Source organism: Humulus lupulus, chromosome 7, assembly GCF_963169125.1.
Source record: "Humulus lupulus chromosome 7, drHumLupu1.1, whole genome shotgun sequence".
Classification (NCBI taxonomy): Eukaryota; Viridiplantae; Streptophyta; class Magnoliopsida; order Rosales; family Cannabaceae; genus Humulus; species Humulus lupulus.
The window spans coordinates 92562168-92634256 of NC_084799.1; the positions used below are offsets into that span (position 1 = coordinate 92562168).

General features: G+C 42.1%; 1 protein-coding gene across 2 annotated transcripts; it reads right to left on the reverse strand.

Moving 5' to 3' along the window:
* Nucleotides 1–27142: 27142 nt before the first annotated feature.
* Nucleotides 27143–30891, reverse strand: LOC133789784 (putative leucine-rich repeat receptor-like protein kinase At2g19210). Of its 2 annotated transcripts, XM_062227522.1 has the most exons (9): nt 30799–30891; nt 30158–30683; nt 29375–29853; nt 28916–29051; nt 28746–28814; nt 28553–28624; nt 28335–28406; nt 27982–28184; nt 27143–27439 (listed from the first exon to the last, which is right to left on the reverse strand). In XM_062227522.1, the coding sequence occupies exons 1-8, from the start codon at nt 30866–30868 to the stop codon at nt 28016–28018; spliced, it is 1593 nt and encodes a 530-aa protein (XP_062083506.1). In that variant the 5' UTR covers nt 30869–30891; the 3' UTR covers nt 27143–27439; nt 27982–28015. The 2 variants fall into 2 exon arrangements, with proteins under 2 accessions (XP_062083506.1, XP_062083507.1); XM_062227523.1 differs by lacking the exon at nt 28553–28624.
* Nucleotides 30892–72089: the final 41198 nt, after the last annotated feature.

Here is a 72089-nt window from a genome sequence, read left to right on the forward strand (position 1 = left end):
TTCGCCAACCGGGATCCTTAACAGCTTCTTGAAAGGAGGTGGGTTCGGTGCCTGCAGTAATTGCTGCCAAAAAACGGGTGTGTCTCACAGAAAACTTATCACAATTTACATAATAAGCAATAGGAAATGGAGTACCTGAGGACTTTGACGGAGCATTGGTAGGTGATGTGACAGGGTTTATTACTCGAACTGAGTTGGTGATGAAGTCCTTGAGTTTACTAGATGGTCTCTTGATTCGATGTCCACGACCAGTTCCCTGTGGAACAATATCGTCATTAATCACAACCTCCCCAATAGCCGAAGTGGTACCAATCACATCCTCACTACCCACACCTGTAAGAGGTGGGATTAGTTGTTCATTGCCAGCGTCAATATCGTCAACCCCAACTGAATGCTCCTCACTCCCCCTTGGAAGGGAAGTATCCTCATATGGAGTGACATGGTCATAATACTCCTTACTTTGAAATACATCATCATCGATATTATGTAAAGAGATGTCACTAGCAAAAGGAAATTGTTGTTCACAAAAAACAACATCACGAGAGATAAAAAACACCTTTTGGTCTAAGTCATGCAAACGCCACCCCTTTTTACCGAATGGATACCCCACAAATGTACATTGACGAGAGCGAGTGCCAAATTTGTCCTTGATACGAGGTTGATTTTTAACAAAACAAAGACAACCAAAGACTCGAAGGGCATCATATTTAGGAGGTGAACCAAAGAGAATTTCATGTGGTGTTTTATTATTAAGCAATGGAGTAGGAGTTCGATTGATGACATAGGCAGCCGTCATGACACTCTCCCCCCAAAAGGATATATGAAGGCTAGCTTGAAAAAGTAATGCCCGAGCCACATTAAGAATATGCCTATGTTTACGTTCTACCCTTCCATTTTGTTGTGGAGTGTCAACACAAGAAGTGTGATGTAAAATACCATTATCAGCATAAAACTGAAGAATACATGTAAATTCCTTGCCATTATCACTTCGTAGAATTTTAATATGTTTGTGAAATTGAGTTTGAAAATTTTTGCAAAAATCCTTAATAAGTTGAGGCACCTCAGATTTTGAAGACATCAAATAAACCCATATCGCACGAGAACAGTCATCAACAATTGTTGATCGCGTTTTTGGCCAACGACGTGTAGACGTCCAAACGAAAAAAACCTTCAAGAGAAATAAACGACACAGACAATTTTTATAGTGGTTCAGCCCCAATGTGTTGGTAATAGCCTAATCCACTTAGAGTTGTGATTGTAGATCTGCACTCAAGATCAGATGAACCTGAGTCAACTGAGTTTCTTCAGTGTAGATTACAAGAATACAAGAATTCTCTCAAATACAAGTACTCTCTCTCTCTAGAAAATTAGAATTCAATCAAAAGTCCAAAAGTCCCTTTATGATGCCATAAGCCTTGTATTCATAGGCTCAGGATCGTACAGATGATATCCCCCATAATCGGGATGTTTTGCTATTCTCATTATATTTAATTTACAATAATATTCAAAATATAACAGTATACTATATTCACGGGATAAACTGAGAGATTCCCGCGCAAGCCAAGGCTGATTCTTGCTGAAGCCGTTTCTGAGATCTTTGTGTAGCCCTACTCTGTTTAGTCTATCCATATCACATTCAAGCTGGTCGGCCAAACCTTCACTGGGCGGACACGCACCTGACTGGGCAGACATGCACTTGGCTGGGCAGACATGCACTTGGCTGGGCAGACATGCACTTAGCTGGGCAGACATGCACTTGGCTGATCGGACATGGTCATGCCCGGTCGGCCAAGGTCATGCCTGGTCGGCCAAGGTCATGCCTGGGCAGACAAACATGTTACTGGTCGGACAAGATCATTCCTGGGCAGACCAACATGTGACTGGTCGGACAAGATCATTCCTGGGTAGACAAACATGTAACTGGTCGGACAAGGTCATGCCTAGTCGGTCATGACACTTAACTGGCCAGTCAACATTCTTCACTGGTCTACCGGGTCACTCCTAAGCCAGGTCACCCAACCATTCCTTGCCATTTGTCATTTCTATTGCCACATCATCGTTTTCAAATTTTGGGGATAACATTATATGATGTCTCACATAATAAACTTTTTTCTCCACAGCTGACGGCACTATTAAAAAAAAATCAACTGTTCATCTTCCCGCCATGCAACAGACCACGACTCCACAGACCACGATCACTGCAATTAACTGCTCATAGTCGTGAGGAGAAAAAATATCCCAGGAATTCCAAGGGTCCAAAAATAAGTGGTAATTCCCACTTTTTCCCTTTAAATAGACCCCTATACTCCCACATTTCCACACACGCAAGAGAGCAAAAACAAAAATTTCTCTCATCTTTTTTATCTTCTTTGGCCGAAATCCCACAAGCCTTCTCCTTGGCTGAAACTTCAAGGATTCTCAAGGAAAGCTTCTCATTTCTTCAAGCATTCTCCAAGGTCTCTTCAAGATTGGGTAAGTCTTCTCTTTCATCTTCACTTGTGTTGTTTTTTTTTTTCAAAATTCCATGAAAAATACATGTGTTGGCCGAAACCCTCTTAGAAAATTTCCCCTTGAATCTATGTGTGAATCTTAGAGATACAATGTATTTGGTGGCTGTTTTGATGTTGTTTAGGTTATGGGCAACTCAATTTTACCTTCAATTTCATAGAAATTTAAAGAAAAATGAGTTTTTCAACCTAAATTGCTTGTATGTGTTTATGGGTATTTGATGATATGAATGTGGTCTCTAGAACATTAGGAACTTTACAAATTCCCCATTTTGATCTTGTGGTTGTGTGTTTTGGATGAGAAATAGTGTTTGTGCTAGATGGAATTTAGGGTTTTGTTTTTTCGGCTTAGGGTTTGGGTTGTGGTAAGGGGTATGGCGGATTGGCCATTAATCTTTGTATTTTGAACACTTTGATCCGATCGGATGCCTAGCCATGGGCTCGGACTAGGACCCTCGGTACCCCTCGGACACGCACCCTCCGACAAGGCGAGCCGCTCGGATTAGGACCCTCGGAGCCCCTCGGACACACACCCTCGGATGCCTAGAGCTGCTCGGACTAATTTGCTCCTCGGATCCACAAGCAGCCCTTCGGACACAGGCATGGCTCCTCGGACACCAGGTGTCCGTTCGGACACCCACGGGGCTCTTCGGACCAGATGCTAACTCAGACACGCTGGGCTCCTCGGACGGAGGTGCGGCAGTAGCTCGGATGGCACGCAACATCCGCTTGGACAGGCACGGCAACAACTCGGCACCCAAACACAACCCCTCGAACGCACACTGCTCCTCGGACCTAGACGTTGCTCCGAGCGGACACCACATGTTGCTCCTCGGACAGCTACTTAGGCACGCACATGGGCAACTTTTTAGGTACTCTTAGGCACTTTTAGGCACAAAATTTATTTTTTCCCATGCATACTAAAATTTTACTACTTAGATAAATTTTTTCTAAGTAGAAAAATAAACATTGCTCTGTTGATTTAAATTTGTATGGTTACTCACCTCCCCATTTTTATTTTTATTTTGTAGATGAATCGCTTTGACTATAGGTGAGGTGACAACCACACGAATTCTGATACGCCTATCCCGCAGTCGATCGACACCCCTCAAAGCAGCGACTCTTCGTCAGAGTCTCCTAACAGTCGCATTCCTGAGGATCGCCTCCGCCGCTTTAAGAAGATCCTCCCCCGTTCAGCTTTATACTTTCTTCACGAAGAGCAGTTCCTTCATCAAGCTGAACAGTCGACAATGAGGGTAAAGAAGTCCAACAGACTCCCGCAGGACCATGATCCTCAAGTAGCCCGCAGAGCGGTACAGAAAGTGGTGGAACGCAGTGAGGTCCAAACTGTGGCTTCTTCGAGACCACCCCGCTAGACGCCAAAACCAAACAAGCCTCGGAGAAAAATTACCCAGAAATTCGCTACCAAGATCCAGCATCTGGCTGTCCAAAAACCAAGGAAGGAAGGAGAAGAAACACCTTCTTGGTTTACCGCCAAGCCTACGAAACTCAACCCCAGGATGTTTGACAAACACGTCCAAGCCGTGGGCTTAAGAGGGGTGAATGTGATATGTCCGCGCCCCCATTAGAGGGCTAACAGGCCTGGCAGACCTTACTGTGCCTGGTCTAGGCACCATATATATGCAGGAGCGACTATCCCGCTACACCCCTTCTTCCGATCAGTAGCAGATTATTTCAACGTCTCTCCCTTCCAGATCGCTCCTAACGGGATTCAGGCATTGTCTGCCCTGTTCATTCTTTACTTCATGCAAGGCTGGGATGAGCCTACTCCTCACGAGATACACTACTTATTCGACTTCAGAACCAACCCAAGCCATAAGAACACAGGTTTTTTCCACCTCTTTCATAGGCATAAAGGGGTTAAATACCTTTACGGCATTGCTCACAAGTTGAATCCTGGGAAATACTATATAGAGTATTTTCTCACGTCGGACATCAAAGTCAATAACCTGGCTTTTACGCATGCAGGTCCATTCCAGCAACCCTTGCCCACAAAAGACATGTTTGACCGAGCAGAGGAGTTGGCCAATATGTGCATTGAGGAGAAGGATGTGAAAATTTTGGTTACTGTAGATAACCTTCAGCTGGTGGGCCTGCTACCAAGTAACCAGAACATCACAGTGGAGAGCACTACTGAGGAAAATAATGCAACTGATCAGTCCAACATTGGTACTGAGGTAGTGACCGATCAGTTCTCTCCTGGACCATCTCCTCACTCCCGCAGACCAGGCGATCTCATCATTAGGGAGCCCCAGCCAGAGGACCAGCGCAGACCTGCTATTCCCACACAGCCTGGGAAGGGGAAGGCCATCCAGCCTGAGAGGGACTTGAGCTCATCATCCAACGACGAGGATGACTTCCTCGACCAAATCCTCAACTCATGTCTAGTAGTCATAGTGATATGTTTGTTAACTTGGTTATATGGGATTAATAGAACTGTATAGTAGTAGTAATATACTTATCCACATATTGCTTATTTTTTTTCTACTAACAAATCTTGTTCTTTCTCTTTTATAGATTCAGAGATGTTTAGGCATTTCAACGCTCCTCCTGCCCCGAAGAGGAAGTCTGGAGAAGGAAGTGGCTCCACCCCTCCGAGCAAAGTCCCGAGGACAGTACCGCCTAGTCAAGGGAGACAACCTGAGGGGTCAATTGCAATCCCGTAGCTGACCCCTTCCTCGCTTCCTCCCTTAGCGAGCCTAACCCCCACTCGCCCGACCGGCCCGAGTGAAGCACTTCGCACTCCTGGTACTATTGGGAAGGAAGTGGTTGATCAGACTCTTCATGACACTTTAACGATTCAAAGCTTTGAATCCTTTCCTCGACTTAGAGTTGATGTCTTCTTACAAAGAGGGCTTGCTCAGTTGGCGAATGTAAGTATTCTACCACACAAGACAGTTTGTTATTTATATTTATACTTGTAGTAACCTCTTGTTTTTCATGCAGACGATCATCACCATCAGTCATGCTCAGCACCGAGCAGTAGACTACAAGGAGTTGATCAAGGTCTTAAATGATCAACTAGTGGAGGCCCAAGCTAAGGTGGATACTCTGACTTCTTCAGAAAAGGATCTTAAATCCAAGTTGGAGCAGTCAGAGAAGACTGTGGCCGAGCGAGATGAGTCTCTTAGGGGGTTGGCTGATGGGAACGACAAACTAACCCAAACCAACAAGTCGTTGACTGATTGGCTAGAGAAACTGTCTTGTGAGAATGAGGGATTGACTCGCGAGAATGAGGGACTGACTCGCGAGAACGAGGAGCTAAGGCGGGAGAAAGAAGCCGATCTTACTCGCTACGAGGAGATCTGCTTCAACTGCTTTTACCAGGTGTGGAAACTAAACAAGCCTCTCAACCTCGACTTTCTCACAGAGGAGGTTAAGGCAGAGGAGCTTGCGAAATGTAAGGCCAGGGTTGCCGAGGAAGCAGCTAATCCTGTCGGCACTACATCTGCTTCCCCCACGCTGTCATTCCGACCGGAAGGAGCAGCTGATGCTGAGGAAGGGGTTGATCAACCAGCCAGAGCCGACCAGTGATCTCTCACCCGACCAGAGATGCTTCCATTCGACCAGACAAGTTGTCATCCTACTAGCTCTCTAGTAGACTTTTGTTTTGTATTTTGTTATATACTCTTGCTCGCATGGTCGAGCTGTTGGCATTTATACTTTACTTTTTCTTGGTTAACTTGAAACATTCTAAGTCTTTTTAGACTTAAAACATTATAAGTTTTTTGTGAATAGCAAAGTCACTCTGATGTATGCCTTATATTTTCGCATGAGTACTTAGTTTTCTAACTTAGAAATTCTAGACATTTCATAAGTCCATACTAAGTATACTTTCTCACACTCTTATTGCTCTAACATTTTATGAGCATAATGTTTATTGTCACACGAATATCTGCTTCTAACTTAAAATTTTAAAAAATTCCAAGTTACTTAAGCTTTGACAAACAAGTTAGCTTAATGGATTTTTTGGACTTCGAAAATTTACAAGTCAGCCTAAAAACAGATATCTTAACTCGTGCTCTTATTGCCTGTGTTAAATTATATACCGATATACCCCCCCAAGTGATCGAGGGTTGAGAGATCCTTAGTCACTTGCTACGTGACCGAATCTGTTCGAGCAGTTTATTACTCGTGAAACACATAGAATATATGGAAAATATTCGAGCAGTTGAACACTGCTTGAATGTATCGATCAGTTGAACACTGTCCGATTTTACCGACCAGTTGAACACTGTTCGGATAATTAATACACATGCACATTTATAGCAAGAATCGACCAAACTGTGCGTAGTCTCTTTTATTACTAGTAAATTCAAAAGGACAAAACGTGTCTAATAATGAGTCTTAAACAACAAAAATTGTTCAAAAATAGATGGCTGATTAGCAAATAACCAGCTCATAATCCAAATTTAAATAACAAGTTAAACAACTTGAAATTAAACTACCACTTTGAAAGCGATATTTGGAAATAATATATTCATAGCCGCTCGCCGCTCCAGTGGCTCCTGATCCTAGCACTCCCGCTCAACATGCTTCTCCCTTGCTTCGTTGCTTTCCTCAGCCAAGTGTGGACCTCCACATATAGTGTCTAAGGTAAAGTCCACAAGTCCGGGTTGCAAGGGTGGAGATCTTTGTCGTTTGAAACCAGGATTGCTGCTGCCTCCTTCTCCTTGGGGTGTCTCTGCCCGATACTTCCTCAACTTGCCCGACCGGAGAAGAAATTCTATTTCATCTTTGAGGTGATTGCATTCATTTGTGTCATGGCCATAATCTCCATGGAACCGACAAAATTTGTTCATGTCCCTCTTAGATGTCTCTTTCCTCATCGGTGGGGGTTTCATATAGGGAACTTCCTAATGACTAGCGAGATAGATTTCTGCCCGGTTTGCTGAAAAAGTTGTGTAGTTTGTGAATCGGGGCTCATACTTAGTTGGTTTATCGTTCGGATTCGACTTAGCTTTCTTTTCATCATGGCGGCCAGACCCTATATTCCCACGTTTCTTTCCGCCATTTTGACCATTTTCTCCGTTCTTGGGGAGATCAATCGATCCGCTAGGATTGTTCAAGCCCTTCTCTCCCTTCTCAATTGCATCATCCAATTTCATGAACTTGTCCGCCCGGTCAAGAAATTGTTGTAACGTTGAAATTGGATTGCGATGAATGCTATCCCACAAAGGACTTCGATAGATTATGCCAGAAGAAATTGCCACCATCTTCCCCTCATCTCCAACTGCAGTAGCTCGGTTAGCTTCTCTCATGAACCTCTGTATGTAGTTCTTGAGAGACTTGTCCTTCCCTTGTTTAATATTTGCCAAGTGATTGGCGTAAACAGGAGGGGTCCGAGCAGCACTAAACTTCCTGCAAAACTCCTTTCTAAAACTTTCCCAAGAAGTGATAGAGTTAGGCTTAAACTTCCAATACCACTCCAGGGCAGTGTCGGATAATGTAGTCGGGAAGACTCTACACCGATAGTCATCACTCACTCCGAGCAACTCCATCTGATCTTCGAATTTCCCCACGTGCCTTATCGGATCTACCTTTTCTGTATAAACTGGCAGTACCGATGCTTTGTACTTCGCTGGTGGCTGGGCTGCTCTAATTCGAGCACAGAACGGGCTGCCACTCCTGTGGTCTACTGGATCGATCGTGGAGGTTCGTTTTGACAGACCCTAAACTGCTGGTGTCAGAGCATCAAGCTGGGCTTGGATGCTTGAGGCCACTGCTTGGGACTCATTTTCGGGACCGCTTGGTCGGGTGCTCCTATCCGGCAGACCATCATCAAGTATTTCTACTTGAATGGTAGGTCGGATTGGATCTCTCCCTTCGACCGGGATGATCCTTCTCATATCAGCGATGTCGTCTCTTAAATCCTTCTAGGAGGTATGTCTCCCTAACCGATCGAACACCGTACTCCGAGTTTTTTTGAAAGGCTTGCCGTGTGTGATGTGTTCCTTGCCACTGCACTATTTGGGATGTAGTGGTGGCCTTCCTGTCTGCGATGGGCGATCTTTTCCTCCTCGATGGTTGTTATCATTATTCTCCTTCGACTGGTCAGTGTGATGACTATTAGCTTTATCACGACCATGCCCATCTTTGAAGTGTGAAGTTTCTTTACCTCGAGGAGCTCTATTTTGCTCCTGCTCAGGTGGAGTTTTCTTGCTACCTGATTTGTGACTTCCTGATCTAGAAGTCTCTGATCGGTGGCTTCTTGAGGGGGTTTTGGAGTTCCCCCTTTGGGTTGAGGCAGTGCCCGACCGGACCCCATCTTCTTCCCGACCAGGTGGATTACTACCACTCCTGTTTGGCCCTCGAGAATTGGGTCTATTAGTGTTTTTACGACCAGCTTCTGTGGTCCTTGCTCTGGGTGCTGCAGCTTGGGCATTGGCTTGGGCCAGCTGCGTAGCTGCCTCCAGAGCGAGTGCAGCCTCGCGATGTCACCTATCGGCCTCCTCCTGCTGTCGCTTGATCTCCTCGCTCCTGGCCTCCATCTCCTGTCTCTACTGCTCAAACGCCGCTTTCTACCTAGCCATCTCTTCAGCGAACGCCTCCTGTCTGGCGTTGAATTGTGCCATCTCCTCCTGGAAGGCCCCCATGGCTTCCTGGAGTTCTTCAACTTCTAGAGCCACGTCCTCGAGCACGACTCTAGGCTCAGTCTCACAATCTTGTGGGCCAGGACCTTCTGATCTAGCAAGCTCTTTGGAGGATCTTGTCTTCTTGGAGGCCGCATTGGTGTTCTTAGGCACCATAATACTTCAAGGATCGTCTGTCTTTCTCTTCAGGCTCTCAATGAAAGCACCAAAATGTTGACCGCATTTTTGGCCAATGACGTGTAGACGTCCAAACGACAAAAACCTTCAAGAGAATGGTTCAGCCCCAATGTGTTGGTAATAGTCTAATCCACTTAGAGTTTTGATTATAGATCTGCACTCAAGATCAGATGAACCTGAGTCAACTGAGTTTCTTCAGTGCAGATTACAAGAATACAAGAATTCTCTCAAATACAAGTACTCTCTCTCTAGAAAATTAGAATTCAATCAAAAGTCCAAAAGTCCCTTTATGATGCCATAAGCCTTGTATTTATAGGCTCAGGATCGTGCAGATGATATCCCCCATAATCGGGATATTTTGCTATTCTCATTATATTTAATTTACAATAATATTCAAAATATAACAGTATACTATATTCACGGGATAAACTGAGAGATTCACGCGCAAGCCAAGACCGATTCTTGCTAAAGTCATTTATGAGATCTTTGCGTAGCCCTGCTCTGTCTAGTCGATCCATATCACATTCAAACTGGTCGGCCAAACCTTCATTGGGCGGACACACACCTGACTAGGCAAACATGCACTTGGCTGGGCAGACATGCACTTAGCTGGGCAGACATGCACTTCGCTGATCGGACATGGTCATGACCGGTCGGCCAAGGTCATGCCTAGTCAGCCAAGGTCATGCCTGGGCAGACAAACATGTTACTGGTCAGACAAGATCATTCCTGGGCAGACAAACATGTGACAGGTCAGACAAGATCATTCCTGGGTAGACAAACATATGACTGGTCGGACAAGGTCATGCCTGGTCGGTCATGACACTTAACTGGCCAGTCAACATTCTTCACTAGTCTACCGGGTCACTCCTAAGCCAGGTCACCCAACCATTCCTTGCCATTTGTCATTTCTATTGCAAGGTCATCATTTTCAAATTTTGGGGATAACAACAATAGTTAAAAAATAATGAGCACCACAACTAACAGGCAAAGTATATGCACCCCATATATCACAATGAATTAAATCAAAAACCTCTTTTGCTCGACTTTGACTCAAAAAGAACATGTTTCTAGTTTGCTTGGCTCTTAAACAAATATCACAAGGTTCATGAATAACAGGAACATCTATATTTCCATTATTACTAATAATATGTGGTAAAAGAAAATCTACTTTGCGAGAAGGGTGTCTCAGCCTTTGATGCCACAAGTCACGTTTATCGCCCATAGTTGCTTGATAAGCCTGAAGTTGTCGCATAGGACGAAAATAAACCCCATCACATTTTTCACCCGCTCCAATCAAAGTCCTCAAAGTACAGTCCTGTATGATGCAAAGCTTATCAGTAATAGTGACAGTATAAGAGAGAGTGGCAAGCAAGTGTGACACCGATAACAAATTACACGTAAGATCTGGGACATATAATACATTAGTGAGCACCATATTTGGGCTTAAAGTAATCGTGCCTTCTTTAGTAGCAATGGTGTGCTTCCCATTAGGCAGCCTAACGGAAGTAGGAGAAACATCAATCAATTGGCTAAATAATTTAGCATTACCAGTCATGTGATTCGAGCATCCGGTATCGATGATCCATTTAGCAAAAGAATCAAAATTACCACTCAACTTTTCAGTTGAAGAAGACTGCCCTTTTGAAGTATTGAGCATATTCACAAGTGTAGTCCATTGTGCATCGGAGAGACCAGGAAGACCATGACGATCGTTTTCATCTACGGATGATGGAGCATCGGACTTCAAGGTGGTTGCGGCATGTACGACTTGCCCACGACCACCTCTCCCCGCATTCTTTCCTCCACCTCGCCCATACCTACCGCCACCGCGACCTTGCCCGCCATTAGCGCGGTTCTCATAATACCACCAATCCAGGAACCCAATCAGCTGAAAACAATTTTCTTTTGTGTGTCCAGACTTGGCGCAATGAGAGCAAACACCATTGGGTCGAGGATTATCACTCCGGCCCCTAGCAGCCCCTTGCACCGCAAAGCCAACAACATCAGAAGGAGTGTCTTGAGTCTGAGATACAGTTTGATGATGTTCTTCAGTCACAACTTTAGAAAAAGTAGTGTTTAAGTTCGGCAAAGGCTCCATCATCAAAATATGCGAAACAGCAGGGCCATAAAGAGCGGAATCCAAACCAGCAAGAAAGTCATGTACCTTTTCATTCTCCTTCTCTTGAGCAAATGCAGGAGCAGCAGTATAAGTGCACTTCGGAACTGTAGAATATCCCGCAAGTTCATAATGACTCTTCACCCATAATGACTCTTCCAAAGTGCCAGCCTTTGGTTTCGTCACGGTTCCATCGAGGAAGCCGAGATTATTCTTTGCACAAAAATTATTGCGCATAAAACGAATCCATTCATTGTAGTTATCACCACGTAACACAATAGGACATATTGTGAGTTGTGGTCCGTCGGAGGGATGAAGGTAGTATGGTGATGTGAAATCAATAGGTTTGGTGGTCTTTTCGTCACCCATGGTGAGATGTCTATAATCGGATTTCGTTGGAAAAAGTCGAAGGTTTCAACCGTAAAAAAAATTGGTCGTCGAGCGATGGTACAAAATCTCCTGTTCTGGATTTGGTCTGCTACCATAAAGAGATTTGTGGTATATTAGTTCTCTTATTCAATATGGCCAAAAGCCTCATATATATATAGAACTAATTCTATGAATTGTGTACAACAAGGAGAATTACATAAATAGCATAACTAAACTAGAAAACAAATAAGCTAAGTTAGGAAACAATATCAATGGTACAACTCATCTTGAGAGGTCAATGCCTAGAGAATATTATGGAGTAATAACAGAGATATGCCACTAATATTTCCCCATAAGCTAGCATCCTAAAAGTAGCTTTTGAAGGGAAGACAAGCCCACCACTCAACAAGTATCCCTTCTTTGGACAAAGTATGGATCATAAGCTTCCACGACATGTTGAATGCGAAAAAAAGCAAGTGATTCATTTGAAACCTCCTTCGAAATAAATGTGGACCAAATGTCTATATTTTTGCAAAATAGTCATGATAAAGTCTATCATTGCCTTGAACTCTTTCTCGTTGAATAACAGCATGGCTTGGAATAAAACCAAGACGATGCCTAGTTTTATCCTCATTTGCCATTTCTTCTTCGTCAATGATTGTTGCTAAGAAAGGAAATTCATCGTCGAAATCGTCATCAAAAAGCATTTTGGCTAACCGATTACGAGCCATAACTATTGAAAGTATATAAGCAGAATTTAGTTGAATGGCCATGAGAACTAATGTGATCATATTTATTGAGGTTGAAATATAGCCGTTATAAATAAAATAATTAATTATTAAATTAATCCATGTCACTACAAGAATTGAACACATTAGCGGCGGGGGACTCCGCCGCTAATAAGGGTGACATCTGCCGCTAATGCCCCGCGTCAAATTAATTTTCGCTAATAATGATTATTAGCGGCGGACTGACACACCCGCCACTGATATAATATTATTAGCGGCAGATATTAGCGGCGGAGCCTGACGCTAATACATATGTCAGATTCATCATTATTAGTTGCGGGGTCCGCCGCTAATATTGTTTTTATAATATATTTTAAATTTTATTTGAAATAAATTAATATTTATTAAATTTAATTATTTTTAAAAATAATTCATAATAAAATTTAACAAAATAAGCATTTAATTAATTTAAACATAACTAACATTAAAATTAATGTGAATAGTTTTAATATTTATCAACCTAGCTAATATTGCTATTGTCATTAAAAATAAAGACAATATTAATTCATTCAAAATACATAAACTAATAACTAAATAAAATCATTAAGATTAATATTGAAATTGTCCTCATCTTCAACATTTTGGTGTGGTTGTGAGGATGACGGTTGTGGCTGTGGCTGTGGCGGTGAGGGTGACGGCTGTGGCTGTGGCGGTGAAGGAATATAAGGTGGCTTTGATGATCGTCCGAGCGTGAGGTCCCCAAACTGATCACGAGGCTGTGGCTGTGACCCGCCCCCAAACTCACCATATTTCACATATGGTTGCTGCGATGAACCTCCAACCTCCCCATACTTAACATTAGGTAGCAGAGGCTACATCGATCCTCCTTGAAAATCGGTAAAGCTAAACTATAGTGGAGGAGACTGGGAAGAGCGTCCAAAAATTTATTGGTTTTGATACTGAGGAGGTTGTTGCGACGACACATGTGGCGGATACGGTGGATGAGGCTGGTACAGCTGCTGTGGTGGATACTATGAAGGAGGCTGGTACTGTTACTATGGTGGTGTATGAAGGTCAGGATTGGCAGTGTTACTCTGAGAAGATGAACCACCTTCAGATTGTGGTGGAAAATACCTCTGTAGAAAACTGTCAAACTGTGGGTCATACAGATTACTGGGTTGCTCAGGTATCACAGACTGAAGCATCTCACGAATTGCCTTCATCATCAAAGCCACAGTAGTCATATCTTCATTAGGCGTAGCAACAGTATTTTCTTGGGACTAACTTTGATCTATAGAGATAGAGGTTGTCTTTCTTGCCTTCCCTTTCGCCCTATAACCCCCTCCTCTTTGGTAGTCAGATCTCTCCTCGAGTACTTTACTTAGTATCTCGTATTGATCGACCGGGGATGAATCAACACCAGATACATTAAGAGATGCCTCACTCTGCTGTTGACTTTGCCTCTCAAGTTGTGACCTCTGAACCTCTGCCGCCATTTTTTCCTGTATAAAGATAACATTATGAACAAAAATTAGAAACATTAGAAACAAGAAAACAATACTATTCACTTACATAATCTTGTTGAGCTGCCTCATTGAAAAAAGATTTTGTCGATTTTTTCATATGAGCATCCCACCAAGTATCAACAACATGCACATCTGGGTTCTCATATACAAATGTAAACAAAATGTTTCAGAATGTGTTATTTTATAAAATTAAATTAACATCTTCACTTACATATTGGTGACGCTTAGCTGCCAACGACTTTGTGCCTTGTTGTAACGACCCAAATTTACTAATAAGGCTTAAGGGCCTTGATTAGTGTGCCTGGAGGGCATAACGAGAATTATGTGTGACTTTAATGATTAAGATGCATGATTATGATTTAAAGTATGTTATATGACTATTTGAATATCTAAGATGCATGACTATGTGTACTAGTATGCATGTAGGCCGTGATTAGGTTAGAAGGGCATAATCATAATTTTGGCCATTATGGGCATAACTGTATTGATATATGTGATAATTTTCAAGACCACATTATTATGTGGATATATCTGTGATCTGTGACTCGAGACGATCCTAGTGAGTAAAGTAGCGAAAAAGCCATGGCGGGGATTTATACCCGGCTCCGGGCCTAGGGGTATAAATGGGAATTTAGTGAGTATATTGGGGTCTATTTTGACATCAAGGAATATAATTGGTGATTAGTTGGGTATCGGGAATTAAGCGGGAAACATTAGAGACACTCGAGGAGTTAGCGGGAATTGGGCAAAATGACTAAAATGGCCCTAAGTGGACTAAAGGGTTTGGAATTAATAGGGAGGGCATTTTGGTCAATTGGAATCTCAGAGAAAGATAAGTTAAGGCTTTATGTTAGTGGAAGTTGTAGAAAAATATAGAAGTCTGAGGAGAGAAAGAAAAGAAGGAAAAGGAAGAAAAAGAAAGGGAGAAAACAGAGAGAGAGTCTTCTAAGGTCGGTTTATGCTTCCTTCATCAGTTTCTTGAGGATTTTTGGAGCAAAGTTCAGAGGAGAGCTGGGTTAGGCTAAGCAGCAAGGATCCTGAGCTAGGTTTGAGGAATTGGCAGAGGTTTAGCAAGAACTCACCAACACTTGAGGTAAAATTCTGTAAGTTTCTTCAGTTCTGGTTTTGGTTCTTAGGTAAGATATCTAAGCTGTGTTGATGGGGAATTTTAGGAATCTTGGAGCCAAGGGTTGAGGAAGAGCAAGCCAAGGAGGTCTAGAGGCAACTTGAGGTCGAAATTCCACCAAAGGTATGGATTCTAAGCCTCTAACTCTGATGTTTTGACTGGTTTTGCTGAGTTTCTGAGCTTAGGGACAGCTATGGTGAATTTTGGGATTAGAGATGCATGTGATTGGGTTTTGAGTTTTGGGGGTGCTTGGGATGAGTGGAGTATGTTTATAAGGTTGTTTTTGAGGTTGGCAAAGGTTTGGAGAAGTTCTGGTTGAGTTTGGTTCGAGGAAATCGCAGGAAGAGAAATTTGGAGTTAGCTTGTCTGTGACTAGCGCTACAACGCTAGCATTTGGGCACTGTAGCGCTAGGCCATGCATGCTGAGGGGATTTTTCTTCTGTTTGTAGCACTGTAGCGCCCTCCTAAGAGCGTTGTAGCGCTGCCCTTCTTTCGGAAAGGGATTTTAAGGTTGTTTGCAAGGGTTTTTAACCAAGGGTTTGGGGTTTGGTTCCACCACCTTGTTTGGTGTAACTAGGACTTCCCAGGGGCTTGGGATTAGCCCCGAGGCTAGGTTTTGGAATTGAGGTTTGATGATGACTTTGGCCTATGGTTGTGTATAGGTGAGCGCTAGGGCTCGAAAGGGATCGTGCTCAAGGAGTCGAGTGATCAAAACTAGCCAATCGAAAGGTAAGAAAACTACACCCGGTTATATGATTGTGATGGGACTAAGTGCTCCCGATACTTGTATTGTGTCAATGATGGTATCATGCCATGGGACATGTGATAGCGGCCTAAGAGTGCCGAACACAATATTTGCGTACAGGGCGCAGCTTGGCCACTGGTAGCCGAGGACAGCTTAATATTCATTGAGCTCGGTTTAGGCAGGAGTCAGTGGGATAACGGAGGGAGCGGCCTGAGGGCGCTAGCCCTAGTTATCATTTGTGAAATGTTATGTGATATGAGTTAATATGTTAGTATGTTGAATACTTGATTATACCGGTTGTTTATATGGTTGAGAATATGTGATGCAATATGAGATATTGATTTGTCTATTGGTTGCTTATGCTCTGTTGCTGTGTTTTCTTGCTGGGCCTTGGCTCACGGGTGCTACGTTGTGTAGGTAAAGGCAAAGGCAAGATGGACCAATCCTGAGATGGAGAGCTGCGGGGTTGAATGTACATAGCCAGCTGTTCGATCGCCATGGTCGAGGAGTGGATCAGGACAGGGATTGCCTAACTGTCTATTTTGCCTTAATATGGCTTGATATTGTATTTAAACCTTATGTCTTTTGTAAACGGTCTTTAAACTTAATATTTTTGGGATCCCGTGTAAACAGGAAATGTTTCTTAGTGAAAATGTGGCTTTTGAGACCAAAACATTTTAACCCTAGTTCCTTTATAATTTCAATAGCACGTTTTTAATTAAATGACTTGATTAGCAAGTCCATCACTTTATAAACACACAGTGTAACGGTCTTGGCTATCTAGGGCGTTACAACTTGGTATCAGAGCGTCCTAGGTTTATGGGTCCTGAAGACTGGCTGGATATGTACATTCGCCGCGAGAGACAAGCTCAACTCAGAGTTTGGTAATTGTGTATACATGATTATGTGTTTAAATGATTTGAGTGAGATATGATTGTTAATATCTGTTTGATGAATAGGGAGCATGAGATACTGATAGGGCCTGGCCCTTGACTATTGCATGATGCTATTGAGGCGTGCTTATTAGCACTGCTGTGCATGTGAATGAATATCTGGATAAATTGCTATATTTTGATTGCTTGTGAATGATTGGAGTTCCAGTGATGGATCATGAAAGGATTATTACCCTGTCATCATAGCCTAATTTCTGAGTCATTGATTGCAGATTAACTTGAATAGTTATGCGTTCAAGAAAATCCACACGACTAGCCGGCAGGTCTGGGGCTAGAGATGATGACCAGGGCCAGACCCCTCCGCCAGTCCCTGAGAACTGGCATCAGTTAATGGCAGACATGCAGGCTCGGCTTCAGAGCCAAGATGAGCAGATTCAAATTCTGCGACAGGCTCCATCTGGGAGTGTTGCCCCTATTGTGCCACCGGCAGTAGTACCTGTAGTGCAGACAGTTGAGGCGGGGAATAAGTGGGAACTGCTGTATGAGCGGTTCAGGAAGCAACAACCCCCGATCTTTGAGGGAGGACCAGATCCACTGAAGGCTGAGCAGTGGATGACTATGATCACTACTATACTTGATTTTATGAGAGTGGAAGGACATGACAGGGTGGCATGTGCCACTTATATGTTGAGGGAGGATGCCCGAATCTAGTGGGAGGCGGCATCACAGACTAGAGATGTTTCCGCATTGACTTGGGAAGGGTTTAAGGACTTGTTTAGTCAGAAGTATTATAATGTTGCCATCAGGGCAGCGAAGATTAATGAGTTTGTGGGGCTGGTTCAGGGCGGTATGACAGTTACAGAATATGCCCTGAAGTTTGATAGACTCGTGAAGTTCGCACCAGATCTTGTACCTACTGATGCAGCTAGGCAGGATAGATTTATCAGAGGGTTGAATGCTATGATAGCCCGAGATGTGAGAATTACCACAGTTCCTGGAGGGACAACTTATGCCCAGGTTGTGGAGAAGGCTCTTACCGCTGAGGAAACGGAGAACAAGATATGGAGAGAGAGTGTTGTGAGAAGGGAGGGCCGCAGGGCGGTGCCTCCATATTCTGGTTCTGGTAGGGGCGGAGGTCCCAGTGATCTGAAGAGGAAAACTCATGATGCTTCGATCGCCCCTGGTTCTGATAGGAGAGGTGATACATGGAGGACCTATCCAGAGTGCATGAGGTGCAAGAGACGCCATCCGGGCGAGTGTCGGGCTAAGGCCTGCTATGTGTGTGGGGTGGTGGGACACCTCAGGAAAGATTGCCCGACAGTGAAGAAGGGAGAGACAGGGAAGGTGGACATCTTGACTCCAGCTCGAGTGTTCACCCTGATGCAGGCGGAGGCCGAGGCTAGTCCCTTGGTAGTGACAGGTCAGCTTTCTAGTGTTGGCACTCCTTTTACTGTTTTGATTGATTCTAGGTATGGATTGGCTTGTTAGATATGGAGCTACCATTGACTGCAGGAAGAAGATGGTGACCTTTGAGCCAGAGGGTGAGGATCCCTTTGTCTTTGTGGGAGCAGTGCAAGGACCCCGCGTACCCAGAATATCTGCATTGAGAGCCAGAGATTTGTTACAGGGTGGATGTATAGGCTTTCTGGCTAGTGTGGTGGATACCACCAGAGTTTCACCAGTTGGGCTGGAGGAGACCAGATTGGTTTGTGAGTTCTTGGATGTGTTTCCTGAGGATTTTCCTGGGTTGCCGCCGCGTAGAGAGATTCATTTTGTCATTGAGTTGGCGCCAGGGACAGAGCCAGTGTCGAGGGCACCATATAGGATGGCACCAGCGGAACTGAAGGAGTTAAAAATACAGCTACAGGAGCTTCTAGATTTGGGGTTCATCAGGCCTAGTTACTCGCCATGGGGTGCTCCAGTTTTGTTTGTAAAGAAGAAGGACGGGACTTTGAGAATGTGTATTGACTACCGAGAATTGAACAAGTTAACTATCAACAATAAGTATCCCCTACCAAGGATTGATGACTTGTTCGATCAGCTGCAGGGTAAGACGGTGTTCTCAAAATTGATCTTCGATCTGGTTATCACCAGCTGAGGATCAAGGATGAGGACATACCTAAGACGGCCTTCAGAACATGGTATGGGCACTATGAATTCTTGGTCATGTCTTTTGGTTTGACCAATGCCCCAGTAGCCTTTATGGATCTAATGAACAGGGTGTTCAAGGACTTCCTAGATCAATTTGTTATTGTCTTCATCGATGACATCTTGGTGTATTCCAGTTCAGAGGCAGAGCACGAGCTTCATCTTCGACAGGTTCTTCAGAGGTTGAGGGAGCATCAGTTGTACGCTAAGTTTAAGAAGTGTGAATTCTGGCTACCCAAAGTGACATTCCTTGGACATATCATAGGTGCAGATGGGATTAAGGTGGATCCATCCAAGATAGAGGCAGTTAGGGATTGGCCGAGGCCAAGGAACGCCTCGGAGGTGCGGAGTTTTCTTGGGTTGGCAGGTTACTACAGACGGTTTGTAGAGGGCTTCTCGAAGATAGCAACACCAATGACAGAATTGACAAGGAAGAATCTGAAGTTTATCTGGTCAGACAAATGTGAAGATAGTTTCCAAGAGCTGAAGCGACGACTTATTACAGCGCCAGTGTTAAGTCTTCCTTCGGGGGAAGGGAAGTTTGTCGTTTACTGCGATGCATCGAGGTTAGGCTTAGGCTGTGTGTTAATGCAGAATGAGAAGGTTATAGCTTATGCATCACGTCAGCTGAAGGAGTATGAGCATCGGTATCCTACTCATGACTTGGAGTTAGCAGTGGTAGTATTCGCATTGAAGATTTGGCGACACTATTTATATGGGGAGAAGTGCGAAGTATACACTGACCATAAGAGCCTAAAGTATTTCTTTACTCAGAAGGATCTGAACATGAGACAGAGGCGTTGGCTAGAGTTGGTAAAGGATTATGATTGTGATATTCTTTACCATCCGGGGAAAGCCAATGTGGTGGCAGATGCATTGAGCCGGAGAGGTCCAAGTCAGTTGTATAGTTCCGTTCAGATCTCAAGGGAGTTAGCTAATGAAATGGTCAGAGCGGGGATAGAGCTGGTGGTAGGCCGATTGGCCAATATTACTCTGCAGTCGACCCTGCTAGAACAGATTAGAGAAGGGCAGTTGGCAGACGCTCAGTTACAGAGGGTTAGAGAGGATGTCTTAGCGGGAGTAGCTAAGGACTATTCTATTTCTGAGGTTGGATTACTTCGGTATCAGGGGCGGATTTGTGTTCCAGCTGATGAGAGAATCAGACGAGAGATACTGGATGAGTCTCATACGACGCCGTACTCACTTCATCCGGGTACCACGAAGATGTATCAGGATCTGCAGACTTTATATTGGTGGCCCAGGATGAAGAAGGATGTGGTAGAGTACGTTGCTAGGTGCTTAACCTGTCAGCAGGTGAAAGCTGAGCATCATTGACCAGCAGGGTTGCTTCCGCCTTTGGGTATTCCTGAATGGAAATGGGAGGACATTACTATGGATTTTGTTGGAGGTTTACCCAGGACAGTAGGACTTCATGACTCGGTGTGGGTGATAGTGTATAAATACACCAAATCAGCCCATTTTCTTCCAGTGAGGTCGACATATACTGTGGATCAGTATGCTGAGTTGTATGTGAGGGAGATCGTACATCTCCATGGGGTTCCTAAGTCTATAGTGTCAGACCGGGATCCTATCTTCACTTCCAAGTTTTGGGGTGGTTTGCAAAAGGCTTTGGGGACTCAGTTGAAGTTCAATACAGCCTTTCATCCTCAGACTGATGGACAGTCTGAGAGGACGATCCAAATATTGGAGGATATGCTCAGAGCATGTGTGATTGATTTTGAGGGTTCATGGAGTAAGTATCTTCCGTTGATTGAATTTTCGTATAACAATAGTTATCAGTCAACGATTGGAGTGGCTCCCTATGAGATGTTATATGGGAGGAAGTGTAGGTCACCCATTCATTGGGATGAGATGGGTGAGAGGAGATATTTGGGGCCAGATATGGTTCAAAGGACAAGCGAGGCTATAGAAAAGATCCAGGTTAGAATGCTCGCTTCTCAGAGCAGACAGAAAAGGTACGTTGATCCTAAGCGTAGAGACGTGGAGTTCCAAGTTGGGGACCACGTCTTTCTCCGAGTTTCACCATTGCAAGGGGTGAGGAGGTTTGTAAAGAAGGGTAAGCTAAGCCCTAGATTCATTGGACCATTCGAGATTCTGGAAAGGGTTGGTTAGGTGGCTTACAGGTTAGCCTTGCCACCACCGTTGTCTGGAGTTCATGACGTATTCCATGTTTCCATGCTTTGGAAGTACATCTCAGATAGGACTCATGTGTTGAGGTATAAACATTTGGAGTTACAGACAGATTTGGCTTCTAAGGAGCAACCAGTTCAAATTCTGGATCGGAAAGATAAAGTATTGTGGAATAAGACGATTCCTCTTGTTAAAGTGCTGTGGAGGAATAGTAAGGTCGAGGAGGCGACTTGGGAGCTTGAGATAGCGATGCGGGATCAGTATCCCGAATTGTTCAGGTAAATTTCGAGGACGAAACTCTCATTAGGAGGGGATAGTTGTAACGACCCAAATTTGCTAATAAGGCTTAAGGGCCTTGATTAGTGTGCCTGGAGGGCATAACAGGAATTATGTGAGACTTTAATGATTAAGATGCATGATTATGATTTAAAGTATGTTATATGACTATTTGAATATCTGAGATGCATGGCTATGTGTACTAGTATGCATGTAGGCCCTGATTAGGTTAGAAGGGCATAATCGTAATTTTGGCCATTATGGGCATAACTGTATTGATATATGTGATAATTGTCGAGACCACATTATTATGTGGATATATCTGTGATCTTTGACTCAAGACGATCCTAGTGAGTAAAGTAGTGAAAAAGTCATGGCGGGGATTTATACCCGGCTCGGGATGAGCCTAGGGGTATAAATGGGAATTTAGTGAGTATATCGGGGTCTATTTTGACATCAAGGAATATAATTGGTGATTAGTTGGGTATCGGGAATTAAGCGGGAAACATTAGAGACACTCGAGGAGTTAGCGGGAATTGGGCAAAATGACTAAAATGGCCCTAAGTGGACTAAAGGGTTTGGAATTAATAGGGAGGGCATTTTGGTCAATTGGAATCTCAGAGATAGATAAGTTAAGGCTTTATGTTAGTGGAAGTTGTAGAAAAATATAGAAGTCTGAGGAGAGAAAGAAAAGAAGGAAAAAGGAAGAAAAAGAAAGGGAGAAAACAGAGAGAGAGTCTTCTAAGGTCGGTTTATGCTTCCTTCATCAGTTTCTTGAGGATTTTTGGAGCAAAGTTCAGAGGAGAGCTAGGTTAGGCTAAGCAGCAAGGATCCTAAGCTAGGTTTGAGGGATTGGCAGAGGTTTAGCAAGAACTCACCAACACTTGAGGTAAAATTCTGTAAGTTTCTTCAGTTCTGGTTTTGGTTCTTAGGTAAGATATCTAAGCTGTGTTGATGGGGAATTTTAGGAAACTTGGAGCCAAGGGTTGAGGAAGAGCAAGCCAAGGAGGTCTAGAGGCAACTTGAGGTCGAAATTCCACCAAAGGTATGGATTCTAAGCCTCTAACTCTGATGCTTTGACTGGTTTTGCTGAGTTTCTGAGCTTAGGGACAACTATGGTGAATTTTGGGATTAGAGATGCATGTGATTGGGTTTTGAGTTTTGGGGGTGCTTGGGATGAGTGGAGTATGTTTATAAGGTTGTTTTTGAGGTTGGCAAAGGTTTGGAGAAGTTCTGGTTGAGTTTGGTTCGAGGAAATCGCAGGAAGAGAAATTTGGAGTTGGCCTGTCTGTGACTAGCGCTACAGCGCTAGCCTTTGGGTGCTGTAGCACTAGGCCATGCATGCTGAGGGGATTTTGCTTCTGTTTGTAGCGCTGTAGCGCCCTCCTAAGAGCGTTGTAGCGCTGCCCTGCTTTCGGAAAGGGGTTTTAGGGTTGTTTGCAAGGGGTTTTTAACCAAGGGTTTGGGGTTTGGTTTCACCACCTTGTTTGATGTAACTAGGACTTCCCGGGGGCTCGGGATTAGCCACGAGGCTAGGTTTTGGAATTGAGGTTTGATGATGACTTTGGCCTATGGTTGTGTATAGGTGAGCGCTAGGGCTCGAAAGGGATCGTGCTCAAGGAGTCAAGTGATCAAAGCTAGCCAATCGAAAGGTAAGAAAACTGCACCCAGTTATATGATTGTGATGGGACTAAGTGCTCCCGATACTTGTATTGTGTCAATGATGGTATCATGCCATGGGACATGTGATAGCGGCCTAAGAGTGCCAAACACAATATTTGCGCACAGGGCGCGGCTTGGCCACTGGTAGCCGAGGACAGCTTAATATTCACTGAGCTCAGTTTAAGCGGGCCGGAGTCAGTGGGATAATGGAGGGAGCGGCCTGAGGGCGCTAGCCCTAGTTATCATTTGTGAAATGTTATGTGATATGAGTTAATATGTTATATGTTGAATACTTGATTATACTGGATGTTTATATGGTTGAGAATATGTGAAGCAATATGAGATATTGATTTGTCTGTTGGTTACTTATGCTCTGTTCCTGTGTTTTCTTGCTGGGCCTTGGCTCACGGGTGCTACGTGGTGCAGGTAAAGGCAAAGGCAAGCTGGACCAATCCTGAGATGGAGAGCTGCAGGGTTGAATGTACATAGCCAGCTGTTCGATCGCCATGGTCGAGGAGTGGATCAGGACAGGGATTGCCTAACTGTCTGTTTTGCCTTAATATGGCTTGATATTGTATTTAAACCTTATGTCTTTTGTAAACGGTCTTCAAACTTAATATTTTTGGGATCCCGTGTAAACAGGAAATGTTTCTTAGTGAAAATGTGGCTTTTGAGACCAAAATATTTTAACCCTAGTTCCTTTATAATTTCAATAGCACATTTTTAATTAAATGACTTGATTAGCATATCCAGCACATTATAAACACACAGTGTAACGATCTTGGCTATCCAGGGCGTTACACTTGTGTTGTTACATACTTCATTTGTTTTCTGTTTGCTTGATTTTTAGCGGAACGAGCCAAAAATCTTTCGCTAAAAAACAATTCACAAATATTTTGCCAAGCCTCCTTAGTGCAATGGTCAGGTGGCTTAGAGAGGACATTCTCCAAATCTTCTGGTCCAACATAATGACTTTTGAAGTGTTTATGTCTAATGTTCTTTCTCTTGCGATATCTTTCATTCATTATTTTATTAATAATATTTTTAACTTATTATTTATGTGCTGATATCCCATTAATTGATGGTTGTAGTCAACAACCATCAATCACAAGCATACCAGGATAGAGAAAATAAATTAACTACTAATTAATTTTTTTCTTCTATTTTTACTAATTATAATAATAATAATTTTACAAATTAATTATTGTTCTATTTATGTGAAACATGTTCAATGCAAGAGAAAAAAAAGTGGGGACTCATTGACTCGTGACAAAGGTAGCACTAATTGCAAATATGTTTCATAGACAAGCAACCAAAGCAATAAAATGAACATATGTTCAAGCAAAAAGGAGAAAAAAGAACAAAATAACATGATAATATGCACTTATTGTTGTTGTTGTTTTTTTTTCTATACTCACTTTTTTTTTATTAAATAAACTATCATAAATTTGTTTCGAAAAATTTCACAATCTAAACAAAATTAGTCTCCCTATTAAAAAGTCAAGTTACGATGAAAGTTAGTTAGTACTCTAAATGCTTTCACTTATTTGACTAAATACTTTTTTTTTTACAAAAATTAGTAAGTAGTTCAAAAAATTTGGTGTGACCGCTAATAATGGCAATGGAGAAACACGGGCATGACATAATTAGTTTGTCTCAATTTTAATTTAAAAAATAATTACAAATGTATTTTTAAAATAAAAAATAATTTAAAATTTATTAATGTCCCTAAAACTATTTCAAACTTTACAAAAAGATTAAATTTATTAAATTCATTTTAATTGAATTTATATATTTTTCTAGCACTTAGTTTAATTAATATTAAATAATTAAGAAAATGGTGATAAAAAATAGGGGTGCTAATAATGTGATTGATCAAGTTTAAATCATCTTTATTCAAAATTAACAAAAAAAACTATATTTTAGTTAATACAAAACCATCCATTATTATATTATATAAATTATTTGGGATTAGTTGGAACAACTCGTTTATACAAACCTTAGTTGACTGGAAGTCTTTACTCTATGGACTTATCCTAAACCTTAAAATCCACAAGCCTAAACTTTCAAGCAAATGAGTTCATTTAACGGATAAAATGCGAAATCATAAAACAAAATTACACAATTAACAAGCAAGAATTGACATAAATCAGAAAGAAAAAAAGAACCACAAACATTGGTGGGTCCCAGAAATTCTATAATATAAACTACTAAAAATGTAATCTTGATAACAATAAGATAGATAATGATTTAAATTTTTTTTTAAAATAACTAATGCCATGAAAGTAGATTATGATCCAAATCAAAGAAACAAATCCTAATTTAAAAAACTCATAACAGAAATTCGTCACAGCTCCTTAATGGTATCATTAATTACCCAGATAATGATGAGAAAAACCCTAACCAAAATCCCCAATTCAGATTATTACAAGTATATTATTCGATTTCATCTCAGAGTAAAAAATATATATAATAAAAAAAATGTGACATACATAGAAAGAGTGTGTCCGGGTCGTGGGTGTGCCGGGGTCATGGATGTGTCGCTGTCCTGATGAAGAAAAATTAAAGACAAAATAATACACAAAAAAAAAAAATCAAACCAATATAATAGAAAACTAACCAAAACGTTGCCTGAGAAGATGCTTGAGAGAAGAGACTACGGTTGAGAGAGGAAGAGAACGAGGGGAAGAGAAGAGACGCGGAAGAGAAGAGATGAGGGACTATGTCAATTTTTAACCTCTTCATTAGTATTAGCGGCGGGACCCGCCGTTATTATTATTATACTGCCGCTAATAATGTTATTAGCGGCGGGTATTCCGTCGCAAATAATGGTATCTACCCGCCGTAAATACTATTAGCGGCGATAGTCCGCCTCTGATAAAGGTGATTATCTGCCGATAATAAAACTTAAAAAAAAATTATCGGACTTTTTATTATGTGTATTAGCGGCAGACTATCCGCCACTAATAGTGGTAAGTCTGTCGCTAATATATATTTTTATTTATTTTAAATACTCGTACATTATTTTATTTAGGGCGGTCCGCCGCTAATAGTCTATACAATACAAGCGGACTGAGCCCACCGCTAATAGCTACGCCGCAAATGATTGTAATTGTTGTAGAGGGGTTGGAAATCTAAATTTGTAAAAATTATTAAGTCAATCAACTTTTAACTATTATTGAGAGCATAGTTGGAATGATAGTATTAAAAGTGGCTAGCTAAAATATTGTTTTAGCTAAAATTTAGCTATCAATTGACTAACTTGGTTGTAGATACTTTTCCGAGCTACGTGGTTCTTCCCAATGAATCGGCTACCTATAAAATTTGTCGAACATGCGACTTTTGCAAGCTACTGACCAAATGGGAGGAGTTCTCGGGATAGCCCTCCAAGCGGGTTGTCTGGAATGTCACTTAAGTTTTAGCCATTATAATTACCAATTAAATTTTTTTTTTCATTTGCCTTGTTGCAATTGATGTGCTTTTACTAAGATAAAACTTTATTTTTATTTCAATATTTATGTATTTGATAAATATGTTTATTTTATCCTAATTAATTAGTTTTTTAAGACGTTTGCATATATGCACATAACAACGAATAAGCATTGGTCCGTTGTTATCTGCAAAGGTTTGGTATACCTTTTATAATTTATTCTAAATGCAAACATTCCGAAGTCGCAAACCGAATCTACATATAATCTTATCATGTTCATTAATAAATACATTCCTTTCTTCCACTTTAGCATATTGTGTAATGTTAAATTATCATCGTTTAAGACTATTTTCAGACTCGATTTGTAAGACTTTATTAGCCTCGAATTTCAACAAAGTTGATTCTTGAATAATCTTCTAGATATGAAGTAGACTTTTATGAACTACTGTATGTTAGACTTTGGAATAATGATGGATAGAAAGCACTAAAGTTGTTTCAATTATTTGCCGATGAGTCAACTTGATAAAGGCTAGCTCCACAGTGGTCCACACACACATACATTAACATTAATATATATATATATATTCAAATTAAACTGCTATTTAAATTAATAATAATAATTGTGTTCACTTCATTCCCCGGCCTGTCAGCTAATTAAGTACTCAATTCAATTGAAACCAAAGGTTCGTTTTTAATCATTCGCAAATTAGAGTGGCATAAAAGGATAGAAAGTAGGTAGAATGGCATTCATACATTAGACAATATATATATATATATTTATTTCTATATATATATAGGAAAGTCAAACATTCTTTCCAAGCAAATTTTCCTTCCTACGCCTATGCTGATCCATGTTAATTCTAAGCTTCTTTCCTCTTTTTTAAAATGACGACTTTGAGCTCTTCCTTGAAAAAACTGAAACCATGTGTGAACCCCTTCCGCTGTCTTTATGCTCCATTACGCTTAACCTATAAGATTATTTATAATTTGCAAACTGTTACATAAATTACGCTTGTACTAATCCAGAACGTGCATGCATACTTTTTCTTTGGCGAATCAGAACGTGCATTATTATTAAATAAAGCCATGGAAATGTGTACTTCTTATGCACTAACTTATTTGTTTTAAATAAATTTTATATATGCATTTATTACATACATATGTTTTTTATAATTATAAATGGGCATGAATAATATTAGGATTTTTAAATAAGAATTGGAGTTCCCAATTAAAAAATAATCGGTGTTAAATGGAGTAATCCAAACTTATATGTAAACTTATTATGCATGTGTTTGTTATATTATAATGTAAGAGTACACTATTTCTAATAAATATATATATATAGGATGTAATTTATGGTAATCAACCCACATGTATATTAATATTGTGATGATGCTCTTTAGGTATATTTTCCAGAAATATATGAAATCATTATTAATGTGTAAAGAATTAGTTCATGAAGGTTTTGTTTTCTTTAATTCAATAAATGTTGAAATGTAAGCTATTTAACCTTTTGGCAGGGTGATTTGTCTCTTGTAGGTGCTCTAGTTGAAAAAGAAAACAAAGAAGCTTGAAACCATGACTCCAAGAATAATTGGTAACATATCACTCTTTCTCTTGGCGCTGCCAGATGATGATTTTGAACCTGATGAGCTTTTATTTTTCTTAGAGCACAACTTGCTTGACGAGCACAGAACAGGATTGCCTGATACACTGAAATAATAATGGTAATAATTAAGATTTCAAAATTGTTTATTTAAAAAAAATATTAATTATATATTTGTGTACAAATTTCCAGAGAGCATAAAACAACTAGTCTTAAATGATATATAAAAAATAAACCAAATTAATTAATTAACTCACTCTAATTCGACGTTGCTGTTCTTTGAAAGAGAAGTAGGGACAGGTCCACTGAGCTTATTATCAGCTAAGTTCCTAGAATAGAGAAAACAAATTAATGTTGGGTATTAATTTATTATTAATATTATTGAGATAATACTCAAGATAGAATATATATATATATTATTTTGACGTAATAAAAAATAAGACCATATTATGTGGACGTTATTTATGTATCTTACAGTTCTTTTATGCTAGGTAAGTTGCTGAGAAATTCAGGTATGGGTCCAGTCAAACTGTTATTGTGCAAGTCTCTGCAATATTTTTACAATTAAATTCAGATATCAAACTACATATGCAAGTGTAATATTTATATTATGTATATATATATATATATTATTCAAATAAGTAGAATTTATAGATTTATATACTCACATTATTTCCAGAGCGTCCAAAGAACTGAGATCTGGTATGGAGCCTGAAAGACCAAACCCATTCAGGTACCTGAAATTTTTCAAAAATATAGATTCCAAACTTAGCCATAAAAATAAAACAACAAAAAACTCAAAACACAAATTCAAGAGAGGACAATAAGTAATTATTACAGTGCTGTGATACGAGGTGTGTCGTCCGAATTACTGCAGTTTACCCAATCCCAAGTAAACGATGCAGGTAGACACGGGTCACCAGTCCAGTCTTGTAACACACTGAATGTTTCCTGTAGTCCATTCAATGCTTCCACTGGAAAAATTAAAAAAAAAATAGAAAAAGAAAAAGCAAGAAAAAAAATATCACTAATTAAGATCATAATAAATACTCGATAAAAAAAATTATCACTATCATTCATATACTTTTAAATTTTAAGCTTAATTAATTAAGATGATAGTTTACATTTGTGAAGATATTGTCTTACTTTTAATAAATAACAAAGTGTACGTACGTAGCACTACTTACTAAAAACATAAATGAATAACTTGAATAATAGCTTTATAATTTAGAATAATAGTGATAGCTACAATTAAACTACGTGTGAAGACATGAATGAAATTAAATAATTTACTAACCATCTTTCTTATAGGTTCCATTTGTTAGAGTGTTGCCGACGTAAAAAACTTCCATGGCGTTGATGAGAGGAGGCAGCGTGGAGTCTTTGGTGGCAACCAAAGCGAAGGTAGTGTTAGAAGTAGCCGTGGTGTTGGTGAGATACATTTGGAGAACACCTCCATAGGGAGGGATAATGGGATCAGAAGCAATCTGATTGTCAATGACAAACACAAACGACCTTTTTTGGTCCGAATCAAGCTGAGTCACTTCAGAGAAGTACATGTTGATGTAGATGGGAACCCCATTGGTGCTAGAGATGTCGGTGTATAGTATTAAAGGCTCGGATGTGCTCGTTGTGGTCACTGCGTGTCGCAGAACTGCTTCTGGAGGATTATCTGTCGAGTTGACTTCAATCGATGGAGCATCGTTTGTCAGCTTAACGTATCCATGGTCAATTAACTCGGGACTCCATTCTCTATCATATTCATCATCCGGGTACCTGTCAAATTTAGTATTAGCAGGATTTTAGTTAGTTACTACTCAATCATATATACATATAAGTCAACAGTACTTTCAGTTCTGAAAAGTAATAAAAAATTGGTATATATGCGCATGCAAAAGCTTCTGCTAAGCAACTTTTGCAGGGCGAGGGCGCGGGTGCTTCCATATGAGCTCGTGCTTCTGCAATACTTTATATACTATTAATTTGGTCATTTAGAGTAATCATTAAAATCACCAATGGTGCTTAATACTACCACTCTTAAGAAATTATTATTAACTGTAATTATAATTATATACTCTACCTCACAGTTGTATTTGAACCGTAAGCGACCATTTGTCTGACCAACAAAGCATACTCTGGATCGACATGACCGTACATGTTGGGTTTCAAACCCCGAACCTGAATTGCCGATATGAAAGGAAACTGGTTAGGGTGAATCTGAGCGACGCAGACGCTGATATAGTCGCCTTTAATGACATATATGGCTTCATAGATGACAAGTTCGTCGTCGCTGGAAAAGTTGATCGTGGCCCAATAGTTTCCATCAGCATGGAGCTCAAAACTCGGTGGAGAAGACTTTCCGTCGTAGTTTCCGTAATAGAAGGTCACTCGGAGAAGAATTTGTTGTCCCTTTTCGGCTTCAATGGAGTAACAGTTCTTTTTCCGAGTAGTGAATGCTCGGAGAGTGGTTAGCTCCTGAGATACTGCCCTGGTATCCTTCACCACGTGAGATTCTCCGTTATTAATTAGGGTTTCGTCACCTGACCATTTTATTGTGTTGTCGTCTACATAGGACTTGGAGGATCCGCAATCGATGCTCACAAATCCTGCAATAAATAAGTATAATATACATATGTATGAAGGTCTATATCAATAAATATATATATACGTATATAGTTTTAATCATATATATAAATATAAATTGATCGAAGCTCATGATACCTGCAGAATGGGATAGAGGAGTAGTAAGAGCTAGAAGAAAAAATAGCAAGCTTAAAGATATTGAAGTCATTGTGATCGAGCTTAATTAGTGTCGATCTTATAAATTCATGGAGAGAACCCTTCCTTTTATATAGTGGTGAATGGACTTGACTTTTCAGTGTAATATGTAAAACAGCTCTTATTTCAGCCATATTGTAAAGCAAGTGGATAGGAACTCCCGCAAGATCTCCGATTTCGCTCCTAAGAAATTTAGTATAGTTGTCTTTATTTCCTTTTGGATAACAATATATTACGTTCGCCACACATGCATGCGTGTTTTGTTTCATTAGCGTGGTAGACTTTGACTTTAGTGCATTAAGTACGTACGTACGTTACGATTACAGCTTGTCGAACGAAGTGCTTTATAGTCAAAATCAACGGCGAGGAAGCTTGAATTACGTACCTTAATCAAAAAGAGCTGACTTTGAAATGGGCAAGTCAGTCAATGGTTCGAGTACTATTATGGAAATCGATAAGCTGGAGATTTGATGGTCGATTCATTATATTATCAAGTGGGATAAAGTTTTTAGTAATAAAACTATTAATAGACCATAATTATAAGAGTTGGATACAAGGTGGCGCGAAATAATTAATATTAAAAATATACAAATGGTTAATTAAGAGAACGAGTTAATGTAGCAATTAAATGCCGAGCATATATATAGCGCAACTGAAAGAGGTAATGTCTAATCTCGGTTTTCGGATTATATTATAGTTTGAGTAATTAAAGCGCCAGCGCACCTGCCCATCCTACCATACCATCCATACATGTAGTTCACAAGATAAAGAACAAATAAACTAAATTAATAAACACTAATTAATATGGTTAACCAATATAGCTAGTTTGTGTGTGCTTTTTTCGGATAATTACTGCAAATAATTTAATGTTTTGTAATATTTAATATTTTTTTCTTCAAGAAAAGAAAAAAAAGACTGAACAACTTTCTTGTTTTTGCACTACAAAAAATATGCTCTTTAGCAGAGACATTATTAGCGGCGACAAAACATGTCCGTCACTGATATTACACTAGGTAATTTTTTTAAATTAATAAGCGGCGACATTTTTAATATTACCAACGACACTTGTTGTCGCTAATAAATTTAAAAAAACCCTGAAAAAAAAACCGAACTGAAAATATAAGAATATTAGCAACGACATGTGTCGCTACTAATAGTCGTCACGTCAATTAAACTAATATCAACGGCGACTATTAGCAGCAATACGTGTCGCCGCTAATAGTGACCCCGATATCAGCCCCTGCCTCGACTTCTCCTCCCCTATTTCTCTTTTTTCTGCAAAACCCCCTTCTCCCTTAGCCACCCTCTCCTGGAGCCCACCCACCACTACAAAAAATCTGATCTTTACCTACTGTTGACGCGGTTCTTCGCCAACAGGTAATTAAGAGAAAAAGATAAAGGGATTAGTGCCAAATGTAGAACCGAAACAGATATATGATCTTAGAGGATGAAGGAGGTGACTCAAGACACGTTTTTTTAAGTGGTTCAAAGATTAAAATCCTTCTACTCCACTAGTCAATATTATTGATATTGACTGGGTATTTGATTACAGAGTATTTCTTACAAGAGATTATTTTTTCAACCCCTATCAACTCCCAAGGTCTCCATATTTATAGGAGAAGGCACCTGGAAGTTGGTAAGAAGGTCATCCGGTGACCTTCTTACTTGTCGTATCAATTCTATGACATTCATGATTAATTCCTAAACCTGACACATAAGTGTGGTCAAATCGATAGGTAAGGAGGTAATGGGCCGCACGGCCCAACCCAGTCGAGGGTGTCTGAATACACACGTTCCTGCTGCGTGTCCGAGAATTCAGGGGGATATCAGACACGTGATGCCTGATATACGCACGTTTACCTTGCGTGTGTTGACTTCACAAAGGGTCACAGCCTCCATATCCAGCTCGTACCACGAGCTTCATACTTAGCTCGGTCTTCGGCCTTCGGAATCCCTGCCCCGGCCTTGGGCGGTGAAGGCAAGCTCTTGGGGCTTCCTCGAGCTAAGAAGGTATGACATTACGACAGAAGCTCCGGCCCTGGGGATGATCATGAGGTAATCATGGTTAGGCCGCAGCTCGGCTTGCTAATCAGCCCGTGGGAAAACCAAGGCGTACATCTGCCCCCCAAGCTCCTGCTCGTGGTATATTACGTCGTATATAAGACCACAGTAGGGTATTTTAGACTTCCCCATGAACTCTTCGCATTCCACTTTTTACGCAGGCGCCTGATACGTGGAACATCGTGGGTGGTGACGGTACGTCTTACGAGAACCGCATTTAATGGCCTAGCCTATGCCCAGCCGTCGTTTCGCATTTCGAGTGGAGGGCCTCGGATCCCTCATCAGGGCCATCCAACGGCCCTCTACACGTGATCCTTTACGCATATAAAAAGGGGTGGCCATCCTACGCATGGGCCACCCTTTCATTCGAAAATTTTCAAACTTCTCTTCTTCTTCTCTCTTCATCTCAGAAGAACAAACCCTCTACTCTGTTACTGCCACTTTCAGCATTCAAGAAGCTTAGGCGCACGGATTTCTTCAAAGCTTTGGAAGCCAATACACCGACGAAGGTGTTACCAAGGCGACACCTCCATCCACCTCCCAGCCACACACTGTAAGTTTCCTGACCATGTGCGTTTTGAAAATATATGCCACTGTAGCATAGGTAAAAATTTTACTGTAGCCGCATGCAAGGGTTTACTGGGTTTTGTGGATACGGAGGGGGAAAGCCCTTTTAGGTTAGGGTATCTTTGTCGTAGGAAATCATTTAAGAGTATGGGTTTCAGGATGCTTTCTCTAGGGAAAATTTTCTGGGTAGGAGTTTTGGGAACTTTGGGTGCGAAACCGAGTAGCTTAGGGAACACGCCTCATAGGCGGTTTTGCAATTTTCTGCCTATCGAAACTTTCCCCCAAAGGAAAACTCTATCCTGACCCTCCTGACACACGAATCTCGAGTAATCGGGGATCTGTTGGGAGCACAGGCGCGTGTTCATCGAACCGCGTGGTCCCACTCTCCACGGGGTGGGCTTACCTTAGCTCGTGCAAATAATAATTGCTTTTTCCTCATGCTTGGGTCGCCTTTTCTGAAATGTTTTCTTTTGTTCGTTAGGCGACCAGATGGCTCCAAAGAGGAATCTCCCACAGAAGAACGTGAGCAGCTCGGCCTCCCAGCAGGACAGAGGAAAGGTGGCGATGCCTAACTCCCCGATCCCTCACTTCGGGCCAGCAGTGGAGAAGGAGGTCGAGGTGGCTCCTGATGCATTCTTTGAGGCGGAGAGGATCGTCTCAAAGATCACCGATCAGGCAAAGATTAACAAAATCTTCCTTTCCCACAACATCGCCCTGGGGAAAGCATCCGTGGTGGCCCGACCTGCCTCAGAGGGCGAGCGTAGCTGTGCGCCACTCGACGAGTCGTTCGCGGCCTGGAGCGGTGAACATTTTAAGGCAGGGGCCTTCCTCCCACTGGATCAGTATTTTGTTGATTTCCTCAACTACGTGGGGTTGGCCCCATTTCAGCTCCCCCCCCCCCCAACTCTTACCGTCTGCTGGCAGGGTTGAGGTATTTGTTCCAGAAGCACGAGTGGGAGGTCCCCACTCCTGCAGACATTTTATATTTCTTCTGCCTCAAAGCTAGCCCGGACCAGCGGGGGCGAGGCGACGGGTTTTACTACCTAACCCGGTTTCCCAATACGGCGGCGGTCATCGAGCTGCCCAGCCACCCTAATGACTTTAAGGACCAGTTCTTCATGTCAACTGGGTTCCGGAATTGCGAGCACCACTACTTCAATCGTCCTCGTAAATCTTCTCCGACCTTAGCTCTTACTTTAAGCGTCATTTTAGCTCCTCTCGTACCCCGTTCTGACTTAGACTAATCTTGCAGCCATCTTCGCGAGGACAGAGAAATATGTGACCCTCGGGGCCCAATATGAAACGCTGGCGGGCTTGCCCCCCAGTGAGAAGGATTATCGCGCGCTCGTGACGGACGAGACGATGGTGGCCTGCAAGCTGATTTTTCCAAATCAGACCTTGAACCTAAAGAGACCCCGGGGGCTGCCCTAAGCTCGCGACACCAGACCTATCAACGTGGAGGAGGTCGCGGGAGATGAAGGTGAGGAGGACGAGGGCGACGAAGTCCCGTTCGTGAGGAACAGGAAGAGGACCTTAGAAGTCGTTCAGAGGATGGGCGAGGAGAGGACCCAATCCGGAGCAGCCGCGGGTCCTTCTGGCCAAGGTAACCCTTACATGTTTAGGAATCTAGATAGGGCCATTGCAGACCCTCGGTTGGCTAGGTTCAATCCTAGGTAGCTCGTCCATCGTCACCGAAGCGATCCGGACCTGAACACAATCCTGCTTCATTGTGTCGATCGGCTCGTGCTGGATCACCAAGAGAGCCGACCTAGGGGTACCGCAGTAGTAGATAACACCCTAGCCTTTAGGTCGATCCTATTCGAGGAGTATGGGACCAACCTCCGCTCATGTCCATCACTCCGGAGGGGTATCTTAGCTCCGGGGCTTAGGCAGTATGTAGGAGAATCTAGCCCTGAGTCAGACCCGGACCCAGAACTTGCGCCAGTTTGGGAAGTAATCGTCTTAGGTTCTTCTTCCAGCTCGGGGGGTAGGGCTCCCTTAGTATTCGCATACTTTTTACCTTTAACCCTTTGTCTTTGTCTCTGTATGGTTGTTAACTTGTACTAACCATGTTTTTGTTTTGACAGAAGAGATGTCTCAGTCCGAGGAGAGCCTGCGAGGCGCAGTCTTCGGGGGGAACCCCTCAGCCGGGCCAAGACTGAAAAGGCTCCGGGCGTCCAAGAGCGCCGCTGGGGGCTCCACCAAGTCTCCGACAAAGGATAAGGAGAAAACCCCAGCAGCCCAGGTCGCGGGAGCGATTCTCCCTGCTGCAGGAGCAGGCCAAATGCCTCCACCACCTCCGCGAGCTCCAGCCGCCACCCAGGACGCAGGAACGGAGCTCGGGACTTCGGCCGTGGTGGCCTCCGATGTACACATTCCAGTCAATCCCCAGGATCTGGAGAAGATCCCAGAGGCTTTGCGGGGAATGGTGTATGAGTCGGCGAACTACGCCGTCAGCCATATATACAAGTTCACCGAGAAGGAACTCCGGGCCATTGAGACAATGAGCCCAGTTGGCGTAATGGAGTCTTCAATGGGCATGACCCTAACGGTAACCTGCCCTGTTCTTTTAAAGCTTTTACCATTACACTTTGCCCTATTTTTCCTCTAAGGCAATTTATCTTTCATTTCTTGCAGGGCGTCGTCGCTCTTCACCAAAGCATCGTCAGGGCCAAAACTCAGCTCGAGGATATGAGGACCGAGCACTAGGCCTCTCTTCAGGCGGCTAAGGCGACTAAAGATGCCTTGGCGACCTCGAAGGTCGAGTTGGAGAAGACCCGGTCGAAGGTCCAAGAGCTCGAGACCTCCCTTGCCACCTCGCGGACAGACCTCGATGCCGTGAAGACTGAGATCCAGGCCGCCCTGGAGGCCGAACGGACCACTTCGGAGCAGTCCATGGAAGATCTGTTCTATCACTGTTGGGTCTACAATCCGGAGGCTGACTACTCCTTCATGTCACCGAGTCTCTGGGCGCGCTTGCTGGTGAAGTTCCAAGCTCGCCTTGACAAAGAGGCGCCTTCGGAGGCTGGGGAAGGCTCTGGTGCGGCGGAGCAGGGTGAGACAGCGACCGCCCAGGGGCCATCTGATGGAGCTTAGGGCGTTTTTTCTCTTGTGCCCTTGAATATTTTTAAGTATTTTTGATGTAACCTTTGCATGAGGTGTTTTCACCTCGAGACAATTTGCTTTGACGTTTTTAATTTACGCTTTTTCTTGCCTTTTCGCACTTTGGTTACAATAATTTTTTTTTGAGAAACTTAGTTCGCGTTAAATTTTATACATATCTCGAGCTCTTTAAGAAGAACATCGATCAATAGATTTAAATCAACTTCTAAGTTCTATGACTCAGTTAGGACCAAGAACTTAAATTGAAAACTTAGTTCGCGTTAACTTTTATACATATCTCGAGCTCTTTAGGAAGAACATTGATCAATAGATTTAAATTAACTTCTAAGTTTTATGACCCGGTTAAAACCAGGAACTTAATTTGAAAACTTAGTTTGTGTTAACTTTTATCCATATCTCGAGCTCTTTAAGAAGAACAACGATCAATAGATTTAAATCAACTCCTAAGTTTTATGACCCGGTTAAAACCAGGAACTTAATTTGAAAACTTAGTTCGTGTTAACTTTTATCCATATCTCGAGCTCTTTAAGAAGAACAACGATCAATAGATTTAAATCAACTCCTAAGTTTTATGACCCAGTTAAAACCAGAAACTTAATTTGAAAACTTAGTTCGTGTTAACTTTTATCCATATCTCGAGCTCTTTAAGAAGAACAATGATCAATAGATTTAAATCAACTCCTAAGTTTTATGACCCGGTTAAAACCAGGATAGGACTTAGTCAGCGTTAACCCTTATCAATATCTCGTGCTTTTAAGAAAACAACGGTCAATCGATAAGAATCAACATCTAAGTCGTTAAGGAGACCTGGTTATATCCAGGTACCATATGCCCCCCAAGTAACTGGGAAAGGGTCTTTCGTGGTTACTTTAAGATTACACTCGCAAATATGCGTAAAAAGCTGATTTTCATTAATACATAAAAAGTGGCCTTCCAGGCCTTACAAGTGGATCATTGATAGTATCTCCTTAAGTGGATGGCGTTCCAAGTCCGCGGGACCGCCCCTCCATCAAGTCGAGCTAACTTATAAGTTCCCTCCTTGATGACTTCGACGACCTGGTATGGTCGTTCCCAATTCAGTCCCAAAACTCCATCTTTGGGATCCTTACCGGCGAGGAAAACTCTCCTCAAGACCAAGTCGCCCATGCTAAAGGCGCGTTTTTTGACCTTGGTGTTGAAGTAGCGGGTGATTTTCTGCTGATAATGGGCGAGCTGGAGTTGCGAATCCTCTCGCCTTTCCTCAACCAGATCGAGGGAATGGCACAGGAGCTCATGGTTTCGATCTTGGTCGTAAGACTGGACTCTATATGAAAGAACCTTTATCTCCACGGGGAGGACTGCCTCACTCCCAAAGGTTAGGGAAAAGGGAGTATGACCCGTAGGAGTCCGATGCGAGGTCCGGTATGCCCATAGGACCTGGGGGAGCTGTTCTGGCCAGACCCCCTTCGCTTCATCTAATCTTTTCTTGAGGCTCGCCTTTAGGGTCTTGTTGACAGCTTCGACCTGGCCATTAGCCTTAGGATAGGTCACGAAGGAGAAACTTTTTACAATCCCATGTCTTTTACAGAACTCGGTGAACAGGTCGCTGTCGAACTGAGTGCCGTTATCGGAGACGATCTTCTTGGGCAGGCCGAAGCGACAGATGATGCTTTTAACCACGAAGTCAAGCACCTTTTTGGACGTTATCGCTGCCAACGGCTCTGCCTCCGCCCACTTAGTAAAGTACTCGATGGCTACCACGGCGTAACGGACCCCGCCTTTTCCAGTGGGGAGGGCGCCAACCAAGTCTATCCCCCAAACGGCAAACGGCCATGGGGACGAGATCATCTTCAGCTCGACTGGAGGAGCTCGGGCAACGGCAGCGAATCGCTGGCACTTGTCGCACTTTTTCACGTACGAGATCGAGTCTTTTGAAAGAGTAGGTCAGTAATACCCTTGCCTGAGAGCCTTTAAGGCCAAGCTCTGCCCCCCGGTGTGGTATCCGCAGAATCCTTCGTGAACTTCCTGCAGAATGGCCTTCGCTTCACTTGGAAGAACGCACCGGAGGAGAGGTAGGGAGTGTCCACGTCGGTACAACACCCCATCAACTATCGTATATCTAGGAGCTTGATACGGGATTCGCCGTGCATCGTTACGTCCTTCAGGCAGCTTGCCCTCGATGAGATATTCAAGAATGGGGGTTATCCAGGTCGGCCTGGCGTCGACCATTCACCTGGATAGAACGCCAATTTTTCCATCAGTGGGTATCGTGATTCTACCCCGAGAAGTCTCTTGCTAATGTAGTAGACTAGCTTCTGAACTTGGTCCTCTTCTTGTACCAGTCCGGCACTAGCTGCATCCTCAGTGACAGCCAGGTAGAGAAAAAGAGGCTCTCCTGCCTTGGGCTTGGATAGCACGGGCGGTTCAGCCAGACGTTCCTTCAGGTCGAGGAATGCGCTTTCGCATTCTACTGTCCATTCGAACTTCTTGTTTCCTCGGAGCAGGTTGTAGAAGGGAAAACACTTATCGGTTGACTTGGAAATAAACCAGTTGAGTGCTGCCACTCTTCCTGTTAAGCCTTGGACATCTTTCCGCGACCTGGGCGAAGGAAGCTTGAGCAGTGACCGGATCTTACCGGGGTTCGCCTCGATTCCTTGGGTATTGACTATGAACCCCAGGAATTTCCCTGACGCGACTCCAAAAGTGCACTTCTGGGGATTGAGGGTAGTATTTTAAAACATTCTTCCAGGTCGGAAACATGGTTATCGGCAGTCTTTGACTTGACTAGCATGTCATCAACGTACACTTCCATGTTCTTTCCAATCTGGTCCGCGAACATTCTATTTACTAGTCTTTGGTAGGTAGCTCCGGCGTTCTTCAGACCGAACGACATGACCTTGTAGCAATAGACATTAGTTGGGGTCATGAAGCTGGTGTGTTCCTGGTCCGCCGGATTCATCGCGATCTGATTGTAGCCTGAGTACGCGTCCATAAAGGACATGAGCTCGTGCCCCGCCGTGGCATCCACCAGCTGGTCAATCCTTGGCAATGGAAAACAATCCTTCGGGCAGGCTTTATTCAGGTCGGAGAAGTCAATGCAGGTCCGCCATTTCCCGTTGGGCTTTGGAACTAGCACGGAGTTGGCGACCCAGATTGGAAACTTGGCTTCACGGATAAAGCCACATTTTTTGAGCCGGGCTACTTCTTCTTCTAGGGCTTCAGCCCGGGTTATTCCTAAACGTCTTTGCTTCTGAGACTTGGCAGGAATGCTTTTATCCAGATGAAGCGTGTGCATGATGACACTCGGGCTAATCCCCACCATGTCCTCGTGCGACCATGCGAATACGTCCAAGTTATCCCGCAGAAACGTAGTCAGCTCCGCCTTTCTCTTGCTACAGAGATTTTTCCCGAGCTTGACAATCCGTGATGGATTTTGTGGATCAAGGTTCACCTCCTCGAGCTCCTCAATAGCCTGGAGCTCGGATCTGTCTTCGCCTACTCAGGGGTCAATATCCTCATTTAAAGCGACATTTCCCCCTTTGGCGCTTTGAGGTTTTTCAATCTCAGGATCCGCCAAGGGTTCCTGAGATTCCTCTTCACTCTGAATGGCCATAGCCAGCTGCCCGGGTTTAGATTTTCCCTTTATGGAAATGCTGTAGCATTCCCTGGCAGCGAGCTGATCACCATGGATAGTGCAGGTTCCCGTCGAAGTAGGGAACTTCATGACGAGGTGTCGAACAGAAGTGATAGCCTCGAAAGTTATGAGCGTAGGTCGACCCAAAATGGCGTTGTAGGCAGCGGGGCAGTCTATGACCACAAACTCGAGTAGTTTGGAGACTGTCTGAGATTCTTCCCCTAGGGTGATCACCAGCTCGATCGTCCCTATCGCCACTGATCTTTCTCCCGAAAAACCATACAGCATCATGGAGGTTTCCTTTAGCTCGGCAACGGTCAAACCCATCTTCTCTATGGTGGATCGGAATAGGAGGTTCACCGAGCCCCCGTTGTCTATTAGTACCCTCCTCACTCTTCGGTTGGCGAGCTGGACTGCTACAACCAAGGGATCATTGTGAGGGAACTGGACATGGCCTGCATCTTCCTCCGTAAAAATGATTGGTTGCCTCTCCAATTGCTGCTGCTTTGACTGGCGCTGCTCCGGGATGAACTCCACTCCGTTGTGAACCTTTAGTTCATTCACGTATCTCTTCTGGGTGCCTCTGCTCGTGCCAGTCATGTGTGGTCCTCCAGAGATGGTGGATATCTCTCCTCCGACCACGGGAGGAGGGACATCCTAATCTACCCGAGACCCGGGCTGACTGGCTGGGGCTTCTGGAGCAGGTCGACTCGCTGAAACCCTGTTCCGTGAGTACTAAGCCAAGGGGCCGGCTCGGATGAGAGTCTCGATCTTGTCTTTTAGATGCCTACAATCGTCGGTATTGTGGCCCACATCGTTATGAAAATGGCAAAATTTGGAAGTGTCTCTCTTTCCCTTGTGGTGCTTCAATGGCTCCGGCCTCTTCCAGGGGACCCGAGTAGAGTTGGCCAAGAAGATACTCTCCCTGGACTGGGTGAGCTCGGTATACGTCGTGAAAACGGGCTTAAACTTGTCTACAGACTTATTCTTCTTTTGGCCGTGCTGACTGTTTTCGCCATTTCCCTTTCTTTTGCCTCCACCGGGCTGGTTGTTCTGTGTGACGTCTGGGGCCGCTGCCACGACCTCCGTCCCTACTCCAACGAGCTGATCGGGAACCTGGCTGGTTCTCGCAGCCGAGGCTTCGGCTTCTTCCAAGTTTACCCATTCTTGGGCCCTATTAAGGAATTCGTTGATCGAGCTGACTCCTTTCTTTTGTATATCCTTCCAGAGATCTCCTCCGACAAGGATTCCGGTTCTCATGGCCATGAGCTTGGAGCTATCATCCGCGTCCCTAGCTCGAGCAGCGACGTTCGCGAATCTGCTCAGGTAGGCCTTCAGCGTCTCACCGGGCTGCTGTCTCACGTTAGCTAGGGAGTCGGCCTGGACACGGGCGGCCTGGGAGGCGCGGAATGCCCTTTTGAAGTCAGCTGAGAAGGTTTTCCAGGAGCTGATTGACTGTCTTTTACTTTGCTTGAACCACTTCCTGGCAGGTCCAGTCAGTGTGGAAGGGAAGATTAAGCATCGCAGCTCTGGGCCAATGTTATGGGCCATCATTAGGGTGTTGAACATCCCTAAATGGTCCGATGGGTCTCCGTCCCCATTGAATTTTGATAAGTGGGGCATACGGAAACCAGATGGGTATGCCGTTAATGCTATATTGGGGGCAAAGAGTTCCATTTCGTCCCCTGAATCATATTCGTCTTTTTCTTTTTCAGACAGGAGTTTCCTCATCAGCTCCTCCATCTGAGTCAGGCGCTCGAGGGTTTGGTCCTGATGTCCTTGGTTATTTCGGGGCTGTTCGACAGCTCCGGATCCATTGTACATATTAGGTGGGTTATTGCCCCTCCTATCTTGAGATAGGTTATTTGGGACATTCCCTCCGTTACGTACTTCGGACAGAGCCCCCCCTGAACGAGCCTGGCCACCATCTCCAGCTCGGTCCTCTCTATGAGAGTTGAGGCGATCTCGAAGATCGCCTCCCTGGGTGGTTTGGTGACTTTGTGCCGAACTTAACCGCTGACGCAGGTCTCCCCCAGAGAGAACACTCCGGCGACTGCCAGTCCAGTGGCTCCTGCTGGATAGGCTTGGGGTCCGCCTTCGGTGGTGAGGATTTGAGCTTTCTCCTGGCGCCCTGCTACGCCGGGAAGGCCCAGCTGATGGCGGGTTTCTCTTACTACTCCCATAGGCCGGGACGTCTCGGACGGGCCGAGGAGGAGACGGATATCTGATTGGAGAAGGAGGATGCCTGACTGGGGAGGCGATCCTAGTTCCGTCTGGACGGATCAAGTTTGGTGGGGGCCTTTCAGCCCTGCCAACCTGCTGGTCCCGCGCCGAGCGATTTGGACGGGGCGCAGGACGGTCGTCGGGGACGGGCTGGCGTCGCGGGCCCTCCCCGGATCTCCTTTGGGAATTTCCTCGAGCTCCCCTGGGCGTCCTCGAGGATGGCTGAGAGCTAGGAGTTGACGTCCTGACCGAACGGCTGTATTGCTGTTGTCCGGTCCTAGGCATTTCCTCGAAGTTTGCCTCTCGATGGTGTGATGAAGGGGTGGAGTTGGCTGCCAGAAGTTTGTCCGAATGGCTATGCCTGGACCGGTTACCCTGGCGAGACTTAGGAGCCTCGCCTTGCCTCTCTCCGACCTTAACGTCGGTTGTGAGAGGGGGTAGTCGGGCTAGGATATCCTGGATTTGCTGGTTAGCCGTTGCTAACTGGCTCCTCAGTTGAGCGTTCTCCATTTCCACCGCAGTATAATAACACGGGTTCGGATTAGGTGGCTGAGGCACCGAACTACTGGTATCATCTTGGCCTGCCGGCTGTTTTCCTGGCCGTTGCTGAACTTCGAGAACTTGTTCATCAGGGATGGTAGTATGATGAGCCTCATGCCCATCATGCTATTCTGTTTCGTTGCCGTGCCTGGACCGAGTAGTCACCATAGTTGGATGTTTGCAGCAGCACTAATCGAACTTGCTCTCAATGAAAGCACCAAACTGTTGACGCGGTTCTTCGCCAACAGGTAATTAAGAGAAGAAGAGAAAGGGATTAGTGCCAAATGTAGAACCGAAACAGATATATGATCTTAGAGGATGAAGGAGGTGACTCAAGACACATTTTTTTAAGTGGTTAAAAGGTTAAAATCCTTCTACTCCACTAGTCAATATTATTGATATTGACTGGGTATTTGATTACAGAGTATTTCTTACAAGAGATTATTTTTTCAACCCCTATCAACTCCCAGGGTCTCCATATTTATAGGAGAAGGCACCTGGAAGTTGGTAAGAAGGTCATCCCGTGACCTTCTTACTTGTCGTATCAATTCTGTGACATTCATGATTAATTCCTAAACCTGACACATAAGTGTGGTCAAATCGATAGGTAAGGAGGTAATGGGCCACACGGCCCAACCCAGTCGAGGGTGTCTGAATACGCACGTTCCTGCTGCGTGTCCGAGAAGTCAGGGGGATATCAGACACGTGATGCCTGATATACGCATGTTTACCTTGCGTGTGTTGACTTCACAAAGGGTCACAGCCTCCATATCCAGCTCGTACCACGAGCTTCATACTTAGCTCGGTCTTCGGCCTTCGGAATCCCTGCCCCGGCCTTGGGCGGTGAAGGCGAGCTCTTGGGGCTTCCTCGAGCTAAGAAGGTACGACATTACGACAGAAGCTCCGGCCCTGGGGATGATCATGAGGTAATCATGGTTAGGCCGCAGCTCGGCTTGCTAATCAGCCCGTGGGAAAACCAGGGCGTACACCTACCAATATACATCGGTCGGGAAAGTAATGTTTTGCCTACCAATATTTATTAGTAGTTAATATTAGTAGGTAATTGTTGGGCCATTATATTATATTTCAGAGCATAGCTTTACCTACCAATAATATCAGTAGGTAATGATCTTTACCTACATATATTATGGAGTGAAATTTTTTAACCATTCCCGCTCAATTTTCCCCCGTTTTTTGTTTTCATTATATTATTTTATTATTATAAATGCTTATTTGGAAGCTTATGTGGAGTAAATAGTATGATGTGTACACATTGCATAACATGTGGCATGCACGTATGTACATAGTTGGAAAAATTATAAATAAAATATATTTATAATACATTTTAATTATATTATATATAAAAAAAACATTTTTATTAAAATTTTTATTTATTTATTTATATAAATAGATTAGGGTTGTAAACAACGCTAATCTTATCAGCCGCTCCGTGAATTTCTTCTCTCTGTCATTCTCTCCAATCCATCCCTTCCCACCATTGTCGTCCTTTCCCTCTCCCTTTGCTTTGCTTTGGTTTTACCTTGAGTGACTGCCTAGCTCTTTTTCATGACGAGCCATTGCCTTCTTCGCTTTCACTGTGAGTCGTCATCTGGTCCACTTTCACCTTGAGCCGCCGCCTGGTTCACTTTCACCTTGAGTTGTCGCCTGGTTCCCTTTCACCTTGAGCCGCCACCTGGTTCACTTTCACGGTGAGTTGCTGCCTGGTTCTCTTTCATCGGGAGTCTCTGCCTTGTTTCCTTTCATGGTGAGTCGCTTCCATATTCGCTTTCACCGTGGGTTGCCGCCTTGTTCACTTTCAATGTGAGTCTCTGCCTTGTTTTCTATCCCTCATCCGACTGTTCCATGGGTATTTTCTTTTCTATTTATTGGTAAATACTGTAGTTTGTGCTATTGTGAATGTTGATATTAATTTCTATATTGTTTTGTAGGTTTGATTTGTTTGGATGGTTATTTGGTTTCAAATTTTGCTTGGTGGCTCTCGGAATGTTGAATTATTGGCCTGGTGGCTTTGATGTATATTTTCAACATCTTGGTTGATGAAAATCCCCAATTCTGAAGGATTGATGATGAATTTTAATTGTTGAGGCATATTTTGTTTGAATATATTTTGGAGATTTGATTTATGATGCTATTTTGTGATTCTGTGTTTTGAGTATGATTTGAATTTGATTAGTTATTTTATTGTTTCTAATTATTTTTTGGACCTAATATTTGATCCTATTATATGATTTTTTTGTGCAAGTGTTTGATCTAATGTAACAATTAGTTTGAGTGGTTCTGTTTGCATCTTGCTATGCTGTTGGTTTTGGGCATTTTGCTTCTAACAGTGGCATGCTTTGCAACTTGGTTCTTTTTTCTAGTGAAGCAATACTTACTTCTCCTTAAATGTCTACTAGCTTGATTTTGTATATATGTGTGTCTATTAGCAATGCTTTGTTGCTTGTGTCTTAGTATATTTCAGATCTGGTCTTTGATCTCTTTATGAGATTAAATTTTCAATGTTTGAGTATTTTTGGATATGATCTATCTTTTCTTGTGTGTGTTCCTGATTTTTAAATTGATATGAGTTTTTTCAAGAACATATTACCTTAATGTCTCATGTTTTTAAGAACATATTACCAATGAAGTCTAAGCCATATAATTAAAAGGGTATGGTTCTGTTTTGAGCCAGACATCTGTTTTAATATGTCTATATATGAAGGGAACTGTTTTGAGCAAGGATTTGTTTTAAAATATTTTGTTTGGTACATTGATTCTGATATTTGTATTCAAATTTAGTGTTGTGTAGCTCTTTGGTTGAAGGGTTGGTCATGTTTTGAGCAAGGAGTATGTTTTAATATGTCTATATGTGAATGGATCTGTTTTGTGCAAGGATTTGTTTTAATATATTTTATTTGGTATATTGATTCTGATATTTTTATTCAGATTTAGTGTTGCTCTTTGGTTGTAGGGTATGGTTCTTTTTTGAGCAAGGAGTTTGTTTTAATATGTCTATGTAGGAAGGGATCAGTTTTGAGCAAGGATTTGTTTTAATATATTTTGTTTCTGATATTTGTATTTAGCTTTAGTGTTGCTTTTTGATTGTAGGGTCTGATCCTGTTTTGAGGAAGGAATCTGTTTTAATATGTCTATATATGAAGGGATCTATTTTGAGCAATTATTTATTTTAATATATTTTGTTTGGTACATTGATTCTGATATTTGTATTCAGATTTAGTGTTGCTCTTTGGTTGTAGGGTCTGGTTCTATGTCTATAATCTGATTTTTAGTTTGTTAGTTAGTTTGTGGATTTATGTCACTGTGACTTTGAATTTATTTTTCCTATGATGTTCAAGAATAAGTGTACTTATTTTATGTTGGTGATTATGGGACTTGATGTGCTCATATATTTGTTTTTAATATATGCTGGTATATCAAGTATCATAAATGCCCATAATAATAAGTCATATATTTTTTGAAATCCTTATGATGATTAAATTGGGAATATTTATTGTGTTTAAATTAAACTCTTCACCTCTGCCTCAAGCATCCAATCGAACTCTTTACTCCGATTCGAAACCATCAAACATTCAAAGGTATTATGTGTTTTTTTTTATCAGATGTTCAAATATATACATATTCATACAAGGCTCTATTTCACTAGTTCTTATTATGCTAAAATATTTATTTCTTTTCAATTCTTTATTAGATCCTATATATGTTGCTTATCATGATGAAGATTGGGAAGTTCCTTTCTTATTAACAAGTAAGTTATTTGATTTCCTTTTGCAGATGAAGACCTTTCTCTAATTGGGACTTTGTTTTTAGTTTGTGCAGTTGGAGTAAAGGTCCAAAAGTTATAGTACAGAAGACTAAGAACATGAAGAAAGAGAAAGAAAGAATACAAAGAAATAGAACCAAAACTGGTTACACTGCCAAAGGAAAAGAAAGGGAGACGTTTGATTTGAAGTTGACAATTAAGGAGATTTATTGTATTTATTTATAATTTGAGAATTTATATTATTGTAACTTTGTATTTTGATTTTAAACTTGCAATTTTATTAAATTTCAAATTTAAGTATTGTACAGTTTATATATTTATTTTTATTTATATTGTTAGCTTATATGATAATTTTAAAATTATTAATATTGGAAAAAAAAAGTTGATATTTACTTAAACATGTATAAAATTTTACTCAACCTAACTACAACAATTGAAGTATTCAATCCATAAAAAAAAAAAATCATGCAGTAACCACGTGGTCTATATCAAATGATGACATATGTACTAATTATCAAACGACACGTGGACAAATTATTGTTTGACACGTGGATGCCAATTGGCGGTATTGGCGTATGCCACGTGTATATATGCTACTATGGAAACTATGTCAGCAGACACGTAGGATGACACGTCATCAAACACGTCATCTTATGACTCATCAATTGATTTATAACTTAGTGGGGTCCACTGATTCTTTTACCTACCAGTATTAATAAGTGTGGGTAAAGACTATTTCCCCACTAACATTTACCTACCAGTCTAACCAATTCAATATTGGTAGGTAAACCATATTACCCACCATTAGGCTAATTTTACCTACACTTACAATTGTTAGGTAAAGACCCCATTTTCTTGTAGTGCACCCTCTCCCCGAGCCCGCCGCCGTCGACCCCTCTGTCCCCACCTCGGATCCGTGCCCCTCTGTACCCGCCCGCCAAGAGTTGCGCCCTCTGCCCCCACCCCGAATCTGCGCCCCTTCGCCCCTCCCCAAAGTTGTGCCCCTCCGTCCCCATCGCTCGCTCTCTCTTTCTCGTCGGGTCCATCGCCTCCTCCACCGCGTTGGCGCCACCACAAATATTTATATATATAAGTATATATATGTATTTTTTTTCTCATTTGATTTTTGTTTTGTTTTTCCGTTTATATTTTTTGTTTTATTTATTTTATTTTTCTCTTTTCATTTATATATATATGTATAGTGAATGTGTATATGTGTATAAATGTGTATATTTATATGTGTGTTTATTTATATATATGTATATGTATATATGTGTATATAAGTATATAGATATATATATGTGTGTGAGTGTGTGTGGTGTATATGTATATGTGTATGAGGTGTATATATATTTATGTTTTATGTATTTATTTATATGTGTTATAAATTTTTTTTTTTTGTTTTACTAACTTTGTTTTCTATTTAGGAGAAAATAAATTGGTGTAATTTTGTGGAACATTTTCTTTTGGAGCATTTTATTAATTGGTATGTGTCTCTAATTTCTTGCATTTATTATTATTATTATTATTATTATTATTATTATTATTATTATTATTATTATTATTATTATTATTCTTGTTAGATGAGTTTGAATATCTTAAATATTCATCCATAGTGAAGTAGGTAGGTTTTGAGATACACGTTGTGTGTTGCGGTGATAAGGGAGGTTATGAACTTGCTTATATTAGTGAAATAGGTTCTATAAAAATTTTGTGTGTTGCAGAGATATAAGAAATAAACTTATAGTGTGTTGTTTGAATTATTTTTTTTAACTGTTTGCAAATGGCTAGGTCATTAGTATAGGGGAGATGTTGCCCTTTTTTTTGTAGATTTATAAGGTTGAGGGTCGGGATAGAGTCTTCATAGGGTCGTGGGTCGGGATATGGTCTTTATAGGGTCATGGGTTGGCATAGATTCAGGGTAGTGATAGGGTCGAGATAAGGTCTTATAGTGTAACGCCCTGGTTAGCCAGGACCGCTACACTGTGTGTTTATAAAGTGCCAGACTCGCTAATCAAGTCATTAAAGTAAAAACGTGTTATTGAATTAGTAGAGGAACTAGGGTTAATAACGTTTTGGTCTCAAAAGATACATTTTCATTACTAAACATTGTTTATGTACATGGGATCCCAAAAATGACAGTTTAAAAGCCATTTACAAAAGTTACAAAGTTTATATACATTAACAGCCATACTAAGGCAAAATGAGCAGTTAGGTAATCTCTGTCCTGACACACTCCTCGATCATGGTGATCGAACGGCTGGCTATGTACATTTCACTTCGGAGCTCTCCACCTCAGGCCTGGTCCAGCTTGCCCTTGCCTTTACCTGCACCACGTAGCACCCGTGAGCCAAGGCCCAGCAAGAACACATATCAATAATAGAACATGCACATTTAGCTGTCAAGTCAATCTCACATATGGCATCTCATAAACTTCAAGTATATCAATAGTCAAGTATTTCATATACAAAGCTTATCAATGGTCAAGTATTTCATATACAAATCATATCAGCTCATATAACACAATGCACAGATGATAACCAGGGCTAGCGCTCACAAGCTGCTCCCTCTGTTATCTTTTCGTTTCTGGCTCCCAGTGGCCAATTCGCGTCCCATGCGCTAAATTCATGAACGGTACTCTTAGGCCGCTTACACGTGTCCCTTGGCATAATACCAACGATGACACAAAACAATTCTCGGGAGCACTTAGTCCCATCACAATCATATATTTCGGGTGCAGTGTTCTTACCTTTCAATTTACTGGTTCCCGATGCCACGTAACCACAAGCACGGTCCTCTACCCCGAGCCTCTTCAAAGTCCTAATCACAACAAAAATATAATATTCTTTGTCATTAACCAATCCAAGACTACCTTCTCGGTACCTAACCCACACTCTCGGAACCCCCAAAACCTTAGAACAACACCCCGGAGGCATCCCCCGAACCCCCAGAGCAAAGACCAAAAATTGCAAAATATCACTCCCTGAAATTTGCCTTGTGCCGCGGCACCACATTCCTTGTGCCGCGGCACCACATTCCTTGTGCCGCGGCACCCACCTCCAGAGACCCCTAGGCCGCGGCAAGCAAAAGCTGTGTCGCGGCACACCATCGCAGACCCAGATTTCTGGGTTTTCCTTCGCATTTTTCCCGAACCTAACTCATTCCAAATCATCCCAAACTCTATCCTAAGCCCCAAAACCAACTCTAAACCCCTAACAAACCTCACAACAACCCAAAGACATCATGCCCAAGCTCACTCACACCTTCAATCCTAAAATTCACTCTTGAATTTCCCACTTGACAACTCCAACCAGAGAAATTATGAACTGTTTGAACTCAAGCACAACCCACACTTCAAACTCCCTAAACCTTAACAAAACAAACCTAATAAACATACAGAGACCTTACCTTAAGCAGAAATTCGACCTGAGCTTCCTCCAATTCAAGCTTGAGCTAAATTCCACCTTAACAAACCAACTGAATCCCACACAAGAAAAACCATGGCTATTTCTCAATTCTTTCAAAAACCAAATTCAAAACTTAAAAAAACAGAGATCAATCCCTTACCTCAGTATAAACCTTGATATAAGCTTGATTCCACACCCTTAAGCCCTTCTTTAGCCTCAAAGAATTCAGTTCAGCTCCTCTCCCACCTTGCTTCCTAAGTTCTTGATTCCCCCTTTCCTTCTTGCCCTTTCTAGTCTTCCAAAAGCTTAACTTCAGTTATACTTTGCATAAACAAATCGTACCTATCTTTTTCTTTCAGCCAAAGACTCTATAGCACTGCCAAAAGACCTTCTTAACCCTCTCCAAATATCATTTTCTAACTAAACCTCAAGGGTACACTTGTCTTTTCACCAGTTTTGCAATTCTACCACTTTCCCCTTAAAGCTTGTTACTCTCTAAGGTTACTAATAGTTACACAGGTTACCAAACCACCAGTTACCTTTATCTAGTTTCCTAGGACCGTCTTGGCACGTGCATCACGTTTGTTTCACAGCACCCACACAGTACAATTCACAAATCATTATTATCACATAATATAATTCACATAGTCATATAACATGCTTAAAATCATAATCATACATCTTAATTATAATAATCACACATAATTCCCATCATGCCCTCCCGGCATACTAATCAAGGCCCTTAAGCCTTATTAGTGAATTTGGGTCGTTACAACTATCCCCTCCTAATAAGAATTTCGTCCTCGAAATTTACCTGAACAACTCTGGATACTGATCCCGCATAGCTGTCTCAAGCTCCCAGGTCGCCTCCTCGACCTTACTGTTCCTCCACAGCACCTTATCTTTTCGGTCCAAGATCTGAACTGGTCTCTCATCATAAGCCAAATCTACCTGTAATTCCAAATCTTCATGCCTCAAAACATGAGTCACATCTGAGACATACTTCCGAAGCATAGAGACATGAAACACATCATGAACTCCAGACAACGATGGTGGCAAGGCTAACCTGTAAGCCACCTGACCAATCCTTTCCAGGATCTCGAATGGTCCAATGAATCTAGGGCTCAACTTGCCCTTCTTACCAAACCTCCTCACCCCTCGCAGAGGTGAAACTCGAAGGAAGACGTGATTACCAACCTGAAACTCTACATCCATACGCTTAGGATCAGCGTAACTTTTCTGCCTGCTCTGAGATGCGAGCATCCTAGCTCGGATCTTCTCTATGGCCTCACTCGTCTTCTGGACCATGTCCGGTCCCAAATATCTCCTCTCACCCATCTCATCCCAATGGATGGGCGATCTACACTTCCTCCCATACAACATTTCATAGGGAGCCACTCCAATCGTTGACTGATAACTATTATTGTACGAGAACTCAATCAACGGAAGGTACTTACTCCAAGAACCCTCAAAGTCAATCACACAAGCTATGAGCATATCCTCCAGTATCTGGATCGTCCTCTCAGACTGTCCGTCAGTCTGAGGATGAAAAGCTGTACTGAACTTCAACTGAGTTCCCAAAGCTTTCTGTAAACCTCCCCAAAACTTGGAAGTGAAAATAGGATCCCGGTCTGACACAATAGACTTAGGAACCCCATGGAGATGTACGATCTCTTTCACGTACAACTCAGCGTACTGATCTACAGTATAAGTTGACCTCACTGGAAGGAAATGGGCTGACTTGGTATATCTATCCACTATCACCCATATCGAGTCATAAAACCCCACTGTTCTGGGTAGACCTCCTACGAAATCCATAGTAATATCCTCCCATTTCCACTCAGGAATACCCAAAGGCTGAAGCAACCCTGCTGGTCGCTGATGCTCAGCTTTCACCTGTTGACAGGTTAAGCATCTAGCAACGTACTCTACCACATCCCTCTTCATCCCGGGCCACCAATACAAAGTTCGTAGATCCTGATACATCTTTGTGGTACCCGGATGAAGCGAGTACGGCGTCGTATGAGACTCATCTAGTATCTCTCGTCTGATCCCCTCGTCAGCTGGAACACAAACTCGTCCCTGATACCGTAGTAAACCAATCTCTGAAACAGAATAGTCCTTGGCTGTTCCTGCTAGGACATTCTCTCTAACCCTCTGTAACTGAGCGTCTGTCAACTGCCCCTCTCTGATCCGCTCTAGCAGGGTCGACTGTAGAGTAATATTAGCCAATCGGCCCACAACCAATTCTATTCCCGCTCTAACCATCTCATCTGCTAACTCCCTTGAGATCTGAACAGAGCTGTACAACTGACCTGGACCTCTACGGCTCAATGCATCAGCCACCACATTGGCTTTTCCTGGATGGTAAAGAATATCACAATCATAATCTTTCACCAGCTCTAGCCAACGTCTCTGTCTCATATTCAGGTCCTTCTGTGTAAAGAAATATTTCAAGCTCTTATGGTCAGTGTACACCTCGCACTTCTCCCCATATAGGTAATGCCGCCAAATCTTCAGTGCAAAGACCACTGCTGCCAGCTCTAGGTCATGAGTAGGATACCGCTGCTCATACTCCTTCAGCTGTCGTGATGCATAAGCTATCACCTTCTCATTCTGCATCAGCACACAGCCTAAACCCAACCTCGATGCATCACAATAAACAACAAACTTTCCTTCTCCTGAAGGCAAACTCAACACTGGTGCAGTAATAAGTCGTCGCTTCAACTCCTGGAAACTACCCTCACACTTGTCTGACCAAATGAACTTTAAATTCTTTCTTGTTAATTCTGTCATCGGTGCTGCTATCTTCGAGAAACCCTCTACAAATCGCCTGTAGTAGCCTGCCAAACCAAGAAAACTCCGCACCTCTGAGGCGTTCCTTGGCCTCGGCCAATCCCTAACTGCCTCTATCTTAGACGAATCTACCTTAATCCCATCTGCACCTACAATGTGTCCAAGGAATGTCACTTCAGGTAACCAGAACTCGCACTTCTTAAACTTAGCATATAACTAATGCTCCCTCAACCTCTGAAGAACCAAACGAAGATGAAACTCGTGCTCTGTCTCTGAACTGGAATACACCAGGATGTCATCAATAAAAACTATAACAAACTGATCTAGAAAATCTTTGAACACTCTGTTCATTAAATCCATAAAGGTTGTTGGGGCATTGGTCAAACCAAAAGACATGACCAAGAACTCATAGTGCCCGTACCACGTCCGAAAGGCCGTCTTAGGTATGTCCTCATCCTTGATCCTCAGCTGGTGATAACCAGATCGAAGATCAATCTTTGAGAACACCATCTTACCCTGCAACTGATCGAACAAGTCATCAATCCTCGGTAGGGGATACTTATTCTTAATAGTTAACTTATTCAGTTCCCGATAATCAATACACATTCTCAGAGTCCCATCCTTCTTCTTAACAAATAGAACTGGAGCACCCCACGGCGAATAGCTAGGTCTGATGAACCCTATATCCAGAAGTTCCTGCAGTTGTATCTTTAACTCTTTCAATTCCGCTGGTGCCATCCTGTATGGTGCCCTCGACACTGGCTCTGTCCCCGGTGCCAACTCAATAACAAACTCAATCTCCCTACGCGGCGGTAACCCAGGCAAATCCTCAGGGAACACATCTAAGAACTCACAAACCAGTCTGGTCTCCTCCGGTCCAACTGATGAAACTTTGGTGGTATCCACCACACTAGCCAAGAAACCTATACATCCACCCTGTAGTAAATCTCTGGCTCTCAACGCAGAAATCCTGGGTACTCGGGGTCCACACACCGCTCCCACAAAAACAAAGGGATCCTCACCCTCTGGCTCAAAAGTCACCATTTTCTTTCTACAGTCAATGGTAGCTCCATATATAATAAGCCAATCCATACCTAAGATCATGTCAAAGTCCTCCATACTCAACTCAATCAAGTCCACTGACAACTCTCTACCATCAACTAACACTGGCAGTGCCCTAACCCATCTCCTAGACACCACCAGCTCTCCCGTAGGCAAAATTGTCCCAAACCCTGAAGCTCTAACCTCACTAGGTCTACACAATCTATCAATCACCCTATCAGAAACAAATGAATGCGTAGCACCTGAATCAATCAAAACAGTAAAAGAAGTGCCAGCACTAAAAAGCTGACCTGTCACTACCGAGGGGCTAGCCTCGGCCTCTGCCTGCGTCAAAGTGAACACTCGAGCTGGAGTCAAGCTGTCCACTTTTCCTGCCTCGCCCTTCTTCACTGTTGGGCAATCTTTCCTGAGGTGTCCCACCACCCCGCATACATAACAGGCCTTAGCCTGACACTAGCCCAAATGGCGTCTCCTGCACCTTGTGCATTCTGGGTAAGTCCTCCACGAATCCCCGCCTCCCCGACGGCCACCCTGAGCACCCCGACCTCCTCTATCAAACCTAGGAGCATTTGGGGCTTCTGGAGTCTTTCTCTTCAAATCACTAACACCTCCACCTCTACTAGAACCAGAGTACGGAGGCACCGGTCTACGGCCCTCCCTTCTTGCTGCATTATCTCTCCAAATTCTATTCTCTGCTTCCTCAGCAGTCAAAGCCCTTTCCACAGCCTGGGCATAGGTAGTCACTCCAGGGACTATGGTAATCCTCACATCTCGAGATACCATAACATTCAATCCTCTAACAAATCTGTCTAGCCTGGCCGCATCGGTAGGCACAAGATCCGGTGCAAACTTTGCAAGTCTATCAAATTTCAAGGCATACTCCGTAACAGTCATACTGCCCTGAACGAGGCCCACAAACTCATTCACCTTTGCTGCCCTGATGGCAATGTTATAGTACTTCTGGTTAAACAAATCTTTAAACTCTTCCCAAGTCATCGTGGCAACATTTCTGGTCTGCGATACCACCTCCCACCAGATTAGGGCATCCTCTCTCAACATATAAGTGGCGCAAGCCACCCTATCATGTCCTTCTACTTTCATAAAATCAAGTGTGGTGGTAATCAAGGTCATCCACTGCTCAGCTTTTAGTGGATCTGGCCCACCCTCAAAGATCGGGGGCTGCTGCTTCCTGGACCGCTCATACAACGGTTCCATTTTATTACCAACCTCAACAGGCTGTACCACAGGTACCAACGCCGGTGGCCCAGCTGGGGCAACACTCCCAGATGGAGCCTGCTGCAGCATTCTGATCAACTCATCTTGGCTCTGAAGCCTAGCTTGCATTTCTGCCATTAACTATTGCCAGTTCTCAGGGACTGGCGGAGGGGTTGGGCCCTGATCATCCTCTCTAGCCCCAGACCTGCCGGCTTGTCGTGTTGATTTCCTTGAATGCATATCTATTCAAGTCAATCTGCAAACAACGACTCGGCAATTAGGCTAAGATGACAGGGTGATAATCTCTCCATAATCCACCACCGAGACTCCAATCATTCACAAGCAAACACGTATAGCAATTCATTCAAATATTCATCCACATACACAGCAATGCTAATAAGCACGCCTCAATAACATCATGCAATAGTCAAGGGCCAGGCCCTATCAGAATCTCATGCTCCCTATTCATCAGACAGATATCAACATTCATATCTCACTCAAATCATTTAAACACATAATCATGCATATACAATTACCAAACCCTGAGTTGAGCTTGTCTCCCGCAGCGAATGTACATACCCAGCCAGTCTTCAGGACCCATAAACCTAGGACGCTTTGATACCAAGTTGTAACGCCCTGGTTAGCCAGGACCGCTACACTGTGTGTTTATAAAGTGTCAGACTCGCTAATCAAGTCATTAAAGTAAAAACGTGTTATTGAATTAGTAGAGGAACTAGGGTTAAAAACGTTTTGGTCTCAAAAGATACATTTTCATTACTAAACATTGTTTATGTACATGGGATCCCAAAAATGACAGTTTAAAAGCCATTTACAAAAGTTACAAAGTTTATATACATTAACAGCCATACTAAGGCAAAATGAGCAGTTAGGTAATCTCTGTCCTGACACACTCCTCGATCATGGTGATCGAACGGCTGGCTATGTACATTTCACTTCGGAGCTCTCCACCTCAGGCCTGGTCCAGCTTGCCCTTGCCTTTACCTGCACCACGTAGCACCCGTGAGCCAAGGCCCAGCAAGAACACATATCAATAATAGAACATGCACATTTAGCTGTCAAGTCAATCTCACATATGGCATCTCATAAACTTCAAGTATATCAATAGTCAAGTATTTCATATACAAAGCTTATCAATGGTCAAGTATTTCATATACAAAGCATATCAGCTCATATAACACAATGCACAGATGATAACCAGGGCTAGCGCTCACAAGCTGCTCCCTCTGTTATCTTTTCGTTTCTGGCTCCCAGTGGCCAATTCGCGTCCCATGCGCTAAATTCATGAACGGTACTCTTAGGCCGCTTACACGTGTCCCTTGGCATAATACCAACGATGACACAAAACAATTCTCGGGAGCACTTAGTCCCATCACAATCATATATTTCGGGTGCAGTGTTCTTACCTTTCAATTTACTGGTTCCCGATGCCACGTAACCACAAGCACGGTCCTCTACCCCGAGCCTCTTCAAAGTCCTAATCACAACAAAAATATAATATTCTTTGTCATTAACCAATCCAAGACTACCTTCCCGGTACCTAACCCACACTCTTGGAACCCCCAAAACCTTAGAACAACACCCCGGAGGCATCCCCCGAACCCCCAGAGCAAAGACCAAAAATTGCAAAATATCACTCCCTGAAATTTGCCTTGTGCCGCGGCACCACATTCCTTGTGCCGCGGCACCCACCTCCAGAGACCCCTAGGCCGCGGCAAGCAAAAGCTGTGTCGCGGCACACCATCGCAGACCCAGATTTCTGGGTTTTCCTTCGCATTTTTCCCGAACCTAACTCATTCCAAATCATCCCAAACTCTATCCTAAGCCCCAAAACCAACTCTAAACCCCTAACAAACCTCACAACAACCCAAAGACATCATGCCCAAGCTCACTCACACCTTCAATCCTAAAATTCACTCTTGAATTTCCCACTTGACAACTCCAACCAGAGAAATTATGAACTGTTTGAACTCAAGCACAACCCACACTTCAAACTCCCTAAACCTTAACAAAACAAACCTAATAAACATACAGAGACCTTACCTTAAGCAGAAATTCGACCTGAGCTTCCTCCAATTCAAGCTTGAGCTAAATTCCACCTTAACAAACCAACTGAATCCCACACAAGAAAAACCATGGCTATTTCTCAATTCTTTCAAAAACCAAATTCAAAACTTAAAAAAACAGAGATTAATCCCTTACCTCAGTATAAACCTTGATATAAGCTTGATTCCACACCCTTAAGCCCTTCTTTAGCCTCAAAGAATTCAGTTCAGCTCCTCTCCCACCTTGCTTCCTAAGTTCTTGATTCCCCCTTTCCTTCTTGCCCTTTCTAGTCTTCCAAAAGCTTAACTTCAGTTATACTTTGCATAAACAAATCGTACCTATCTTTTTCTTTCAGCCAAAGACTCTATAGCACTGCCAAAAGACCTTCTTAACCCTCTCCAAATATCATTTTCTAACTAAACCTCAAGGGTACACTTGTCTTTTCACCAGTTTTGCAATTCTACCACTTTCCCCTTAAAGCTTGTTACTCTCTAAGGTTACTAATAGTTACACAGGTTACCAAACCACCAGTTACCTTTATCTAGTTTCCTAGGACCGTCTTGGCACGTGCATCACGTTTGTTTCACAGCACCCACACAGTACAATTCACAAATCATTATTATCACATAATATAATTCACATAGTCATATAACATGCTTAAAATCATAATCATACATCTTAATCATAATAATCACACATAATTCCCATCATGCCCTCCCGGCATACTAATCAAGGCCCTTAAACCTTATTAGTGAATTTGGGTCGTTACATATAGTGTCGGGGGTCGGGATAGGGTCTTTATAGGGGCGGGGTTCTGGATAGGTTCGGGGGATGAGATAGGGTCTGGATAGGGTTCATAGGGTCGAGATAAGGTCGGGGGTCAGGATAGGGTCTTTATAATGTCGGGGGTCGGAATAGGGTCTTTATAGGGTCGGGGATCAAGATAGGGTCGAGGGTCGGGATATAGTCTTTATAGGGTCAGGATAGGGTTCATAGGGTCGGGGATTGAGATAGGGTTCATAGGGCGGGATAGGGTCGGGGGTTGGGATAGGGTCTTTATAGGGTCAGGATAGGGTCGAGGTTGGGAAAGGGTCTTTATAGGGTCGGGATAGGGTTCATAGGGTCGAGATAGAGTCTTTATAAGGTCAGGATTGGGTTCATAGGGTCGGGATAAGGTTGGGGGTCAGGATAGGGTCAGGGTAGAGCTGGGGGTCGGGATAGGATATGATGGTTATTATCACATAGTAATAATTGTTATTATTTCTAATAACATAAAAATTGTTTTTATTTCTTATAACAAAAAAATTGTTATTATTTCTAATAATAAAAAGTCATAGTCATAGACCTAGTGGATGCCTTGGGGATAGTAATCCAAGTTAATGTATTCATCTAGTATTCCTCATTTTTTTTCAAGATATTTCTTCAAATATCTTGAAAAAGTGGGGAATACTAGATGTCTGCTTACTATCTCCAAGAGATCAATAAGGTCGGGATAGGAGTATTAGATATTATTTTGTTGATAATTTTATTTTATTTATTATAATAGAAAATAAAATTGGTAAACATGCTCAAGTCAACCAATTGACATAATTAATATTTTTAAATTGTATGTTCTTATATTTACTGTAGATGGCGATTGATAATAGTTGGACGAAATTGAGAAATCGTACCTGTGATGCTTATTGGATTGGTCTCAAAAATTTCATGAATATGGCATCACAACACAAATATTGTGATGGGAGAATAAGATGCCCATGCATCAAATGCATGAATCTTAGACTGCAAACTTTTGATGTTGTTCAAGCACATATATTCGATCGGGGTTTCCAACAGAGTTATGAACAGTTGATTTACCATGGGGAAGTCAAGGAAAATGTTGATGATGAAGGGGTGGATGAGAATGAGCCCGTAGATGAGAAGCGAGAGGTCATTGATGATTTCCTTTTATCGAATAATGTTGAAGAAGCTAAAAGTGGAATGGGTCAATACTATGACGAGTTATTCGAAGAGACTAAAACTGAGTTGTATCCGGGTTGTGATTGGATATCATCGCTGAAATTTTTAGCTAAGTTGATGCACTTGAAAGTGAATGGGAAGATACCAAACAACACATTTGATGAATTGTTGAAGTTATTAAAGTTTGCATTTCCGAAGGAAAACAAATTCCAGCATCCCACTACGAGGCTAAAAAAATTGAGTAAATTAGGGTTGGGGTATCGATAGATACATGTGTGTAGAAATAATTGTTGTTTATTTTATAATGAGCATGCATCTAAAGATTCATGTCCGGTGTGCGAGAGCTGCAGATGGATAAATGAGAAGAATAAAGGGAAAAAAGTTCTGCATGAGGTGATGCGTTATTTTTCGTTGATTCCCCAATTAAAAAGATTGTAGAGTTCAAGGCATACAGCAAAAGAGATGCTATGGCATCATACTAGGAGAATGAAAGAAGAGGGGATGATGCGTCATCCGGTTGATGGGTTAGCATGGAAGGATTTTGATGCCAGACATCCTGATTTTGCAAGAGACCTAGAAATGTTCGTCTGAGCTTGGCTGCCGATGGGCTTAATCCATTTGGCAACATGAGTTTATTGTACAACATGTGGTATGTTGTGTTGACAAACTATAATCTGCCACCCTGACTTTGTATGAAGGACCATTATTTCATTCTGACTCTTTTTATTATTGGGCCAAAATCACCAGGTAAGGACATGAATGTATTTTTGAGGCCATTGGTGGACAAGTTAAAAGAGTTGTGGATTAATGGGGTGGAAACTAGGGATGGTAGAAACATTAATAGGCACCGTCGCTCAGGGAGTTGGTTGTTCAACAATCTAATTAACCAACAACATTCATAGGCACCGTCGCTCGACCTTATTCGACTGCTCAAGATACTGATAATTTTATTAATGATGATGAAGAAGAAGTCGAAGATGTAGAAGAAGCAGATGACAAGGATGATTTACTTGTTGACCTTAGTGATGGTGATAACACCAATCATGTTTCACCAATAGATATTAATTTGAAAAGTGATGACAATGACTATTGTACTTAGTTCTTCTATCTGTGTAAGAAAAACTTTATATTTAAATAATTATATATCAGAAATGTTAAATGATTTATGGATATTTTATGTTGTGGATTTTTCAGAATTTTATATGGTCATTACAACTATATATTCATAAATAATATATATCTGATATTCATACTAACAAATAAATTTGGTCATATTTAGTTTAAAGATGTCAGCAGATAACCTTCATACCATAGTGGAGATGGTGATGGTCAAGATCCACCAGATCCTATTACGATCCCATCCAGTTGCGAGTCAGGTATTATAAAATTTATTATTTATTTATTTCTAATTTGACCTTATTATACAACATACTAAATTATATGATGCACTTATTTAAAACAATACAGTAGCTTCACCAAAGAGAAAAGGTTGTGGGCTTGCCGCTGGGAAAAATTTAGACGACAGAAAGCGAGAAGCGGGACATCCACCCCCCATAGTGGTTGACCCTATCACATACAAGGTCGTGGGAATGAAACATGCTGCTTTTGTCCGCCTTTTGGGCACCCAAGTCACATCAGCAGTTCCAGGATATTACAAGGATTGGACAAGTGTCCCAAAACGGTATAAGGACAATGTCATTAGTAAAGTAAAGGTAATTTTTTTAGAATTTACTTTAATAATAATTGTATTATAATTCTAGCACGATTAACATGTTTTCTCTTGATTGTAGCACATCTATCAAATAGATGGGCGACCAGATTATACCACCCTCATTGACAATATCGATGCTGAGATGGCGGAGAGATACCCAGATAGGAAAACTAAGAGGCACACCCACTTCAAAAAGTTCTACAAATGACCAGATGATTGGGATGAGATCCTAAAGAATCCACCCAAAGATGTCAATGCCGATGAGTGGAAACAAATTTGTAAATTTTTTAGGAATCCAGAGTTTATTGCACGCTCCTTGAAGAAAAAAATAAACCGAGACCAAATGAAGTACTCTACAACACAAGGCATGAAATCATTAGCGGCCACTCATCACAAAAAAGTAATTTGAAATATTAACTTAATTAAGTTGTATGAATTTATAAGTTCTCTAACATTCTCATTTTCTTTATTAGTTGAACCTGAACATCATTGAGGAATTGAATGAGTAACACTGGACAAAATAGAACAAGAATTTTGTCAACGAGGATGCTGAATGAGATTATGTAAGTTTAAATTTATTATCAATTCAAATAATTATATTTTTCTTTTGTATTATAATATTTTTTAAAAACAGGTTAAGTTGAAGTCAGCTCTTGAAGTTGAGACTTAGCAGACAATTGAATCTGGTACTGATGATTCTTCCTCGGTCGATCAAATGAAGATACTAAGCTAAGTTCTTGGTGAAAGGCGGGGCCACTAGCGAGGAGTTGGCCACAATTAAAGGGAAAAGCGTTAACCCATCCCTCTCAAAACAATCAGTCTCAGGCACCACCTCAACAATTGACTGAGGAAATACGTGAATTGGTTGATATTGTAAAGGTCATGAATGAGCAACTTCAGTACGTGTATATGTAGCTTCCACCTGAAAAACGTCCGACAACAAACGTGAAGATGCAGAATACATATCAGTGGTTTTTCAAGAAGTATGTAGACTCGTCTTCTGAAACTCAGGCACAACACACGTCTCAAGCTTCAGCTTCTCAGCCTTCACCAGGCCATCCCGACACGCCTGCACCAACTTTGCCATCTCAACCTTCGGCCCAGCCATACATGTATCAATGACCAATGCATATGTACCCTCAAGCTTATCATCCTCATATGAGTGGACCTTCGTCCCAACCTCTGCCTCTTCATATGAATGGACTGTTGTCTCAACCTCCGTCATTCCTTATCCATACATGTATGGGCCTAGAGGATCATCATTACCTCCACAGTATCCATGGTCGATGCCTCCGCACAAACCATAGGCACTAGAAGAAGGGGACAATACAGAGGACGTCGAAGGTTGAGATGTTGTATATATTATTGTATTAAAAAATAAATTTTAATTAAATATAATTGTATGCATCTTTAATTTGGATAATATTGTGTTAGTTGTGTAATTTGAATAAATTATTAATTTTATGCATATTTAATTTTGATATTATAAATTAAATAATATTATTTAAATTTTTTATTTTTTAATTATATAAAAGTATTGGGGGCGACATTTGTCGCCGCTAATACTATCAAAGTCGCTGCTAATATTATATTATTCGGGACGACTTTTTATTATCAATGGTGAAATATGATCTGAGAATCACAATTATTAGGGGTGACATTCAATTTATTAGGGGCGAAAATGTCGCCACTAATACTCAATATTAGGGACGACTTTTTCGTCGCCACTAATAATCAACATTAGTGTCGAAATATTAGTGGCGACATGTCACCACTAATGACTATCAACGATGACTTTGGGTATTATTAGGGGCAGCATACCCTTTTTGTTGTAGTGTTGGTGCAAGAAATTGAATTCTATTAAATTTTATGTTAAAAATTATATGAGCAAGTTAAATGAATAGAATATTTCTTCATAGATAAAATAATAGAAATTTAAAATTAAAATTAAAACAAAACAATATTAAATTAGTTTTTAAAATACAAAAAAAAAGTTAGGGCTTGATTGGTTTGTGATTGGAAAAATGTAATTTTAAAAACTATGATTCTGAAATGAAAATATAAAAAGTGAGATCGTAAACATGTTTTTGAAAATGTGATTGGTTTACTGTATAAACTATCTTTTAATTTTAAAAAATTGAACATGTGATTGATAGAAAATCTAAAAATATAATAGTATCAGAATATGTGATTGCTTGAGTTGAATATGAAAACTATCTTAATTTAATATTTTTAAATGATATTAAATTTTAATTTATCAAAATAAATTTTAAAATCAATCTATTAATTAAATTCCTAAAAATAGTACTTAAAATTATTTTTTTATTAAAGGTATACTTTTTAAAATTAATTAAACTTTAGTGATATAACTAAGTCAATTAGTCAGTAAAATTGTTAGAGAAAATATCTCACATAGAAAGTGTGTGGGTACATTCAACAATATATAAGAGCATGGATTACTCCACTCATCGCCAATTGATTTTGAGACGGAACCTCATGCTTCTTACCATGCACCATTTCTTAAATCTAAACCACCTTTCACATTATAACATGGTATCACGAACCAAAGAAAAACTCTAAGGAGTATACACCATCCAAATCCAAAAACGATCCAAAAAGAGAGCCAAAGAGCCACTTGCAATTGAGCCATCCAAGATTGGTGAGAAAAAATATCCATCATCTTGAGGGGGGATGTTAGAGAAAATATCTCACATGGAAAGTGTCTCAGTACATTCAACAATATATAAGAGTATGAGTTACTACACTCATCACCAATTGGTTTTGAGATGGAACACCATGCTTCTTACCATGCATCCTTCTTACTTTCTAAACCACCTTCCACATTCTAGCAAATATCAACTACAACTCTGCATATAAATCTCCTAGAAAAGCTGACAAATAACAATGTTATGATACCATCTACAAATTGGTCCTTCTTCTTCTCCAAGAAACAAAATAGTGTCACTAGTCTAGACCATTTTCTAAATAATCCATCAATCAAAGTATTAGAAGTCCAAGATGAGGTTCTCACTCCTGTTGAGCCATTTTCTCAAACAATTAAATGCATTGTATTTTTATGGCTTATGCTACATGATACAGATTTTATTACCGCAAGCGTACGACGTTATTATTGTATAATTTTAATTGAAAAGGATTTCAAACCCACAGAGATTGATTTATTAATTCTACTAATTACTAACTTTTAAGCCTTTAATTTTAATTAGAGAAATCGAAAATAAGAATGTTTAAAAAATTAAATAAAATAATAAAATAAGAATGATGAACAAATTGAAAATCAGATAATGTAAACCTAGAATATCGATTTCCCTATTTCAAATGATGAATCTTAGTTTATCAATTATCTCAATCTATTCCCCTAATTTGTAATTTCAAGAACCATAATTTAAATCTTCTACTTCTCTCAAGTGTAAATGAAATTATTCTTAATTAATCAACAACCTATCTCTATTCTATATCAATTAAACAAAAATTCATTAAGCATTATGGTTCTCTTAATGAAACTCATAGAAATCATGGAATCTCTCAATCTCACACTCTTCTTATGTCATGCAATTCTAGGTCCAATTTAAGATTACATCTCTCAAGTGTAAATTTCTAAATCTCAACTAAATTCAATGGTGATAAGGCACTAAAAAGATAACAATAAACAAAAGAATGAATGAACAAATTAGAGAAACTTCATGCGAATAATATCAAAACATTAATGCAATAACTTAAAATAGTTCCATCAATACTCTAGAAAATATGCTTAGTTCATGATCACAAACATTAAACAAATGACATTCATGTTCATAATTAATTAAACTAAAAAAGAAAAGTAAGAGAAGAAAAACTAGTTTAGATGTTCAATTTGACTTCAATCCTTCTTCTCCTTGTTCGCTAACGCATTCTTTGCCTCTAAGATGTTCCAAAAGGGTATTTAATGAAACCATAAGCTTATTTTTATAGCCCACAAGAAATTTTACCCTAAAAATTTCATTTAAAATTGATTAAAAAGTGGAATCTATGCAAAAGGCGCAATGGCATCTGAAGCTCTGACTCGAGATGAAATTTTAAGTTATGGCAACACTCTAGGTGCAATGGAGCCTCTCATGCCAATTTCTAGTAGACTTGATTTTTTTTTTTTAGCTTGTTTCACTTCTCTATTTCGACACTGCTCAGAAAAAAAAAATCATAACTTTTTCACCTTAACTTCAATTGCAACGATTCAAAAAGCTATGAAATTTTGAGAAAAATATCTACAACTTCTACATCTAAGAGGTTTTTCAGAATATAAATGAATAATGGTCAATGTTCGGCTTGAAATTCTACGTTCGCCACAAAATCCTCAATTAAGCTTATTCCTAAAAACTTAAGAGAATACATCAAAACTAAAGAAAAACTTAAGGATAATACAATAATCCATAGTTTAAAAGATAAGAATGAGAGTATAAATATGCACTCATCACACCCCCAAACTTGAACGATTTCTTGTCCTCTAGCTATAAAATACAATACTAAAGAAAATAAAATGAAATACTAAAGAAAACTAAAACAAAATTATCAAATGACCATAACCAATAAAATTACTTAGACCAAGGGCGTATTATCTCAATATGCTCAAACTTCTTCACCTACTCAACATGTGCAACAAACATGAGACCAGAAATTTAATCCATCATTAAACTTAACACATTGTCATCTCATTTAAGTGTATACATGTCAATTTTACAAACTCTTTATGTAATATCCGCTTTTACTAGTAAGGGTATTATGGTAAATTGTCTGACATTATATGTTTAAGTGTATAAAGTATGATATGCATGGTATATGATGTATGCTTATTTATATGTTCTGTCAAGCAATCCACACACGTTAGTTTCTTCAAGTGTTAGGGGCCAAAGTGTAATAGAAATTGTGTATTAGGGGCCAAAGTAGAATAATGGGTTTTATGATAGAAATCGTAATTATGAAAAATTAACGCTATTAGTTTTGGATGGAAATTACAATAAGCATCTTAAGTGATTATTAAGGATAAATTTGAGGCTGGGGACAGAAAGGTCATTTGGTATTTACATGAATCAAGTCAGATTAAATAAATCTAATAATAAGTAAAATAGGTTTAGAAGCCGTATCTTTTCAGACTCTGGTTTTTGCGATAGACTAAAGGGGAGACAGACCAAGAACAATCTCTTGTTCTTGATCTGAGTTTGTGAAGGCTTGAGGTTAAAGAAGATCAACAATTTGGGCTATTGAATGACTAGGAATCTCATAGGAGGCAAGGGTCTAAATTTTGGTGGATGGATCTTGATTTGTAAGTGTTCAACTTCAGTTTACAGTTTCTTTCAATCTAAGTTTATGAAATTCTGAGACGGTTGTTATTGTTTCAGGGTTGGTTAATGTTTAATATAGGTTTAGAGATGTTAATATCTGGATTTATGGGGTTAGAAACATGTTAGGACTTGTTTTGAGGATTTGGGGTTGAAGTTTTGCGATTGGGGTCAATTCCTAGGTTTAAAAATCACATCTGCGATTTCCACAAAAAGGGTCTAGCGCGACCGTGCTACTTGTCTAGTTTGGCTTGGCGCTCTGTGAGCGTGACCGCGCCAACTGTCCAGAAATGTGTTTTTGGGGATTTTTTGTACCTTTTAGATATAAGTTTGTATTTGTTGGGACTTTATGCAGAGGAGTTTTAATACTTGCTCAAGGATAATATGGTGATGAATTAGTTTTAAAAAGAATATTAGTGGGTCTAATTATGGTTTTGCTTGGTTGAGGATTTTAAAGCTTTGATATTACATGTTACGTTTAGGCTCGCAGAGGATACTTGAAGAGACGCGCTAGGGTGTGTGGATCGCTACTGCATTTGACGTAAGAAGAGTGGATACCTGCATGCAGGGTTATGCTTGATGTACTCTATGGTAGAAACTATTTGTGTGATATGTTTATGTTATGCATGATTTTGTTAGTAAATATTTATGTTTAATGAGCTTATATGAAATTATGGTTATGTGTTGTGTATGTGTAAGTGATAACTGTTTGGCATTCTTACATTTAAAATGCATGTCTATGTTACGAAAATGCATGCTTATGATATGTTGAAAATGCATGCTTACGTTATACGATACTTGGACTATGTCTTTTCATGAGTTTTGATTTATGTTATATTATTATTATTGTTATTGATTTAAATTCCCAGTTAAGGTTATGGGGTTGTGTCTTACACAACTCTTCTTGTTGGGCCTTGGCTCATGATTACTTTGTGTTGTAGGTAAGGGCAAAGATGTGATTACTACTCAATTAGTTGGAGAGCTTTGGCGGAGGGCGTACATGTTGAGGATTTAATGATCATAGGGGATCGGGCCTACATTGGAAATTTGCTAAGTACTTTCAAGAATGATATTTTAGTTTTATGGATTGGATTTATAAGTTGTTTATTTATTTATTTATGAAAACTACGAAACTCCGTAGTTTCAATTTTTTTAAACGTTGTAGTTGTGTTTACGATTGATTTTATAAATAAAAGAGTACTTTTATTTTAAACCTTAATTATTGTTATTGTCAAATTAACACTTCAAGAAATTGGGGCATTACAGTTGGTATCAAGAAATGGTTTTTTTCCAGTAGACTATCCAGACATGTACTCTCGCCCCTGAAGACAAGCTCGACTTATTGCACTGTAAGCTTTATTGAAGTTTGTTTAGGTTATGTGACTATTTGCCTTACGTGTTTTAGTGCCTTATCTGCACGTATAGAGTATATAGCATGGTTTGTGTGCTTAGAGTCCCTAAGGGTCATTTTAACAAGACACAACGAAGGAAGCTAGAAAGAAGGATAAGAAAGGTACGAAGGATAAGGATGCAGTGTTTCGTAGAATGGAGTATCGAGAAGTTAGTGGACCATTGTGTGACGATCAATAAGCGCATTTAAGATGTGGTCTAGGAAGGAGGACTGTTAAGTTGCAAGAAGAAGTAAGAAGTATTCAGAGATACGATTTCCTCAAGAAGGATGCAGGAAGAACTTCAGGCAGTGTGGAAGCACGTACAAGAAGAGAAGGTGCTAAGTACAAGTGTACACTTAGGGCCTTCGTAAGACAAAAAAGGTTCGCAATTTCCAACAAACCATCTAATCAGATTTTTCAGTAGAGTTGTTAGATAAGCTCCAAAGTTCTTTTCATGTGCATAGGATGTGGTTGTAGACGTTTCATGTAAACATATTGTTTTTAGTTGAGTTGAAGCGGCGACTGATCACCACTCTGGTATTGAGTCTATCGTCAGACAATGAGAAGTTTGTAGTCTACTATGATGCTTCCAGACAAGGTTTGGGGTGTGTATTGATGCAAGCTGGAAAGGTGAGATAGTTGAAGGAGTATGAGCAAAGGTATCCCACACATGATCTAGAATTGGGAGCGGTGGTATTTGCACTAAAGGTTTGGAGGAATTATTTGTATGGACAGAAGTGTGAAATATACACTGACCATAAGAGTTTGAAGTACTTCTTTACTCAGAAGGATCTGAATATGTGCCAGAGGTGTTGGCTGATATTGGTAAAGTATTACGACTGTGACATTTTATACCATCCTGGGAAGGCCAATGTGGTGGCCGACGCGTTGAATCAGAAGGGGCCAGGAGAGTTATACAGTGCGAGGCAGATATCAGACAGGTTAGCTGAAGAGATGACTAGAGCAAGTATTGAGTTGGTAGTTGGTCAGCTAGCCAACATCATTCTTCATTCCACTATCCTTGAGAGGATCAAGGAGGCAAAAAGGGGATCCCCAGTTGTGGGAGCACACAGAGGGTGCCTTAGTCGAAGCGGTTAAGGACTTTTCTATTTCAGAGATGGGTTCATTAAGGTACAAAGGTCAGATTTGCATTCCGATGGATTCTGGTATCCGGCGAGAGATTGTAGATGAGTCTCATACCACTCCATATTCCTTACATCTGGAAATGACGAAGATGTACCAAGATTTGAGAACCTTGTATTGGTGGCCGGGAATGAAGAAGGATGTGGTGGATTATGTGGCCAAGTGTTTGACTTGTCAGCAGGTAAAGGCTGAACATCAGAGGCCAGCAAGGTTGCTACAGCCTTTAGGGATTCCGGAGTGGAAATGGGAAGATATCACCTTGGACTTCATGGTTGGATTACCGAAGACTGTGAGACAGCCTAATTCAGTGTGGGTGATTGTGGATAGGTACACCAAATCTGTCCACTTTTTTTCTGTTAGGACAACTTTTATAGTAGAGCAGTATGCTAAATTATATGTGAAGGAAATTGTGCGACTTCACGGGGCTCCGAGGTCAATAGTATCTGCTATCCCCATTTCCTGTCAGGGTTTTGGGCCTTCGCCCCGGCCCACGGTCAAGGGACCAACTCAGTATTTGGGCCTTGCCCGAGGACTCTGGACTGGGCCTGCATATATGGGTCCGGGACGTTCCTCCGGGTTCGTCTCCAGCTTGAACGGTCCCCCGGAAATGTCCGGAGTGCCCAGACTGTCATGGCCTTCGCATCCCCGTCCCGGCCCTGGAATGGTCCGGGCTCGGAGTAAACGTAGCGGGCCAGGAGTAAACGAACCTGGACCGCTTCTTCCCCAGGCGTCCAGGACACTGAAACCGCCTCATTTCGCGTGAGCCTTGTCCCCCCACTTTTCACCTGCAGAAAGGGTCATCTTGGGATTATCTGCTGGCGTGTCAGGACGGCGCAGCCAAGTACTCTGACCGGTCTTGTCTCCCAAATCGGCCTCGTGACTCGAAGTGGTCAGAGCCAAAGCGCCGTTTTGTCGGGGGAATGCTTGCGTCTCAGGGCAACTAATTGGGCCTGAGCTGGTTTGGATTTGGTGTGATGTATATCTTTTTAGCTGGGGCCTCCACTAGGGAGGTCCCTTGTGCACAGTCCTCGGATGGGTCCGGATCGGATCCGGCCCAAACCTGATGTCCCCCTCGTCCTATAAATACAAGTTGTAATACAACGTAAAAAAGGAGAGAGAGAAGGCAGAACCCCTGTTTAAATATAATTAGAAAACTCCATTGTAAAAGCTGATCCTAGCTCTAATACAGATTTATACATGGACTCGTGGACTAAGGCTAGTTAACGCCCCAACCACGTAAAACCCTTGCGTCGATCTTCCATTTTCATTATTATTATCAGTAAATACCCTTCGTTAAGATAGTTGCCGAAAATCTCGGTAAACAGTTTGGTGCTTTCATTGAGAGCTGAAGGAAAGCTAGCGCCGACGTCAGGCCTTTACTACGATGGTGAACACGTGTCACACCACCTTCGACCCTACCAACCAAGAACAGGGCAACGAAGACCCACTGCCTTCTCAGCACATCCCTCAAGACCTGCCTGAAGACGTGCCTCCCCAGACCTCCCACCAAGGCGAGTCGCAGGATTACGAAGGTGAGGCAGAGTACGAAGTAGAAAACGAAGAAGAGTACTACGAGGAGGAGAACGAGGGGGAGTATAACGACGAAGCCGCGGACCCCGGGGTCCCTCGCGACGATCAGCAAGACTCGGAGGTGACTAGGCTGAGGCAGCAAATCCTGGATCAGGAAGCAGGATGGCTGAACAGGCGGAGGCGCACCGCCGGGTGCAGGAGTCTCTGCGAGCCTTGCAAGCACTGATGGCCGCGCAGGGCCCGGCAGCCAACCCCACAGCTGGCCCGCAGCCAGAAACGCAACAACCCGCTCCCCAAGCGCAAGCCGGGGGCCCCAGGGGTGCCAGCCCGATCCGTCCCCCAGAGCATCTCCCCGACACGGCTTCGAAAGTCCCGGACAAGGAGCGACAGACGATTCGGAAAAAGACTACCCCCGCCAGTAAAGCCGGGGCACGTTCGCAGCCGTTACCTAGGAAAGACAAGGTGCGCCCTGTCCCAGGACGAGGCCACCCAATCGATCCGCAGGGAGTACAGCCGCGGGACGGTCAGCCCCGGCCCGCCCCAAGGGCGAACGGGGGGGAAAAGTCTTTGCACCCGAGTGCCTCGGTCAACAAGAACCATCGGGAACGATCCCGCCGCGAGGATCGTAACGCTCTCAGCTCCGGGGACGACACTTCCCGGGTAGATTTACGTGACGGACTGAATGCCCGGAAAGAGCGGGCCCGCAAGCAAAAAATCCTCCCCCGAAACGGTGACCTCAGGAACGACATAAACGACAGGCGGAACGAGAAAATCCCCATGGGGGATAGCGCGGCCAGGCAGCTCATGGAGCAAATGGCAGCATTACAGAAGGTCACCGACCGCTTGGTCCGCAAGCAGGAAGGCGTGAACACTGACTCTGACGAAGAGGACAAAGAGCCGTGCGCGAGACATATCCTGGACGTCGTATTGCCCAAGGGGTTCAAGATGCCAAGCCTCGCCGCCTACACTGGAAGCACGGATCCTAGGGATCATCTGTCTCGGTACAACCGACTCATGACCGTGGCTCACGTCAGCGACGACGGCAAATGCCTTTGCTTTTCCATCACGTTGGGCGGTCCCGCCGAAGAGTGGTGGAAAAGGCTTAAACCGGGGTCCATCCAAACATGGTCCGGGCTACAGTTGGCTTTCCGAAAGTAGTTCGTGGCCGCCATGAGGATGGACATGCAGATCAGCGCCCTCGCCAATATTAAGCAACTGCCCGCGGAAACGTTGAGGGCCTACATCCAGCGCTTCACTGAGGAAGCCTCCAAGACGAAGGTTGATGACGGGCAGCGCCTGGTGGCACTACAGTCTGGAATCCGGGCCGGGTCCCCGCTCTGGGACGACATGCAGCGCAATAAAGCCGCCACCCTAGAAGAATTTATCAGGAGGGCCCAAGGATTCATCAACTGGGAGGAGGCTCAGATCCAGGCCTTTGGATGGCCCTCAGCTCCTCATCCAGTCCCTCAGACGATTCCAGGAGGTGCGGGACATTTCCCCGCGCAGTCCTACGCAACGCCCCCCATCGTCCCGGGGGCGGTTGTCGCGCCCGATGTTAATTACATGCCTACGGTGTACGGTCCTGCCGCTTCCGGGTACACCCCGGCTCAATCAACGCAATTCTCCGGGTATGGTATCGCGCCAACAGGGCACAGTATGGCCCCCGTCGTGGCCCAGCAATCGCAGACCGGAGTCACCGAGGCAAGCGTGAATCCCTCCCG

Excerpts from the sequence above, each read along its gene's own strand:
- LOC133789784 (XM_062227522.1), bottom strand. The coding sequence starts at position 30,868 with ATGACTTCAATATCTTTAAGCTTGCTATTTTTTCTTCTAGCTCTTACT. Across the intron at positions 29,854-30,157 it reads GGTTCAAATACAACTGTGAG|GTACCCGGATGATGAATATG; the intron begins GTAGAGTATATA and ends TAAATTTGACAG. Across the intron at positions 28,185-28,334 it reads AACAGCAACGTCGAATTAGA|TGTATCAGGCAATCCTGTTC; the intron begins GTGAGTTAATTA and ends TTATTATTTCAG.